A 72,089-nucleotide genomic window follows, 5' to 3' on the forward strand; every position below is an offset into this window, starting at 1 on the left:
CGCGGCCAAACTTAAGTGGATGTGTGGCGCCCTTGCCAGGGGCGCCACACTTTCAACGTGTGGCGCCGGCGGGAGCGACGCCACACATGCTGCCACGTCGGATCGGGATCACCAGCTCAGCGTCGACGGACCACGTCGGACGGGTCTGTGGCGCCAGCGACAGGGGCGCCACACTGGCATATGTGGCGCCGGTGTGAGGGACGCCACACAAAAAGATTAGATTGGTGAAATAGTTTCGCCGGAGGATCAGTCTGTGCTTTTCTTTCAGTTTTGGGTTATTTTTGTGCAAATCGCCGCTAGCACCTAGTTTTCCTCTGCGTGGACGGGGACATCGTCGATAGGAACCTCTATGTTTTTTCAGAGATCGGGACCCATGTTGTCGTCTTCGTCTTTGTCGCGTCCGAGCCGAGTGAGTGCCTGGGCCGCGGCGGCCCTCGAGCCAACCACCGCACTCCACCGTGGCCCATGCCTGAATAAACAAGTATAATCACTCCAGCAAGGCAGCAAGCGCCCTTCGCCGTGTTCGTCCATATATACCCAGCCTTCCGCTTCCTTGACCTCAGCTCAGCTCGGTAACTCGCACCCATTTTCTTCAGTTCTTCCTCACACCGAAAGCAGCTCCGCACGGCGAAGCTACAGCCTACAGCTAAGCTCCGTCCCGGCCTTGCCAAATACACCATGGCGGCGACCGTGGCCTGCGCCTTCTTCTTCGACGCTGAGCCGGTCGGCGAGTCCGGTATGCCAGCGCAGGACGCGTGCGCGCTCTGCGCCAAGTCGCTGGCCCGGAACAGCGACATCTTCATGTACAGAGGGGACACCCCCTTCTGCAGCGAGGAGTGCCGCCACCAGCAGATGCGGCTCGACGCCGTCAGCGAGAGGCACGCGGCGCGGAGGCTGCAGCGCTACTCGTCGGCAACAGAGTCCCATCGCGACCAGCGAGAGTCCAGGAATGTGTCAATCGCGAGCTAGTATTGTTAGAAGCAAAGCAACAAGATCGTGTATTTTGAAGAACCGCCAATTTGCGGAGGCTTCTGATGTCTCTGCTGCTCTTGCGTGAGCGTAAGCCGGCGTTGCGCCTCGGCGTCGCCTACGGCTGTAGGGGCAAGGCACGAAGCGTAGTTCCCCGTGTAGCTTTCCCGAGATTTGTCCATGGCGAGCTAATTAAGCTGCGCCGATGGGTACTCTGGGCGTGTTGTGCCCATGGATTGTTTTGTTTTGGTTGGAAACGAAATCTATACCTAATAATAAAGAAAATAAGGCTTCTTGTTGGTCCGTCTATTATTGCCCCTATTTCTCGTCAAAATTACAGAAGTTGCCACCGGTTATGTAAAAAACGTTTCGCTCCTTTCGCCCGAGACTGTTGGTACGTCGTATTGTTTTCTCGATGCCAGACCGGGTCAAGTACGCATTGGGCCTCAGCACATGCTCTAGCTGCTTGGCCTGCTCCACCAGCAGGCATCATCAACGATAGGCCTACTTCTAAAAAAAAAAAAAAAATCAACGATAGGCCTATCCTCAAGATACTTTCAGGAACTCGATTTCCTCCGGATTCGAATCTCTACCGTAGAGATCGCCCTGTGCGCACGAAAATCCACCCATATATACTCCCTCTCCACCACGTGTGATTCCAACAAAATCGACCACACGAACTCGCCGGAATTTGCTCGACGCGAAGTTCGAAACAGAGTTTTCCGCCAGCAACGGAAATCTTCGATCGACGGATAGCCTCAACGGAGTGGCCACCCTGTCGAAGTGTCGATAACGTCCGATTCGCTGCATCGGCGCCGCTCGTGGCTCATCTGCATGGGCTACGCTGCCTTGGTTGTGCCTTGCTCAGCTCCCTGGCGGGGACAGTCGCCAGCGTCGTCGGAGGCCATTCAGATCGAGTTGGAAGTGGTAGGCTGGTGCTCCACGTATCACCAGCTGAACGGAAACCCGAAGGAACGACCTGCACGGCCGCGCTCTCCTTGGCAAGTTAGAGGATTCATGGATCGATTGGGATGCTTTTTTTGCAAGAGAATTGATGGATTGGTTCTGTCTGGTCGTTGCGCGCGTGTGTTGGATTAAAGGTCTAGGAAGAAGCTGTGCTAGCCTGGGCTGCAGTTAAGCACTCCACAATGCATACACGCGTGTGCTTGCTTGACTTGCTTTTTGCTCGAATGTGACTGAAAAAGATAAGTGACGCGGCGAGTGGTAGGTATTTGTACAAATATCTGTGGCCTGTTAAGAATGCTTCGGTTTTTATGCAGAGACGAGAACCAATTGAAGAAGGAACCCTGCTTTCCTCTTTCTGTTGGATCATATCATCAAAACTGATGAGCTCCAACTCCAAAAGATGACACGCAAGAATGCAAGATTAAATACCTTCAGTCTTCTTCGGTCTTTGTGCCGGTTACCCGATTTATTGAAATACTGTCAGCAAAATGATGTACTGCTGTCCTTGTAAACTAGAGATCACGGTTGTTCTTTCAGAGAGCGTGTGGCATGGAAGGCATTACATCTCCCCCGAGACAGAACGAGGACAAGGACATCCTAATGGGGAAAGGGAAAACCGTGTCCATGAAAGCTTATCGAGTTAAATGTCGTATGTTTGTGGACTATTTCTTACTAACCCATTGGCATTTTAATTCAAGACAAATAAGAGCTGACATAAATAAGGGTTTATTAGAAAATTAAAAAAGCTTGAGTTGTGGCTTATCCTTAAAGTGTATTGTGCACATGAATGTTTCATGCCTGTATAATTAAACAGGCTTAACGTGCATCTATATAACTTTTCTAGCAATATATTGGCCAATTGATTCTAGAAATATGCTGAAAGGTTTTATTTGCTGATGTAGGCTCTGCATAAAACGTACAAGGTGAATTCATTCAAAACAGGAAATGAATCACGGTGAAGATACTTTAAATGTGAAAATATAGAAGCGCACGTTATTGAAAGGTGTGGACACATGTTATATGAGGAAGAAATGTCGGTTAATCTTATGGTGTATTCTTCATTGTTGTTAGAAAATGCCAAGCTAATATGATCATAAAATACTTTGCTATTGTCGTAGCGGGCCATGTCAAGTTGGAAAATCATTGTGATCTAATAAAATTCAACCCGTAGCAACGCACGGGCAGATTTACTAGTCTATACCTAATAATAAAGGAGCTAAGGTTTCTGCCAAAATTTTCGTCCAACTTTTCGTTGGACCATTTTGCCCTCCCACCAAACTACATATAACGCACCATGCCACGCTGACCGTTTTCTACGCCGTTACTCTGTGGATTGGCTTTCGTCCCATCTGTGGTAAGGCTCCAAAGCTAGGCCTTCTCTTATGGGCCTCGAGCGACAAATCAACGGGGCTCTAAAATCAACAGAAAACATACACAGTTTGTGTAGAATAATCCCACATCGCCCCCTTACACCGAATCTGACCAATTTATATACGTTGCATATGGCCTGAGAGCACAACCGTGGCAGAGAGAATTGGAAGGAACTGGCACGGAAGAGAGAGCGAGCTGCAGAGAGTTGGAAGGAACAGGAACGGAAAGAGAATTGGAAGGAACTGGCACGGAAGAGAGAGCGAGCTTTGCATATGGCCTGAGAGCACAACCGTGGCAGAGAGAATTGGAAGGAACTGGCACGGAAGAGAGAGCGAGCTGCAGAGAGTTGGAAGGAACAGGAACGAAAAGAGAATTGGAAGGAACTGACACGGAAGAGAGAGCGAGCTTTGCATATGGCCTGAGAGCACAACCGTGGCAGAGAGAATTGGAAGGAACTGGCACGGAAGAGAGAGCGAGCTGCAGAGAGAGTTGGAAGGAACAGGAACGGAAGCAAATCACGCACGAGCTATGGTGGTGAGCGCGTGGGTGCGGAGACGACGGAGACTTGGTTGGCGTGCGGTGGCGGCGCATCGCGGGCCTGTGTCTGCGGGTGAGGAGAGCTAAAAGGGGCGGCGCGACCTGCGGGCGAGGAATTTGAGCAAGGATGAGAGGAGACAGCGACCGGCAGAACTCGAAGGCGCCGCGCTACACTGAGAGGAGGCGGCGACGCTGACCCTGGACTTGGTCGACGGGGTCGTCCGCGAGGCTGGCATGCGGCGCGGGACGAGCGCGGAGGCAGGAGACGCTCGGGGCTCTGCGCTTGGTGCGCGGGGGCAGCCCTGGGGCGAGGTCGGCGGCCTTGAGGACAGAACGGAGGTCGTCGACGGCGGAGCTGAGCGACGTCCGCGAGGAGGTCGGGGTGGCGCGCATGGGGTTGACGACGTCGGCGCGGGGAGGCAGCGGCGGTGAGTAGGCGGGGAACGAGGCGGAGCCAACTGCCGGTTGCTGTGGAGGCGGGGGCGCAGGTGGTCTCCGTGCGGGGAGCGACGCAGAGAGGATGGGGACGAGCGGGCGGGGGTGTGGGTGCAAAACAGCCAGGAGGCTGTCGGTGGGGGCTAGGGTTTGGCCCGGGGTGGGCTGTGTTGGGTTGTTGGGCCGCCGGCTGGGCTGGGTCTAGCCTGGCCGGGTTGAAGAGCTCCTCTCCCCTGTTTGTTTTTTAATAAAACATTTTTCCTGTTTTTATTTTCTGCTTTGTTTTAAAGCCATTTAAAATAGTTTTAATATAGGAAATAACTAGAGAAAAATAGGTTTTTATTGGGCTGTGGATGGGGCCAAAAAAAATAACAAACACACCTACCTGATGCGTGCAAGAGGAATAAATTGGCATCAACTATCCTTGAATCGGCTATAAGCTGCAGGTTAACTTGCAAAATCCGTACCTGCCCAGTTTTAGCATTGCTGACATTTGGACACAATGTCTATTGGTTGAGATTGGATTTTTTCCCCACTAATTTAAGAAGCTTAGCCTAGGTGAATATAATTAGGTCTTTTTCTGTTATTTCTTGAAACAAGTTGAAGTTTTTTTTTCACCGTTAAGATTAGATGCAATTTAATAGGAGAACGTGCAAACAAATAGGAAAAACTTTATTATCTTACAAAATAAAAATAAGATTGAATAAAAAATACTAATTTTATTTAATCAAAATTGTGTTCGAACCTGGTCGCTAAACCTTAAAACAAAAATCTATTCAATATATAAAATTCACTTGAGTATTTATCACATCCACAACACAGATACTATTTATCCCGGTGCAACGCACGGGCATTTGTGCTAGTACTAGAACAATGCCGTAAATCTGAAGAGATCAATCAAACCTGATTATGTTCATGCGCCATCTCTTATTTTGTTTCCCTGGTGATAGCATTTTTATTTAGTTTTGTGGTACAAGAGGTTAAATCCACAAACTGGACAAGACCATTGTCATTGTCAAAGAAAATCCCGTCTCTCACGATTAACTGTTGTTGCACTAAATTCGCTAATGGTTTCCAACGGTTCCTTACAAAACTGATCATACAACTCTAAATTCTTCACTATAAAATTCTTCTAAGAGTTCAACTTAAATGTTAAATCTGGCTCAGGGTTAGATCAGCGGGTTTTACCATCCCTGGTTTCCAATGTATTTGGATATGGTTGCAAAGCGGAGACACTCGTTAAGTTTATATTATAACATGGTTCTTTTAATATTGGCAATTGTGAAAGCGCTAAGTTTTGGGAGGACACGTCGTTAGGTCACACTCCTTTGGCCTATCAATACCCTTCCCTCTATCACATAGTTCAACGGAAGGACGTTTCGGTGTTCGGTGTCATGACTCAACTGCCGCTGAACATAGGTTTCAAACGTGCATTATCTGGGAATAGAGCTGATCCATGGGTCCATTTAGTTTATCGTTTAATGAATGTGCACCTATCCATGCAGCCAGATGAGTTTTTTTTTTGTAAGCTAACAACATCTGGCTCTTTTCACGATGAAGTCGTTGTACTTAGCGTATATGAATGACCATACAAAGTTCTTTTGAAAGTATATTTAGAAAATAAAGATTTTTATGAGGCTCTTACATCGTAGAGTGCTTCTCACAAAAGATAATTTGGCCAAGCAAAATTGGCAAGGTATTAAAAAATATTGTTATTGTAATCAAGATGAAATAATTCAACATTTATGCATTGATTGCCCGATGGCAAAAGTAGTATGACGCATTGTATATCTGGCTTTTAATATCATTTCACCAAAGAATATCACTAACTTATTTGAGAACAAGATAGCGGGGGTTATTAAAAAAAGAAAGAACACATTCGAGTTAGCTTCTCTGCTTTACTCTGGGCCCTCTAGAATGTGACAAATGATTATATTTTTAACATGTCAAAATCTAATGCATCAATTGATGCAGAGCCTTGGGTGTTGTCTCTGTTTCAAAAAAAATATGATTCCATAATTATACTTATATAATACTACATTAGGACTAACGCTATGATATTTATTGAGCATGTCTCTATGATGGTATTTAATGATATTAAATATATATACATGAATACTCATACTCCAGAATACATATGTATCATCATATAATTGATTTTGATAGTAATAGCAACCCTCATTTCTCAATAGTCTAGCACATCATCAAACCGCTATATAATTTATGTAATGTATGCAGCTACGGAAAAAAAAATTCATGGGAAACATTTAATAAGATATAGAATGTAAATTTGCATATGAAATATTTTGAGTAATGTAGGTTACAACTAGATAACAAGCATTCTAATTAATTTTTAGAATGATTGTTGTGTGGTTGACTACGCATATTACATAATAGAAAATTGTGCTAACAAAGATTTTTGGTATGAATAAAAAACAAAAATAAAAATAAAAGTATAAAAATTTAGTTCAAAATCCATGTTTGTGATGGGGTAGCTTTTTCCATAGTACGGCAATGTAATGGATCCTTCGTTGGCTCCTACTCTACCACTGTTAATGTTATCATCGCCATGGTCGTAGTACGTCGTAGATGCCCTAATGGTTGTAGGACGAGATCGACTACGCCCTGACGAAGCCTGCCTGGCTACGTGACCTGCAACGCAAGATGAAGTTCTCCCCATGTATATAATTGAGCACACAGACGTCACCCAAAAACAACATGAGTGGAATCTTGAGGCCCCGTTTTGCACATGAGTTTTTGCTGGGTTTGTAGTGTATTTCCCCAGCCAACTCAACACTCCAAAAATCTATCCACATATCGTTTTGCAGACCGGCTTCGATGGGATGAGCCCTAGCAATACCCTGGAAGCTCGTCGAATTGAAGTGGACAAGAACTGCGAGTATCCCCTCGTATTTGTTGTTGTTTCTAAACATGTCCTAGTCTCGGTGGCGAAAGTTCGGCTATACCAATCCCTCCATCTCCTCCAGGCACCCGCCACCTTCTCCGACCGACAACAGTTGATGTTTCGATGGTAAGGTGGTGTTGCCACATACCCTCTCCTCTCATAGTGAGCACGCCTCAGCTCCGCTCCCATCTCCTGGACAAGGATGATGCAATAGCCGTATTATTGCCAATCAACATTTTTTTTAGATAAAGGAATATTATTAATATCAAAATATATCAATTACACTCAGCCTCTGCAACAACGCCCCACCCTAATGGTAGTACGGATGCACACAACCAAAAAAGAATAAAGAAAACTAAGAAATAAAAATCTCGCTACAACATTCCCTAATACTCAGCGCAACACAACCGAAACCTCTCATGCAAAACAAGGAGAGGAGAGGGTTGCTGCCTTGCTGGTGCATGACCACAACTCGTGCGTCTGATTCGACTGCCCTAAAGAATTGCTGGGATGGAAACAGGTAGAAATAAATCAATAATCAAACTCCAAATGATAGACGATTTGAGTATTTCATGTTACGTACCGTTTGTGTGCAGGACGTGTCACTCGTCATCACCAAGTTACTGATGGAAAATTTTGGCAGCCAGCAGACGTACGATGGCTTGGCTGGAAGATGTGGACGTAAAACAGAGGATGTGCCCGATCATCATCAGGCAGGTGGCGACTCACTGCGTACGCAACACGTCGTGTCGTCGCCGTCCACGACAAACAAAACCCAGCGTTTCATTAGTACTCCCTCCCCCACTGCGCAATTAACACTAATCAAGACTCGAGTCATTGCAACGATAGCTTGCAATAATTTTCCGCCGTACAGTACGTGTCACCATTTGTCACTGTGTGTCAAACAAGTGTTAGTAGGTTAGTGATGTAGGCACTAGTCCCGCCGGTAGAATTTGGATCTTACAGTAGGAGTATCTTTCTCATGAGATTAGTTGCAGGCTCCCATGATTACGAGCAATGCTTCAGTGTTAAGCCACATATCACAAACTTGAGACAGAACTCGAGAAATGTTGCCCCCTAGAACGAAACGTTCATGGCTGTCATTCGTGCCACTCGATAGAAGATGCCATTTTCCCGTAGTATATTCCGACAAGCACGTCACCTCCCAACAAACCCTCCGTCGGATCTTGAAGCGTGTAGGTGTACGAGATTGCATCTTGCGAGATGCATCCACCCTTGCTCCGAAACGTGCACGGAAACCCAGGTGAAACCTGGCGGCCTCTCGGTAAAACAACACACAAGCTGCAGCTTCTCCATAAAGTTTGCATCAGCATGCCAACATCTCCAGACCCCAGTGGCTCGGATGCACGGGTTGCTTGTGTTTGCAGGTGAATGGGTAGACAAGATCTGCATTCCTGCCGGATGCCGACCTTCTGTTGTCAAGTATCGTGGCGCCCATGCACAACACTATTCCAAGATACACCCCATGGAGCACCGACCGGTAAAAGCACCGTTTCGTCATTTTCTTCTTACTAGATGACCTGTTGCGCTATCGCGCAAGTGCAAATAAAAGCGTATTAATATGCCAATGAATGCTGACATATAGAACGGTAATTTAATAAATAATTTATTTTGGTGCTTAAATATATATTTTTGGTGATGGTTCATGTCTTGAGTTGCTATATACGCATCAAATATGACGTTTATTTCTTGTTCCTCTAAATTTTACAGAATTATACGAGGATGTTTCATACCAAAATAGTTGTAAGACGATCTTTCATGTATTGGTCATTCAAAGTTAATGCGGAGAGTACCCACGGTTCTATTAGATTCGCCTTCCATTTTTGCCATGAGATTTTGTTTTCCCATTTTTTGCTACTGTCCATTGATATTAAATATTTCACAATTTCTACAACTTGTCAGGCTTTACCGGAACCACATTGGTAAGCACCATATGGTATAAAACTAAATCATCAATATATCGCGTGGATGTCTAAACACAATAAGTAAGTTCATATCATTATATTTTAGCAAAGTAGCAGCACATATCAACATTTATTTCTTCTCAAAACTAAAGCAATATTAGAGCAGTTTTCCAGATTCTAAATGATTTTTCAAATTTGGGTTTAAGCGAGTGCCCAAAATTCTCATTAAATTTGCTTTATTTAGCAAAGTCCGCAAATCGTTCTGCTCTAATGCATTATTGCTACACATGGAAAGAGAAACAACATCCTCATCAATCTGTTTTTTTCTGTCAAGAGCCAAGCTGGATCTGAATAATGAACAAGCATTACTGGGTTACCTGAAGAAGCATATCCTCCAACTCTCAAATAATCTTAACAACCAGCAGTGCTCACCAATTGTTTGTAAACTGTCACATCGTTTAACTTAAACCATATAAAAAACCATACAGCAGCAAATGCTTCGAGCAAGACTCGTCAAATTTCAGTCTACTACTTGTATGGAAAAAGTAAAGAAATTGTATTTGACATGTGAGGATCGATCATGTGATGAGAAATTCAGCTAGTAAATATCACTTGTACATATAAATTCAAGATCCCGATGACCCCGTCCCGCGCCGGAGCTCCGTCCCCGTCCCGCTCCGGAGCTGGGCTCGCACCCTCGACGTCGACGGTGAGCCCGCATCCCCGCCAGCCGTCCGAAACATAGGAGCATAGGAGTCGGGGCCTCCAGGAACAGGGGATGCGGGGAAGAGGCGGAGCCTCCAGGAGCAGAGAAGGCGAGTTCCCCATGGGGCAGAGGCGGAGCCTCCAGTTACAAATGTTGGAGAGTTGCATGGGGTGCGAGGTCCGGTGAAGCCTTCAATAATCCAAGTATACACTCCATGGTCATCAAAGGTGTTGCTCTGCTGAACATACAGGTTTTCTGAAGTAGTATCTGTTGTTTTCACAGTGATAACCTTGATAAATTCTACACCAAAAATACAACTGTCATCAAAGTAAATCCAGAAGGCAAACTCTTCAGCTTCTTAGGAGGAATCATGCAGATATCTTCTGAGAGTGGGTTCAAAGTCTCGAATGGTCGATAACTGCACATCAAATGGATAGCTTCAGTGTGTTAAAGAAACTTGTTGTTGAGCATGCTTTCTGTATACCTGGTCATATACAGAAATATTTTTGTAGAGATATTTGCAGCTGTACCTTCTTCGTAAGGACATAATTATTCTTTGAAGAGATATTTGCAGCTCTACCTTGTTGTTGAGCATGCTTTCTGTATATCTGGTCATATACAAAGAACTTGAAAACTGACTAAAATATTTGATGGAATGGAACCCCAGCACCAGTATCAACTGTCAGCGTATCAGGCTTAGCTTCTATTTGTCGATCGCCAACTGCAGATTTCCCATTACTTGCATCTTCCCCTCCAGCTCCAACTCTGAAGCTGAAAATATGCATTGTTCCTTTGTCAGTAGAGAAACCAAGGAACACACACTTGCACATTCATATGAAGCATTAAGAGAAACCAATGAAATAAATAAGGGATCATCTATGATGCATTACTGATAATTTTTGTACCATTTGATGCATTACTGTTTTTTTTTGTTTCTTTTAGTGCAGGTACGACAAGAGGAGATGGACCTCGATCTCAACTTGCCTCCACAAATGGTGATTTATTTGGATCTTAACTTTAGTCCACACGAGGAAGAGGAAGAAGATGTACAAGTACCCGAAGCCGAAGATGTAGAAATACCCGAAGCCATCCTAGCATGAGATCCAAGAGTGGAGTCAACCTATGTAATTGTGTCAAGCATGGTTTAAAAAGCGTCGCTTAGTCGTCGCCGAGGCGACGCCTAGGCGTCAAGGCGCTCCCCCTCCGCTTTGTAAAAACGGCCGCTTTAGGCGCCTAGGCGTCCAAAGCGCCCGCCTAGGTGCCAAAGCGCCCTCCCTTCTTAAGGCGCCAAGGCGTCGCCTTGAAAACCATGGTGTCAAGTGTATATATGACATTAAGCAATTGTATATATGTGGTATGAATTGGTGTCCTAACATTGTCCTATGTGTTCATTATATTCTGTACAAAGAAAGCAGGGACTTCTACTTACACCATGCCCAAGGAATGGTGGCCATTATATTCTGAATCGGTCTCCTAATATCTTACCATTATGTTCTGAATTGGTGTCCTATCATTAGTCTGAATTGGTGGCTCTCTACTTATACCATGCCCAAGGAAGCCCAAGTCAAGATGGAGTAGGAGGATCTTGGTGTTTATAGAGCACCTGTGCTTATCTATCTACTCGGTCATCCGGAATTTCACTCTTTGCAATTCATGACATCTTTGCTAGCAAGCTATTATTAGCATCGGTGCAAAACTACAAGAGAAAAACAAATTGATGTATCCATTGGTAGTCGAAGCACTTGCTTATGAAGGAAATACTTGTCTCAAACCTTACTTAGGGAAGGTTTCTTGCATTCAACAACTATATAGATGGTTGGTTAATCTGGAACCACATCTTTATCCAAAAATAAACTCAACTTGTGATCGTATAGGTATCCGGTAGCACAGATACCTGGATGAGGGATAGCATACTGGAGCAGGAACTATCAAAACCCGGATGAGTAAAAAAATTGAGTACAGAAATCATTGTTGTTACTGCTTGGCCACTAAAATAATTCTCCTGAATGAATCTAACAACTGTTCTAAAAATGGAAGAGAACAAATAGAATGCTCAACATGTTGTTTGATGAAACTAAATCACGGTAAATACAACTTCGGCACCATTCACACACGAATTACTACGTACGCCAATAATTACGAGGAAAAGGAGGAACGAGAGGGCTGCGACTGAAACAAAGACAGTTAGCTGAGTAGAGGCGTACCGCGACCGTGGCTGCGGCGGCCGGCTGCTTGCTTCGTCGTCGGCGCCTCCACCGTCGATTAGGAGGCGTCAAAAGGAATTGGTGACCGAGGCGGAGCAGGGCGTGCGCCATGGCCTTACCGCAGGAGCCGCAGATGGTGGTGTGGCGGCAGCCCGTGCCGTAGAGATAGGACGCCATGGACTTTCTGCAGGATCTGCAGACGGTGGCGTGGCAGCAGGCCGTAGAGGTCGGAGGGAGTAACTTTTTTTAGTTCAAAAGAGTGTAACGAATAGAATGTCAGGTAATGCTTGACCTTGATTTCCATATTATGCAGCAATGCATGCATAGTTCATAAATAAAATAATACACAACTAAATCTGAAATTAATGAGCGCGCTACCATGGTGAAGGAAAAAAAAGGTAATTGATTGCTTCATATTCAAGACTGGTATTGATTTGAGCTGCATTTTTATTATTACGGTTTGAATGTATATCACATCTACTAATTAGGCCTTGTTTTGGTGCTCTGCAAATAAAGAATGATGGAAATTAAATGGAATTTTGGCAACTTCCGTTGCGAGCAGAAAATGGAACATACTAAATTTAACGGATGTCATAACTACAACAGTACGTATACAAATGGTTCTATTGTGTGAATATAACATTATGATAGAAATCTTAAGCAGAAGAAGCACAGTCAGCTACTCTGAAAGCAGTTGTTGACACCACGAGAAAAAGAGATGTTGGCAGCACATGATGTTAGTTCAGGACAATATAACGTCCCCAAGAGAAAATACAGAAATGGTGACTGACCAGCTCAATGCTCACGAGTCAATAAAATAGAAACATTAATAGAAACCATTCAGATCCATGAAGTGGTTTAAACAGACTCATAGCAAGCTACTACGTACATGGTTGGTGCAAACTGATTTCTAAAGGCCAATTAAATATGGCAACGATGCATGGAAGTATTGCCCCACCAAGAAAGGTCAGTTTTGATGCCATTCATAAACTTCAAGAGAATGGAGTGATAACAATAGAATACCTTGGTTTGCTTGAAATACTTCTTTGTTTCTCACTATTTTCATTGTTTCTGAAGTTTGACATCACAACCAATTAAGAGAGGTGCCTGAAACATGAACAGGAAGGGCACTTGCTAGTCAGCACAACATGATAATATCAGATAATGCGCCTCACCCAATCAGTTTGTGTATTACCTGATATAGTATGTAATGTGTGCATGTATGAAAAATATGAAAATAACACAACATAACATTGGAATCAAGGGAGCGACCATCCCTTATTCATTCTCCCGGCTCATTATGTCAACAAAGGCCATAGCCAGCTAAAATTAGGATTTGAGCTGTCAATTACCTTTTTTATTATTAAAATCCTGTTGTTCAAATTCTAGGCTCACCACTGGCTTTCTTGACTCAGTTGCTAATTCTACAAGGGAATCGGAATCCTTATGAAGAAGCACAAAACTTGTTCGTTTATGCACGGACTACTTTCTGGTACTAAAAAGTATTGTCAAGCATAGATGTCTCAAGTCAAGTAATTGGTCTTTGATCAAATGTCCGATGTGTAAAATTATGCTGAAGATCTCACAACATATTGGTTCCTCTCTTTATTTCATACTGTAAAAGAAAGCAAAATAAACAGAAAAAGGGCGCTTGATATACCTATTGGATGCATTTTCGATGCTATATTTAGGTAATAAACAAAAGAGGCAACCAGCAGATCAATTATATGTGCAATCTAGGTACAGAATAGGAAGTATATAACTAATTAGCTCAAATGCCAAGGAATAAAATACATATGTCCACTAAAACCTTTGCAGCATAAACAATTTTTTATCTTCATCTATTACTGTACATTGGTGGCTACATGTTGGCTATAATCCTAGAGGAGCTGAAATGTAACATGAATTAGAAACAGGAAGGGCTAGAGAATGACCCCAACCACACCCGAGAGATAGGAACAAAAGCGAGGTTCTGTGAAAGAAATATCATAGGTAAAGAAGAAAAAAATCAAGGAAGGGAGATACAATAAATCATATTCTTGCTGGCTTGCAGCTTATTTTGAGTCACAGGGTTCCGGAGATAGATAAATGTATGCTCTTAAATCATGTTTACACAAAAGTAAGCTGAGAAGACCAAAATATGAAGCTGGGAGAAGCCAAACTGCAGGAACAAATGCAAAGTACCAACTCCAGCAGAGCTACATGGTGGAACGGGAAGGGGTTGAAGGAAACTCAACTCGGCTCCATGCTCGCCCTCTAGGAAGCGGGATGAAATGCATGTGCGAAATACATGTTATACTCTGGATTCAATGCAACCATCAAGACTATACCTTTCATAAAATGCATGTAGTTCCTAGGTAAAATATGAGGAACTCTCATTTATATGCAATCTCTTAATTTTGTTAAAAAACAAAATAATAACAAAACATATGAGAGAACATGATTAACTACATGTTGCCAGAGTTGGAAAAATCACTGCTCCAATAGAATATATGCCTCGGACTTGAAAATATATGCCAGAGTTGGAAAAATCACTGCACCAATATTCTAAACGAAATCTTGCAAACAATAAAAGTTATAACATCAACAAAACATCCTCCAGAGTTTTCATGTTTAGCTCATAATTTAATTAAAATGTCAAAAATGACTAAAGTTGCACAAAAGATCACTCCATGCAATAAACAATCTGTTCTGGACATTACACTGAACTGACCGCTGCAAGCAAACCGTCCAGCCAAACTGCACAATAGATACTCTATGGAAAGCCTGAAACATATTCTACAACTTATGTTTAAAGAATAATTTGAAATTATGGATAGAATTCAAGTAAAAGATTAGTGTCTTGAGGCATCAGCAAGAGTACCTCCTCTAGCTGAACCTAGGTAGAGAGGGAGCTAGCGAGCTGCGGATTAGTTACGTGCTAGAAGTCATAAAACTGATTCTTGAAAACTAAGCTGCTGCCCTAGCTTTCGAATCGAGTACATGAACGGAACAAGCAAACCATATCGAACCAACCATGCCACCATGATAAAAAAACATTAAATGAAGTGGCGGCATACTTGAGAAAATATACTATATGCAAATATAAAATAAGAATTGCAAAACACAAACAACTGCAAGTAGCACTCCACCTGTAATTGACATGAATAGAAAGATATGGAGTACTAACTTCTTAGAACTGCCTAATTGGATGACGACATACATAATTTGGCAACACGTGGATTTGACCCGATAAAGTTTATGGTGTTTAAGAGTATGCCATGCTAAGAAAATGTACCTGGTGTGAGGCAACTCAAAGAACAACATACTCCAGGTAATATTGATCTTTAGAGGATTTCATAAATCGCCAATCAGAGAGCTCACAAGTCCTAAGCATACAACAATGGCGAGCAAAACAGAATAGGAAAGTAAGTTGCAATTAATATGGAGAAACACTGTAGTGTAAAATAATGGCGACTTCTCTGATCTTACATAAGAAAACATTCAGTTATAGGAATCAGACAATCACCTTGTTACTGCAGGGGAGGGTATTTCCTCAACGTCTCCGTGTCTTCCACGTGGCTTGTCACTCCTATGCTTCGCCACTGTCTGTTCCACTCATGCAGACAATCCACCATGGAAATATTCTTTGATGAAAGACATATTATTGATTTCTGCGGGATAGCAAACAACTTGATTCAACCAAAGGAAAAAAAATTCTTCATACATCAAGTAGCACTAAAAGGAAAATCTGGAAATCTAAAAATCCATGACAATAATTGGGTTTTGTTGTTATTTATTTACTAATTTGGTGAGAAACCAAATCACTAAAATCATAGGTCTTGATGTACATAAAAGCACAACATGAATTGAGGCTGTGAGGGCGGATGTCTTCTTGCTATCGGGTGTCTCCCACGTACACCCCTCAACTCCTCTTCAAGAAAATTGGAATCACCACTTGTACTCGTCCTTGTCCATGAACAGGCTTGGGACCGCAAAAAGTGCCCGCCCTGGTTGATAGAAGCATGAGCTCTGGAGAGGTTCAATCTGCCTAGCATCCAGCAAAACAAATATTGTGAGGAATAATACATCCCACACAAGTATGTTACAGAAACAAATTTACTGATATCACACAACAACCCTATTCATTGTGCCCCCAAAATCAAAGCTTTACCATAATTTTCTTGGAAGGTCCAAATATGGTTAAGAAATGGTGATTATCCATCAAACCTTCCCATCCCCATTGCCTCCCTTATGATTCCCTTGCTCTGCTTCATTTTTACTACAAAGAGGCTACATAAAAGCAACCACTAAAATTCAGTTTGGCATCCATTTCTGCGTTGGATCTCATAATATGTTCCTGGACATTCTAAAAGCATTGCACATGGAGAGACAAAAGGGAATGGTGCATAGTTACATAGAAAATAATTTATCTGCAACAATAAGCATAATTTCTACCAGAGATCTAAAGGAGTAGATCTAGGGATTAAAATTATCCAGAAAAATAGAGAGAGAGAGAGAGAGAGAGAGAGAGAGAGATGAACCTGTCAGTGGAGCAGACGCCCTTGAGGTCCAGCACCGACCTATCCAGCCCGGAATCAGCACAACCAGCACGTGGGGAAGGATGGAGCGGCCGCCGCCTTGCCCCTTCGCCTCTGGTATTGGCCGGAGCGGATCCGCCCCGCGCCGGCCCGTCTTCGGCCGCGCCCGGCGCCTCCAGTCGCCACCGCTGCGGATCTGCCCCGCGCGATCCCGTCGCCTCCAGTCGTCGACGGAGCAGATCCACGTCATGTCCCGGATTCGCGATTTGTTGGAGATGCGCTCCATGGCGCTGTCCAACGACCATGGCGTGGAGGAGCCGTGACGACGGCAGCGACCCAAGGCGATGGCTGATGCGGCCCCACCTGCTCTTCGCACCGCGACGCCCGCGACCGGCGGTGACCATCGCCTCCCGGTGCTCCACGCAGCAGCCCCGCGGATGCTCTCCCGATGCGGTTGCATCCTGCTTGGGAGGAGGAAAGGCGGCGATGCGGGTTGGGGGAGGAGGAGAGGCGGCGGCTCGGCGGCGCCATTGGGGAGGAGGAGAAGAGACGAGGATTGGGGGAGGAAATGAGGGCCGGGGATTGGGTAGCGTGGTGGAGGCGATCTAGGGTTTCACCATGGAGAGGAGAACGAAGGCGACCGAATGAGCGGGCGTGCGTCCCTCTCACCGTCGGGCCCTGCCATAGCCGGTCCCACGCGTCATGGACTCTTTCGGAAGCTGAACGAGTGAGAAAAGTTTCACTAAATCGGACGGCTGAGGTAGAAAGTGGGATCTGAAATTTACTGTACAGAGCAAAACGTGCGGTGCAGATCGATTTGCCCCTTTCAGACCCCCTGGTTGGGAGGGTAGTCTTTGAACATTTATAGGAGAAATGTAAAGGACGCCACGTACTGTATGATGTTATCAAGTGCCCACAGGGGCGGACCTAGAGCATAAATCACCCGGTGTCATCCAAGTGATCATTCATAAATTTTCATTTCACTTTGGGGTGTCACACACTCTAAATACACGTACTGTGTTATAAAAGCGACAAGCAAATAACGAAGAACGAAACAAGAACACACGCAGGGAACACAAGATTTAACGTGGAAAACCCCTTCCAACACAGAAGGGGAAAAAACCACGGGCGCCGGCCCGGCAAAACTTCACTATATCGGGAGGTGTTTACAAACGCCGTGGGTAATCTTATAATCCGATAAACCCTAGCCGGCGGCTTACAAGATGTATATAGGCGGTGCCAGCGATCCGTACCGTACCGCGGGGCTGCCGCCCCCGCACCCCCTCGCGAGCGTCCTGCAGGGCACGACGTATGGGGCCTCGCTCCACTCGTCAGAAGTTAGCCTCCCTTTAGTATATGAATTTGGATCACAATACAACAAACTCCACCTTGAGACAAATTCCATCTTGTAGCATGAACTTCAACAATCTCACGAACAGAGACAAAAGGAAAAAAACACTTGCTTTGGCGCCAACGACCACTTGGGCTAAACGGTTATACCAACCAAGCTCGAGCAAAGCTCAAACTTGGAAACGAGAGCTGGCTTTGTCATCATATCGGCAGGATTATCATGAGTACTTATCTTGCATACCTTCGAGTTTACCTTTAGCAACAATGTCGCGAATATAATGGTACTTGATATCAATGTGCTTTGTCATCTCATGGAACATTTGATCTTTAGTAAGGTATATTGCACTTTGGTTATCGAGAAAACAAGTTAATGCAAGAATCATCTCCACAAAGCTCGGCATACAAACCTTTCAACCAAACGAGACTCTTTGCCGGCTTCATTAATTGCTATATATTACGCTTCGGTCGTAGATTGGGCAACAACGATTGTAACGTTGCCTTCCAACTCACGGCACATCCACCAACGGTGAACACATAACTTCGTGAGGGATCTTCTCTTATCCAAATCGGCGGCAAAATCTGAATCCACATAGCCAACGAGTCCCTCACCGGTCTTGCCAAACTTCAAACAAGCTTTCGATGTGCCACGAAGGTACTGAAAATCCATGAACAGCTCTCCAATGTTCTTTTCCGGGATCGGCAAGATATCGGCTGACCAAACTCATAGCATAGGATAAATCGGGACGAGAACAAACCATGGCATACATCAAGGAACCAACGGCACTAGAATATGGAACTCGAGACATGTACTCAATATCTTCATCGAGTACTAGGACATTGCAATGCTGACAATTTGAAGTGAGAAGCAATTGGTGTACTAACGAGACTTTGCATCATGCATATTAAAACGATGAAGAACTTTACTGAATGTAATTTTCTTGATTAAGAAATAACACACTAGATTTTACTGTCTCTTGTAATTTCCATACCTAGTATTTTCTTAGCGGCACCAAGATCCTTCATCTCAAACTCACTACTTAATTGTGCATTCAAAATAGTGATCTCTTTCTTGCTCTTGGCGAGCAATCAACATATCATCAACATATAGCGGCAAGTATATTGGTGATCCATTAACAAACTTGATATAAACACAACTATCATACTTAGATCTCTTAAACTCATGTGCAAGCATAAATGAATCAAACCTTTTGTACCACTTGTCTTGGAGGCTGATTTCGAGACCATAAAGGGACCTCTTCAACTTGCAAACAAGATCCTCCTTACCAGGCACAACAAAACCTTCAGGTTGGTCCATGTATATCTCCTCCTCAAGCTCACCATGCAGAAAAGCAGTCTTTACATCTAGCTGCTCAAGCTCAAGATCACATATAGCCACAATACTAAAGAATGCACGAATGGAACTATGCTTCACAACCGGAGAGAATACATCATTATAATCAATACCTGGAATTTGGCTGAAACCTTTTGCTACTAACCTTGCCTTAAACCTCGGAGGCTCACTAGGAGACAAACCTTCCTTTCTTTTAAATATCCACTTACGGCGGACAGCCTTCTTTTGTTTAGGCAAGGGCACAACATCCCATGTGCCATTCTTGTCAAGCGATTGCATCTCCTCTTGCATAGCGGAAATCCACTTCACGTGGTCAACGGATGCAACGGCCTCGGTATATGTAGCGAGGTTCGGTACCATGCTCCACACATTCGAGCACAACTCAAAGCATGAGCAACAAGATTACATTCTTCAATTAAACGAGGACGTGGACCTTTGTTACGCCTCGGTCTATCGGCGACAATGGAACTATTTGTTTCTTTGCAAAACATGTGGTGAGTGTTGAACAACATTGTTATCATTTTCAGCAACATCATTTTCTTTCTCCTCCACGTGCTCCACCTGCACGCTAATCCTCTATTGTTCATCATCAGAATTATCAGAAAAATCAACAGCATCAGTAACATCTATAGATGAACTCTTATAAAACATGACAGCCTCATTAAAGACAACATTCCTGCTATGCAAAACTTTCTTAGTTTCGGGATTCCATAACTTGTATGCCTTAACTCCTGAACCATAACCAAGAAACACACACTTAACAGCACTGGGCTCTAGCTTTCCATTATCAACATGAGCATAAGCGAGTGCAACCGAAAACTCTCAAGCTGTGAATAATCGGCGGGTGAACCGGACCATACCTCAATAGGAGTTTTCTTATCAAGCGGGATACAAGGTGACTCTGTTTATCAAGTAACGGGCGGTGGAGGCTGCTTCGACCCGAAACGTCTATGCATACCGGCATTAGACAACATGCGGCGAGCCTTGGAGATGATGGTTACTGTTCATCCTCTCCGCCACACCATTCTGCTGAGGAGTATATGGGATGGTGTGGTGCACGACAATGCCTTCATCGCTGCAATAATCATTGAAAACGAGTAGAACAAAACTCCATGCCATTGTCGATACGAAGCAATTTAACTTTCTTTTACGTTTGCTTCTCTACCATAACTTTCCACTTTCTAAAAGCATCAAACACATCAGATTTATGTTTCGAAAAGAAAGGCCACACTTTTACGGAGTAATCATCTATGATAGTAAGCATGTAGTTTGCACCACCAAGAGAAGTCTTGCGGGAAGGTCCCCACACATCAGCATGCACATAATCTAAAATCCCTTTGGTGGTATGAACGGAAGCATTGAATTTAACTCTTTTATGCTTACCAAAAATGCAGTGCTCACAGAACTCAAATTTACTCAAATTGCAGCCACCTAGCAGGTCTCTCCTGTGCAATTCTACCATGCCATGTTCACTCATATGTCCAAGACGCATATGCCACAGATTAGTTTTACCAGGTTCATTAAGAATAACAGCAGCAGCAATACCAGATAAAGTGCTACCTCTAAGAACATATAACTTTGCAGAATTCATATCACCAATCATGTGAACGAGAGAACCTTTTGTTACCTTCAGAACTCCGCGAGAACCGGAGTGTTTGTACCCGTCAACATCAAGAGTGCTGAGAGAGATCAGATTTACGGCCATGCCGACTATGTGTCTAACATGCATCGAGTGCGTGTCATGCCATCATGCATCTTGATGCGAGACAGAGCCAATGCCAACGATCTCACGTGGGTTGTTATCTCCCATACGCACAACATCTCCACTCTGCACAAACTCATAAGAGCTCGAACCGAGTCTTTGTTACGACAAATATGAAACGAACATGCGGAATCAAGGATCCACTCATCATTACCGAAACACAACCAGCAAACACAACTAGGCAATCGCCATCCGAATTATCACTTGGAAACAACGGCAGCCTTACCATCACCCTCGGATTTGTTTTTCGGTTGGTAGGTACCGTTTCTTTTCTCTTTGTTACGCAACTTCCAGCAATCATCAATATTATGGCTAGTTTTCTTACAATACTTGCAGAACTTACCATCTCGTCCCTTGGACTTTGAGCGACCTCTGTCGGTCTTGCTCTTATCTCTGTTGTAGTTGTTGTTTCGTTCTCGGTCCTGCCTTGGACTGCGGTGCCTCTGCCTTAGATGACGAACCCTCTTGCCTGCACCATAGATTTCATCTTTTCCCTCTGCTGGAGGGCCTCATAAACTTCGGCAAGGGTTAGTTCATCACGATCTGTATAACAAGGTGTCTCGAAAATTCGCAAAAGAATTAGGCAACGAGACTAACGAGTATAAGAGCTAGATCCTCATCATCATATTTTACCTCCATGGATAGCAAATCGAAACGATCTCTTTAAAAATCGATAGGTGATTCATCATTGGCGCACCTTCTTGCGGCTTGTGCGAGAACAACTTCATCTTCACGTGCATCTTACTTGGTTGGATCTTTGGACATGCGGATCGATTCCAGTTTCAACCACTGGCGCCCATTGCGATTTCTCGACCGACACTTCTGCAAGATATTGTTGGATAGATGAAGCTGAATTAATGAAAAAGCCTTACGGTCTTTCCTCTTTTCATCGTCGGTCCGAGTCTTGGCATCTTTCTTGCCAAAACCATCAAGAGCTTCATCCGGATCGGAAGATTGGGTAAGTATCGCCCTCATCTTCACTTGCCACGAGAGAAAATCTCGTGGTGTAATCCAAGCTACGGTAGATCGAACTTCAAGGAAGACATGTCGCAAAACCCTAGATTGAAACACGGGCTCGATACCACTTGTTATAAAAGCGACAAGCAAATAACGAAGAACGAAACAAGAACACACGCAGGGAACACAAGATTTAACGTGGAAAACCCCTTCCAACACAGAAGGGGAAAAAACCACGGGCGCCAGCCAGCAAAACTTCACTATATCGGGAGGTGTTTACAAACGCCGTGGGTAATCTTATAATCTAATAAACCCTAGCCGGCGGCTTACAAGATGTATATATAGGCGGTGCCAACGATTCGGTCCAAGCCTCCGGCGACGGGCCTCGCTCCGCTCGTCAGAAGTTAGCCTCCCTTTAGTATATGAATTTGGATCACAATACAACATACTGTATAGAAGAAAATGAGTTCAGACCCGGTGTCATGTGACCCCTGCTAGATGAATGTAGGTCCGCCCCTGAGTGCCCATGCATTTGCTCTCTCTCCCTCTCTCTATTATTTGTCTGCCTAACCATGTTCGCTAATGGCTTTGTAGCCCCAATTATCGTCCTCTAATACGTTCTCACTAGGAGGCGGTGGCGCGGCGCACGCCGCGCCCGTAGCCTTTTGTGTGTAAATGCTAAACTTGAATTTATGCTAATCTTCGTGTAAGCGCTGTTAGGGGAATTATTTTTATTAAAATGTGAGCAGTGGTGTTTGGAGAAAGTAGTCTGTCAATACGTTACTAGGGGCGCCACCTGGGCGATGCCATGAACACGTGGTTCTGCATGTTGTTCGGCAGAAAGCAGCGACAACCAACCATAAGATCTGTAGATAACATGCCCTCAGTCAGGGTAGACGCCTTGTTGAGGCTCACATCTTCAACGCCGGCCGCGCTGCTGGCCCGTTCTCCACTTTACAGGTGCTGAGGCTGGCCTCTGCCAGAGTAGGCGCTTTGCTGCAAGTGCTGAGGCTGGCCTCCCCTATAGTGGCTTGCTGCAAGGGCTGAGACTGCTGCTGTACAAAGAGATGCGGGGGATTTCAAGTCGATGAGAAAACGCTTGAGCAAGAATGGATTCAGTCGTCCATTGCTGGTATGCTGTCTTTTCCGATCGCATCCCAATAGTCTTGTTTCTGTTCAGATAGCACCCAAATTCGAACCGAAATTGTGGTGCTGAAAAAAGCATAGGCGATTAGAATGCCTTGAAATACATCATCATTGTGTTCATCCGGTGAAATTCCCTGTTAGTACCGTGAGAACTGAAAACTGAAAGCAGAACAAAAAGCACCGATGGCTGACCTGCTCCCGCGTCGGCCGCCGATGGCTGCGAGCAAGCCGGCCGCGCCGCCGCCCCGCGTCCCACGTGCCTGGCCGCACCCGCGAAAACTTCTCTTCCTGCGCCGGCCGCCACCCCACGTCCCTTACTGCGACCTCCTCAACCTCTGTTGCGTCCTAGTCCTACTGCCGCTCGTCGCCCTGGCCAGCGCTTCCCCTGGCCGCCTGTGCTCCGCCCCTGCATGAATCCTGCGCGACGCGCCTCCCTTCTGCGACGCGTCGCTCCGCTGCCATGTCCTCTCCAGCGCGCCCGCAGCAGCTTCCTTTGCCCGCTCATCTCCTGCGCATGGTGTCGCGACCCACGCGCTCGCGTCCCAGGTCCAGCACGCCTGGCCTCCTCGTCCTCGCACTGTTGCCTCCAGTGCGAGCCCGCGCACCCGCCCGTCCTCGTCAGGCGCCCGTGCGGCCTCGGGGCTACGTCCTCTGGTCCCGCGCGAGGCCGCTGCCCGCCAGCGGCTCCCGCGTGCACCCCTGCAGCTCTCTCCTCTGGCTCCGGCGAGCCGCTACCTCGAGCGAGCCTCGCCCTGTAGCTTTCCTCGACCTGAGTTGCCCCGCGCCCGCGCGTCCTTTGTCCGTCGGGACGCCACCCCCTCTGGACCCGCGATGACCTTCGCACCTGCAGCGTGCCGCCGTGGACGGCACCGCGCCCATGCTCCTCCCCTGTGCGCCAAGGCCGCGCCACGCTGCCGGCGCCCCGCTCGTCGTGTCCGGCTGCGCACCGCACCTCTGCCACTCCGGCCACACACGCGCCCAAGTCTGCTGCTTCGCCCGCTCCGCGCCCGGCGCCGGCTCGCGTTCCATCGCCCTTCCGCCGTCCTGCTCCCGCGCCCTCCGGCTGCTCCATATGCTCCAGCCAAGCTCCGGCTCCGACACACCCCGCCGCTCTGCTCGCGCCTCCAACTCCCACGCTGCTCCGCGGACTCGACCCGCGCGCCGTCGTCGAAGCAGTCGTCTGCTCCGCCTTGATGCACCATCAGCTCCTCCGCTCGGCGGTTCTGCCCCTTCAACGCGCCCGCCCGGCTCCGGCACCCTGCTCCGGATCATGGCCCGGCCACTCCTCTCGCGCCATGGTCAGCCGCTCGCCGTCGACCTATAGAGATTGGCAGAGAGAAGGATCCCTCCACCGCTTCAAGTTGCAGCCAAGCCTCGGCAGGGCCATGGTTCTGCTCACCACCGTTGTGCCACGGCAACATTTTTGCGAGGGAGAAACATGAGAACGGCGACTGCGATGGGAGGAAGAGAGGAAAAAAAAGAGTTGGTCGGTTTGGGTTACCGATTTCTCTGATTTGCAATGCATCAGGAAGGTTCGGATTCTCTATTTGTCATACCAAGCGGTGGAGGTGGGTCCAGCAGCACCGCTTTGACCCAAACCACCGGGAGCAACCACATCAATATAGGGAAACCGGTAACCGGTTACCCACCAGATCAAAAAAAAAAAGGAAAAGAGAAAATAACCATGCCTAGATCAGGTAAGAAAGAGAAGAAAAGAATACGTGTCTGTACCTAATTGGAGATAAATATCCCGTGAATAGTAGCCAAGCAAAGAGGAGCCCTCTAAATCAGCTAGCTTTTATATAGGTTATTATTAGTTTAAGGTAGAGCTAGCGTAGATTTGATGCCCTCGTTTCCGACAAGCTACACAGTGGATGCTCATGCTTGTGCATTAATTATTGACGCGAATCTTACAGCTTTCTTTTGCTCACTCCCAAAGAGGAGGATCATCACGGTATTTCCGGTTCCCGTATACCAGAGCTAGCGCGCGGTAGCTGCCTAGCTAGCACCCGGTTTTACTCTAGGCTTTGACGTCCCCGGCCATATATACCCAGCCTTCCGATTCCTTGAGAACTCAGTAAGAGCATCTCCACTCGTCCCCCGACGAGGCCCTGCAGCCGTTTTTCCATCTGACGGCGTAATTCGACCGCGTCCGCGCCCTCGGTTTCTCGTTTTCGTCCGGATTTGGGCCTAAATCCATCCGGCGATCCCACGCCATCCCCGGCCCACCGGGAGCGCTCGGGACTCCGGACGAGTGAAAAGCGGGGAAGGGCCCGATCGCGTCGGTGACTCGACGCACGAACCCCACCGCCACGTCGCTCAAAATCTCCCCCACCCCTCGTATCTCTCTCGCCGCCGGCACCACCCCGCCGGCTTGTTGCCCAGATTGCGCCGCCACTCCTTCCCCACCTGCCTATATTCCGCCGTGTTTGGACGACGGTCTATCCGGCTGCTCTTCCGCCGGCCTGTTTTCCGGCCTGCTTGCTCGTCGTCGCTCGCGGCTCGGGTTGCCTCGACCACGCCCGTCGGTGTTCGTCCATTTGCCTCGCCGGCCATGGACTCGAACGAAGAGGAGGAGCAGATGTTCGTCGAGCTTATGCAAGAAGAGATGGCAGCAGCCGCCCAAGACGAGGAGCACATGATGATCCTTGGTTGCTTGGCAAGCATGTACGGCGGACCGGCAACTCGTCGGCGTGGTGGGTCGGCACGAGGTCGCCGGAAGTGCAAGCCGAGACAGCGAATGGAGGGCTACTGCATGTTGTACGCCGACTACTTCGCCGACAATCCATTGCACGGTGAGAGTGTTTTCCGGCGTCGTTTCGGGATGAGCGAAGCTATTTCGGAAATTGTGTATGCCATCCGCCACTTTGATCCCTACTTCGGATGCAAGGCGGATTGCACCTGGTTTGGTTGGATTTTCGTCCTTCGCGAAGTGCACGGTGGCTATGAGGATGCTGGCGTATGGAGCTCCCGGTGATACCTGCAGATGACTATCTTCGCATGGCGGAGTCCACCGCCCTTGATTGTTTCTACCGGTTCTGCGGGGACGTCATAGCGGTGTTCGGGGACTATTACTTGAGATCACCCATCGTCGAAGACACTCGGAGGATCCTTGCAACAAATGAAGCTAGAGGTTTTCCGGGGATGCTTGGAAGCATTGACTGCATGCATTGGCAATGGAAGAACCGTCCGTTTGCGTGGCAGGGAATGTACAAGGGTCACAAAAAAGGCTGCACTGTGATACTTGAAGCAGTGGCTACCCATGATCTTTGGATTTGGCACTCTTTCTTTGGTATGCCTGGATTCAACAATGACATCAACGTCCTAAACTGCTCCCCGGTCTTTTCCAAGCTTGTTGAGGGTCATGCTCCCCGGTGGACTATGTGATCAATGGTCGGCACTACAACAAAGGATACTACCTTGCGGACGGTATCTATCCAAAGTGGGCAACATTTGTGAAGACGATCTCCAATCCTAGCACCCCCAAACTTTGCGAGTTTGTCAAGAAACAAGAAGCTTGCCGAAAAGACGTCGAGCGAGCATTTGGTGTCCTACGACGAGAGATTTGCTCTGTCGTCCGGTTCCCGCTATGACTTGGTCCAAAGATCGGATGTGGGAGGTGATGAACTGTCGTGTGTGCCTACACAACATGATTATTGAAGATGAGCGAAAGCATCCGGTTCCTCCGACCGAGCAAGAAGCACCATATGAAGAGAGGGTCCTTTGCACGGCCTAATCACCAGGTGCCTCCATCATGGGCCGCCTTCATTGCTATGCGCCGAGAGATTCGAGACTCTACAATGCACCGACTCGTCGCAAGATGATCCGGTGGAGCACATATGGAGGCTCCGAGGCAACGCCAACGCCGACGCCAACTAGTCTGTCTTAATTTGTTTGAAAAATTGTGAAATTGTGTGCTTCATTTGTTTCAGCACTTGTTAAACATTGTACTGTTATCGCCGAATTTGTTTCAGCAATTCTCGTCCTCTAATTTACCGAACTTGTTAAATTTTATGTTGAATTTGTTTGAAATATGTCAAATGGTCGAGGTTGGGGGTTTCCTGCCGGGGGGACGGCTGGAACTTCGGCGCTCCCCACGCCAAATCTTCATCCAATCCGGACGAAAATTTCGCCGGATTTGGGCGTGGGGAGCGCCAACGAGTGGGGATGCTCTAACCAAACTCACCTCTTCATCCATCCCCACGCCGAAAGGCAGCAGCGCCCGGCGGAGCTACTGCTCGCTCAAGCTGAAGCGCGACCACTCCTCCCAGGAAGAAGCCATATACCATGGCCTGCTCCTTCTTCTTCGACGCCGAGCCGGTCGGCGAGCACGGCATGCCCGCACTGGACGCGTGCGCGCTGTGCGCCAAGCCGCTCGCGCGCGACCGTGACGTCTTCATGTACAGAGGGGACACCCCTTTCTGCAGCGAGGACTGCCGCCACGAGCAGATGCGGCTCGACGCCGTCTGCGAGAGGCATTCTCCCCGGAGGCTTCAGCTGTACTCGTCCGGGACGACGGAGTCCCATCGCGGCCAGCGAGCGCCCAGGAAGGTGTCGATCGCGAGCTAGCCGGCTGGCCGGCCGGAGCACGTGGTCGAACCGACGAGATCTGTATTCTGAAGAACCCACGATTTGGTGAGGCATCTGATGCCTCTGGCGCTCTTGCGTCAGCGTAAGCCGGCGATGCAACTCGGCGCTTCCTGCCTAGGGGCGGCAAGGCCGGAGGCACGAGGCATAGTTGCCCGTAGGAGATTTGTTCATGGCGAGCTATTTAAGCTGCCCACCAATTGTTTTGAGTGGAAACGAAATAGAAGAGGGCCGTAGGTCTGAAGAAATCTATCCAACATGATTCAGTGTTATTTAACTTCAGTTTGGCCAGTCTCCACTCGTGTGCGCCCTTTCTTATTTCTGTTTTAGTTAGTCGCCCTCTCTTATTTTGTTTCCCTTGTAAGTTATTGATGTTGGTTAACAGAGAAAAGTCAAAACTTTACGTTAAAGGGATGGGCCCACTGGACCAACGTCCAGGACTTGATCTGTACGTGACTTGTTCTCGTATGTAACAAACGCACCCTGATCGGGGGTGCCAAAACCAACTCGATGGTTTTGGTCCCCTGTTGCGTTGTGCCATATAAAGGGGGGCAGTCTGGCAGAGATCGATATCCAGTTAACGATCTAAACATCTGCTTCCCCCACATCCCAAAACTCTACCGATCTAGAGTGGCCAGAAGCAACGGGAAGGCTGGAACCTCGCCGTGTTGTGCCAGGGCAGTGCAGGTGGCGCCCGGAGGGGATCAGGAGGATCTCCAGATCGTCTGCGACCACCGGATCGTCGTCAACACCGCTGCATCAAGCCTGCCTCACGCAGGCATCGATGGCAACTGCAATGCCCCGTAATGCATCCCTAAACCTCTCTATTCATGTTCACTAGGTGTTCTAGATGGCTGCCTTTTACGATCTTGTGCTGCTGCAGTCGATTTAGATATAACAATTGAGAGACTAAATCCACACACTGCCAATGACCACTCTTTGTCAAAGAGAATATCATCTCTCACGATTAATTGTTGTTGGACTAAATTTTCTCAAGGTTTTCGATTCGGTAAAAAAATAACCAGGACAAATAGTGCAGGTTACAACTTAGAACGTGCACAACAATGGATAAGATCTTTTTTCTTTGAGCGGACAATGGATAAGATCTTTTTTCTTGAGCGGACAATGGATAATATCTTTGTTATGTGTTTGTTCTTGTTGAGTAGATTAACAAAAATATTTCCGGTGTTGTATCAACTTGTAAATCAATGCACATCAAATTGGTTTTGTCCCGGTCAATTAGTTAACCTTACAAAACCCATCATACAATACTTGAATTTCTTCACTATAAAATTCTTTTATGAGTTCAAGTAAGTGTTAAATCTAGCTCAATGTTCGATCGGCGGTTCTTTGACGTCCTTGGTTTCCAATGGGCTTGGGTCGTAGCTATAGGGTTGCAAAGCCGACATTTGCTCTAGAAACTTACATAATTATACTCGTACAATATTATAGTGGGGCTAACACTAAGATATTTATTCAGGCAGGTCCTATCATGATATTTAATGATATTAAACATATATAGATGAATACTCTCATACTCAAAAATACATATGCATCACCATATAATTTATTTTCACAGTAATAGCAACCTTTGTTACTCAAGAATCACACATCATCTAACCAGGAATTCAAGAACCCTACATGCCATTATATAATTTATGCAACTACGAAAAGTAATTCCTGAGGATTTTTATTAAGATATAGAATTTAAATTTGCGTAAGAAATATTTGACTTATGTACGTTATACATAGATGAAAAACACTCTAACTAATATTTAGAACGATTTTTTTGTGGTTGACTATCCAATATTCTACGTAATATGGAATTGTATTTACAAATACTACAATGGGAATAAAATTAAATTCAAAGAGGTATAAAAATTTAGTTCAAAATGTGTGTGCGGAAAACAGCGGCGAGGTGAAAAATGGCACGCACGGGCACGAGGGTTCGGCAGGAAACGGCGGCGAGGTTGGAAATTGCACGTGCGGGCAAGAGGGTTCGGGAGGAAACAGCGGGTGCGGACGGAAAACGGTGGCACCGCTATTAAGCTCACGTTAGCGACGTGGCCTGCCATTAGGCCAGTGTTAGGCTGCAGCGCAAACAGCTGTCCCCATAAAATGCAGGACACCGTTGAGGCTACTGCCACACGTAAATGGACATGGGAAGCTGACCCATTCGGCGGTCAGCGCAAACGAACCATTTCACACACTTTTGATGGCTAAAATTATCTTTAAAAGAAAACTATATGCCCCGACACCGCCAAGTAGACATTGACTCAGTGAATACGCACGAGGCCAACTAACATCATATCATCCTTTTATTTCATTTTTTGGAAGTTGTCCTACAAGAATTAGCAATCCTAATAATTTACACTCGGACTTGGTACTCATCAAGTCAGCAGTCGACAGCGAACCCTTCCAACTCCAAATAACTCTCCGCCCATGTTAGTATTTTCCATCGGAGAAAATGCTAATCTTCTCCCAAGATTGAGATTTGCCTACTCCGATGATTACGTCCAATGCTTCACTGCCAAGGCACGAAAACAAATTACGCGCAGATCTCGATCAAGCTGCTCCCCAGGATGAAGCCTGCCTGCCTAACGGTGTGCTGCTGCCAAGTGCAAATGGAATCTCGAGCACGGTCTTTCCCCCGTGATACCAAACGTGCACGGTCCCCTAGATTAAGAAACCAGGCCACCACTCACTTAATTAAACAACTCATTTCTCCAGCAGCATTCTTCTCCCCAAAGTATCAATTTCGCGTTCAGCAGAGCAGGTGTCCTGCGTTTGAGTGCGGAGCGTCGACAAAAAACTGCGTGTGTGCCAGCTTACTGTTCACAAGGTGCTGTCTGGCGCGCATGCACCACAGCTCCTAAGATTCCCTCACCACAGTAACAAAAAGGAGGGAACCTAGAATTATTTTCTGTCGTCTTTCCCTTTTTTTCTCTTTAATAATAAATGATCACGATAGGCATTGGCATTGCTAATTTCCTGTCTATTATTAGCATGGCTAACCATGTGGGGCACCTCCCATATGTTGGCAAAAAGGCTGGCTCCCCAATTATCAGCACTAAGCGTTAACAATAGTTTAAGCAAAGCTGCCAAACCTATGTACTCTATACTTTTCTTTTGAGATGTGCCTAATCTTGTACCGATACAATATGTTGATGCCCCAAGTTTTTTCCGACTTTTAGAGGCACATTGGATTCTTCAGCAAGTTTTTCCGACTTTTAGAGCCACATCGGATTCTTCAGCAATTATCATTGATGAAGACAACACTGAGTCCACTGTACATGTGTATTCGTGTTTCCTATCAGTTTATACTCCGTATATGGTAGCTGATGGCTTATATACTGCATGTGGAATTGTAAGTTGTATAAGTATAAGATTAGACACTACATCAATAAAATCGCCTTGTACTTAACTAATTCTTCGGGGACTAAGAATTAGGCGCTCCCATCAATAAGACAATGAGGACATTCAACAGCACCGTGTCTTTTCATTCGAGAATTTCCACTGGCTTGACCCAAACGAACTGTGGCTGTATGTTTTGGAATGGACGAATAGGAGGACAAGAAAACCTAGCTCATCAATCCGATGTAAAAGGACCTAGGCATAGTGACACAATCCATTCCAAGCCCATATTTGGGTTGAAATCCATCGGCGCGAACAGCAGTCACGTCTGCGTGCGTCCCCCTCTTCTACTCCTAGGGCTCGTTCGTCAGTGGCACACAAACAACTTCCTCTCCCTCCACGCACACTTTAATTTCGCTGGCGCCAAGCCCTAGCCTACAATGGAGGATGCCACCGCCATAGACCTCCCCTACTGTCCCCACCACCATCGTCCCTGCCGTCTACAAGACCTAGCCCAATGCCCCGAAGAAAGAGGGGACACCAGCGGAGTGGGCGCTAGAGACAAAGAAGCGTGGTACCTGGCACAACGTCATGAAGGCAAAGAAGGCCCACACAGAAACCGTCGCCGCAGCAGCCAAGGCCAACACTGAGCTCGTCATGGCCATTCATGCCAAGGTCAACACCCAACTCTTTACCTCCAAAGCCGCCACACAGGCTGTTCTCATGATCAAGGGAGAGGCACTCACGAACGTCATGGTCAAGGCCTGCGCCGGCGCATCTTCAATGATCTCGGTTTCGTCTGCGGCTGCAAGGCCGCTTCTGCTACCACGCTTGCCTACTTTACAATGGGCACACCTTACCTCGTCCAGCAAGTCCAGGAGCCGCCCTCTGGCTCAGCAGGTTGCGATCGTAGTCGCTAGAGGTCTCGTTCTTCCAGGGCGGCCTCGTGGTGCCTAGACTTGACCTCAAACACACTCTTGTGCCTGGTCATTCGGATTTGGCGACTAGCAAGAGGCCATGGGCGATGCCACCGGCAAACATGCCCGTGCCCCGCAAGTTGTTGGAGTGAGCGCCCCTCTAGACGTCAGTGAACCAGGTATGGCCGCAATCATCTATTTACTTGTCCACGTGCATTTGAGAATGGATTGGGATGTCCAGTTATCCATAGGCCTACTATTAAGATGACGACATGGCCTACATGTACAAAATGAACAATGGTGGCAGATTTTGGGACGATGGCCTCAGAATTGAGCAAGAGCAACATCATCAAGGGTTTGAATTTCAAGAGGACCCATTGTTTCGGCAACATGATCACACAATGGATGAGTATACCATCGTGGATGATGATGCCGGCAATGAGGGATATGCGTCCATGGATGAGGCTGACACGGACGCCGGCGACAAAAAGAAGAAAATGCAAAATACCGGAGGATATACAGGCAAGGATGAATGGTTCCTTTGTTAGAATTTGAAAGCAATTATCCAAGATCCATTTTGCGCTGCCGAGTAAAATAGTAAAATCATATTTAAGAAAGGTTACCAAAATTTTCATGAGCGAAGGCAACTAGCTCCTTTAAAAATCCATAGCGACCGTGGTCAAGTGACAACTCAAAAGAGATGGGGCTTCATATAACTTGAGACCAAAAAATTTGCGGAATCTAACGATTTTATGTCTAGATGCCACTTGCTTGAGAGTACTTCAAGACCGTCATAAGCAGTGGCAGAGGTTGTTGAAGCAAAACCGTGCCATGACTCGCCCTGTCTAACTACATTTTCCCTTGTACCAGCGATTATTTAGTACTAAAACATGATCAATTCTGTCTAATTCTACTGCTCTCGTATTGTTTTTATCCCAATAAATTTCTTGGTCCGTCCTAAGTTTTTTTTGTCAAACTCCGCCACTGGTCATAAGTAGAGGCTAGACTTTGTGGCATACCGAAAGAGTCTCAAGAATGACGATCAACATAACGTTGGTCCTTGATTTCGAAGAGGATACCCTTCCATCTCGGCTAAGAGGCCAGAAAGCCACCAAAACCAGTCTCAAGTGTGATGCTTTTGTTCTTGCATTGAGCAAGGCATTGAAGACGTTGAAGGCAAAAAAAATAATACATGCACCAGGCAAGAGACTATGCTGGTAAAATACATGCACCACATTGTTATATTGTGATCCAAATTCATATACTAAAGGGAGGTTAACTTCTGACGAGCGGAGCGAGGCCCGTTGCCAATAGGTTTGGGCCCTGCAAGGATGCATGTGAAGGGGGGTGCGGGGGGCGGCAGCCCCCGCTGTACGGTACGGATCGTTGGCACCGTCTATATATACATCTTGTAAGCCGCCGGCTAGGGTTGATCAGATTATAAGATAACCCACGGCGTTTGTAAACACTCCCCGATATAGTGAAGTTTTGCTGGCTGGCGCCCGTGGTTTTTTTCCCTTCTGTGTTGGAAGGGGTTTTCCACGTTAAATCTTGTGTCTCCGCTGTGTTTACCTTCATCGTTCTTCGTTATTGGCTTGTCGCTTTTATAACAAGTGGTATCAGAGCCCGTGTTTCAATCTAGGGTTTTGCGACATGTAGTTCGATCTACGGTAGTTGGATTACACCACGAGATTTTCTCTGTGGCAAGTGAAGATGAGGGTGATCCTTGCTCAATCTTCTGATCTAGATGAAGCTCTCGATGGATTTGGCAAGAAATATGCCAAGACCTGGACCGGCGATGAAAAGAGGAAAGACCGTAAGGCGTTTTCTTTAATTCAGCTTCATCTATCCAACAATATCTTGCAGCAAGTGTTGTCTGAGAAATCCGCAATGGCACTGTGGTTGAAACTGGAATCGACCTGCATGTCTAAAGATCTAACCAGTAAGATGCACGTGAAGATGAAGTTGTTCTCGCACAAGCTGCAAGAAGGTGCGTCAATGATGAATCACCTATCGATCTTTAGAGAGATCGTTTCTGATTTGTTGTCCATGGAGGTAAAATATGATGATGTGGATCTCGCTCTTATATTGTTAGTCTCGTTGCCTAATTCTTTTGCGAATTTTCGAGACACCTTGTTATACAGTCGTGATGAACTAACCCTTGCCGAAGTTTATGAGGCCCTCCAGCAGAGGGAAAATAAGAAATCTGTGGTGCAAGCAGAGGGTTCGTCATCTAAGGCGGAAGCACTGCAGGTCTGAAGCAGGACCGAGAATAGAAACAACAACTATAACAACTACAACAGAGATAAGAGCAAGACCGACAGAGGTCGCTCAAAGTCCAAGGGACGAGATGGTAAGTCTTGCAAGTATTATAAGAAAACTAGCCACAATATTGATGATTGCTGGAAGTTGCAGAACAAAGAGAAAAGAAACGGTACTTACCAACCGAAAAACAAATCTGAGGGTGTGGTAAGGCTGCTGTTGTTTCCAGTGATAATTCTGATGGCGATTGCCTAGTTGTGTTTGCTTGGTTGTGTTTCTGGTAATGATGAGTGGATCCTTGATTCTGCATGTTCGTTTCATATTTGCTTTGTAACAAAGACTCGGTTCAGTTCTTATGACTTTGTGCGGAGTGGAGATGTTGTGCGTATGGGAGATAACAACCCACGTGAGATCGTGGGCATCGGCTCCGTTCGGATCAAGATGCATGATGGCATGACACACACTCCGACGGATGTGAGACACATACCGGCATGGCCGTAAATCTGATCTCTCTCAGTACCCTTGATGTTGATGGGTACAAACACTCCGGTTCTCGCGGAGTTCTGAAGCTATCAAAAGGTTCTCTCGTTCACATGATTGCTGATATGAATTCTGCAAAATTATATGTTCTTAGAGGTAGCACTTTGTCTGGTATTGTTGCTGCTGTTATTCCTGATGAACCTGGTAAAACTAATATGTGGCATATACGTCTTGGACATATGAGTGAACATGACATGGCAGAATTTCACAGGAAAGACCTTCTAGATGGTTGCAATTTGAGTAAGTTTGAGTTCTGTGAGCACTGCATTTTTGGTAAGCATAAAAGAGTTAAATTCAATGCTTCAGTTCATACCACTAAAGGGATTCTAGATTATGTGCATGCTGATGTGTGGGGACCTTCCGCAAGACTTCTCTTGGTGGTGCAAATTACATGCTTACTATCATATATGATTACTCCAGAAAAGTGTGGCCTTTCTTTCTAAAACATAAATCTGATGTGTTTGATGCTTTTAGAAAGTGGAAAGTTATGGTAGAGAAGCAAACAGAAAAGAAAGTTAAATTGCTTCGTACTGACAATGTCATGGAGTTTTGTTCTACCGTTTCAATGATTATTGCAGCGACGAAGGTATTGTCAGGCACCACACCATCTCATATACTCCCCAGCAGAATGGTGTGGCGGAGAGGATGAACAGAACCATCATCTCCAAGGCTCGCTGCATGTTGTCCAATGCTGGTATGCATAGACGTTTTTGGGCTGAAGTAGCCTCCACCACTTGTTACTTGATAAACAAGTCACCTTGCATTCCGCCTGATAAGAAAACTCCTATTGAGGTATGGTCTGGTTCATCTTCTGATTATTCACAGTTGAGAGTTTTCGGTTGCACTGCTTATGCTCATGTTGATAATGGAAAGCTAGAGCCTAGGGCTGTTAAGTGTGTGTTTCTTGGTTATGGTTCAGGAGTTAAGGCATACAAGTTATGGAATCCTGAAATTAAGAAAGTTTTGCATAGCAGGAATGTAGACTTTAATGAGGCTGTCATGTTTTATAAGAGTTCATCTACAGATGTTACTGATGTTGTTGATTTTTCTGATAATTCTGATGATGAACAACAGAGGATTAGCATGCAGGTGGAGCACGTGGAGGAGAAAGAAAATGATGTTGCTGAAAATGATAGCACTGTTGTTCAGCACTCACCACCCGTTTTGCAGCAAACAAATAGTTCCATTGCTGCTGATAGATTGAGGCATAACAAAGGTCCACGTCCTCGTTTAATTGAAGAATGTAATCTTGTTCATCATGCTTTGAGTTGTGTTGAACAGGTGGAGCATGATACTGAACCTGCTACATATACTGAGGCTGTTGCATCCGTTGATCGTGTGAACTGGATTTCTGCTATGTAAGAGGAGATGCAATCGCTTAACAAGAATGGCACATGGGATGTTGTGCCCTTGGCTAAACAAAATAAGGCTGTCCACTGTAAGTGGATATTTAAAAGAAATCAAGGTTTGTCTCCTAATGAGCCTCCGAGGTTTAAGGCAAGGTTAGGAGCAAAAGGTTTCAGCCAAATTCCAGGTATTCATTATAATAATATATTCTCTTCGGTTGTGAAGCATAGCTCCATTCGTGCATTCTTTGGTATTGTGGCTATGCATGATCTTGAGCTTGAGCAGCTAGATGTAAAGACTGCTTTTCTCCATGGTGAGCTTGAGGAGGAGATATACATGGACCAACCTGAAGGTTTTGTTGTGCCTGGTAAGGAGAATCTTGTTTGCAAGCTAAAGAGGTTCCTTTATGGTTTGAAACAGTCTCCAAGACAGTGGTATAAAAGGTTTGATTCGTTTATGATTGCACATAAGTTTAAGAGATCTCAGTATGATAGTTGTGTTTATATCAAGTTTGTTAATGGATCACCAATATACTTGTTGTTATATGTTGATTGGTGCCAAGAGCAAGAAAGAGATCACTACTTTAAAGTCACAATTAAGTAGTGAGTTTGAGATGAAGGATCTTGGTGCTGCTAAGAAAATACTAGGTATGGAAATTACAAGACACAGAAAATCTAGTGTGTTATTTCTTAGTCAGCAAATTTACATTCGGAAAGTTCTTCATCGTTTTAATATGCATGATGCAAAGTCTATTAGTACACCTATTGCTTATCACTTTAAATTGTCAGCATTGCAATGTCCTAGTACTGATGGAGATATTGAGTACATGTCACGAGTTCCATATTCTAGTGCTGTTGGTTCCTTGATGAATGCCATGGTCTGTTCTCGCCCTGATTTGTCATATGCTATGAGTTTGGTCAGTCGATACATGGATAATCCTGGTAAAGAACATTGGAAAGCTGTTCAGTGAATTTTCAGGTACCTTTGTGGCACATCTAAAGCTTGCTTGAAGTTTGGCAAGACCGGTGAGGGACTCGTAGGCTATGTGGATTCAGATTTTGCTGCCGATTTTGATAAGAGAAGATTCCTCACAGGTTATGTGTTCACTGTTGGTGGATGTGCTGTGAGTTGGAAGGCAACGTTATAACCTGTTGTTGCCCAATCTACGATCGAAGCAGAATATATAGCAATTAATGAAGCTTGCAAAAAGTCTGTTTGGTTGAAAGGTTTGTATGCTGAGCTTTGTGGAGATGATTCATGCATTAACTTATTTTCTGACAGTTAAAGTGCAATATACCTTACTAAACATCAAATGTTCCATGAGAGGATAAAGCACATTGATATCAAGTACCATTATGTGCGAGACATTGTTTCTCAAGGTAAACTGAAGGTATGCAAGATAAGTACTCATGATAATCCTGCTGATATGATGATAAAGCCAGTTCATGTTTCCAAGTTTGAGCTTTGCTCGAGCTTGGTTGGTATAACTATTTAGCCCAAGTGGTTGTTGGCGCCAGCAAGTGTATTTCTTTCTTGTTCAGGAGATTGTTGAAGTTCATACTACAAGATGGAATTTATCTCAAGGTGGAGTTTGTTATATTGTGATCCAAATTCATATACTAAAGAGAGGCTAACTTCTGACGAGCGGAGCCAGACCCGTCGCCGGTAGGCTTGGGCTGAAGCGTAGCGGAGTCTGAACAATAGTGGGCTACTTTGTTGAAAATACCCCTCAAACACAGAAAATAGTGGGCTACTTTGTCGAAAATACTTAATGTAATCTGCACTGGTGGAAAAAGGCCTTTGGTCGCGGTTCGCAACTGCCATTAGTCGCGGTTGCGCAACCGCGACCAAAGTAGCGCGACTAAAGGCCCCCCCCTTTAGTCGCGTTTCCTTACGAACCGCGACTAAAGGCCCGTCCACGTGGGCGCCGGGCGACCGTCGGGGCGGAGGCCCTTTAGTCGCGGTTCTTCGGCCGACCGCGACTAAAGGCCGCCGCAGGTTTAGGGTTTTAGGCCCCCTAAACCTGCCCCCCCCCTAAACCTGTTTTCTGTTTAATTTGTATTGTTTTATTTCTTTTGTGCTTTATTTGTAATTTTGAAGGAGTTTCACATATTCTACGGTACTACATATATACATGCATGCATATGAATGTACAATTTCAAACAAATTTGAAATTAGAACCAAAAAAGAATTCAAGAGGAATATACAATATATATTCAATATCATCGGATGACCATATACAAGTTTGAACAAGTTTTCATACATAATTTAATGCATGTATAGTTCTACGTCCTCTACGTAGTGTTGTCCTGTAGGATCGATGACTTCCCTCGCGAACCATCCAGCCTAGTTCCTCTCGAAGTGGTCGGAAGCGAGCTTCGGACTAAGCGTCTTCCGGAGGTTATTCCTCTTGATGTTGATCTCATCCGACCGGTCCCGCTCATTGGTGTATCTCCGGATCCTCTCACAAACATAGTATCCACATAGATTGGTCCCCGGTGGCTGAATATCCCCGGTCGTCCGCACCGCCCTTTTAAAATGTAGCTCTTTTTTGAATTCACCGACCTTTTCATCTACGAACCGTCTCCAAACCCTACGAGGCAAAGAAAATTAAATGAACAAGAGAGTTATTAATTAGTTACTTGATATTAGGAAATGATGAACGAAATAGGCCGATCGATATAGAGCGCAAATGAATGAAAACAATTACTTTTGCATCATTTTTCTCATGTCGGCCCAAAGCGCCGCATCCATATTCAGAGAGTCGTGGACGAGAACCGTGGAGGTGTGAAATTGAATTACCATCGAATCCAGTGGAACTCGCGGACACGATACATGCACGATCATGCATATATAACTCATCGATTAGCCACATACCATGCATGGAGTAAACAAAAGAGAATGTGCTCAAGACAGAAACACTCACCCAAAATGGTAAGGAAATAGAATATCACTTTTGAGTTTCTGTTTTCTAAGAAACCGCCACAGGTCTTCCTCCACGTCGGCGGCGTGGTGTTCTAACACATATGAATTAACGATGTGTGGGTCAATGAACCCAACATCATGGATGTTCCTTATTTGCATTTCCCGCTTCTTCATTCTCGCATAATAGCGTACACAACAAGATAGTTAGGACAATATATAGTGCAGGCAATGAACGAGATGGGGTAGAAATTAATAAATCACTTCCAGAACGTAGCAACTGATGATAGATTTGTTGAGGTCGCGCAGATTGAACAGCTGGAACAATTCACACCGATGAATTGTTATATAGTAATGTTTGAAGTGATAGTTGTCCATAATCGGGTCAGCTCTATCGTCCGCCATATGTCAGTCCTGAAAACATGTAGTAAAATAAATTAATTGTGTATATGCCAGCATTATCACATCTCTTCTACATATAAAGAGAGAGGGCGACGAGGGAGGCGAGAGGGGGGACGCGTGTATTAGATGTGTATATGCGGTCGATCGACCTCGCCTCGCAGTGACCGCGTGACCGAGAGACCGGTGGCGGTGGCGGTGGCGGTGCCGGTCCTCTCTCTCGTAAAAATACAAAAAAAAACCCGCGCGTATACGGAGGGGGAGGCGAGGGCCTCGCAGCCCCCTCCGTATACACGCGGGGTCGGTGGTGAAAGGGCGGCGGTGGAGAAAGGGCAGTGGCGGTAAATTCGTTTAAGTCAATTTTTAGTTTTTTAGTCAAATTTTAGTTTTTTAGTCAAATTTTAGTTTTTTAGTCAAATTTTAGTTTACAATTTTAATTAACAACAAGTTAATTCGTTTAAGTCAATTTTTAGTTTTTTTTACAAAATCTTTTTAAGTCAAATTTTAGTTTACAATTTTAATTAGCAAAAACAAAAAAAAAACAAAAAAAATGAGATCGGGGCGCCGTACGTGTGTACTGGCGCGCCCCGCGCGCCCTCTCTCTCCCGCGGCGGTGGGCGGCGGCGGTTCGAGGCGGCCGGCGCACGCGCGCGGTGGCCGTGTACTGCGGCGGCGGCGTGTGTGCAGCGGCGTGTGTGCGGCGGCGCGTGTGCGGTGGCGCGGAGATTGAGGCGGCCGGAGAGAGTTCGCGCGGCGCGGCGAGTCGACGACGTACGGGGGGCGCCGGGGGGCAGCGAGGTCGCTCGAGGGCGGCGGCGGCTGCGGTCGGTGATGGTGGCGGGCGAGGGCGGCGACGTGCGGAGGGCGCGGGGCAGCCCCGACGGCGTCGGCGAGCAGGCGAGCGAGGGCGGCGACGTGCAGAAGCTTCACAGATCGACGGAGAAGACGAAGACTGAACCGCCGTCCGCGGCGCGCGGTAGTTATACCGTCGGGGCTTTAGTCGCGGTTGGGGTCACCAACCGCGACTAGAAGTACCTTTAGTCGCGGTTGGTGACCCCAACCGCGACTAAAGCCTTTTTTCGCCCCTTTTGCGGTTCCCGCGGAAAATGACCTTTAGTCGCGGTTGGCCAGCCAACCGCGACTAAAGGCTTTTTTCGAAATTATTTCGTTTCAAAAATGTTTAGAGTACATATAATATATCAAAAAATTCATAAAAATAAAACTAATTCAATTCAAAATGTTAAAAATACAAATTATATATCAAAAAATTAAGAAAAATAAATCTAATTCATTTCAAAAATGTTTAGAATACATATAATATATCAAAAAATTCATAAAAATAAAACTAATTCAATTCAAAATTTTAAAAATACAAATAATACATCAATAAATTCAGAAAAATAAAACTAATTCAATTCAAAATGTTAAAAATACAAATTATATATCATAAAATTAAGAAAAATAAAACTAATTCATTTCAAAAATGTTTACAATACATATAATATATCAAAAAATTCATAAAAATAAAACTAATTCAATTCAAAAATTTTAAAATACAAATAATACATCAATAAATTCAGAAAAATAAAAATAATTCAATTCAAAATGTTAAAAATACAAATTATATATCAAAAAATCAAAAAATAAAAATAATTCAATTCAAATTCTTAAAAATACAAATAATATATCAAAAAAATCAGAAAAATTCTTCCCGCCACTTTCTTCCCGCCACTTTCTTCCCGCCACTTTCTTCCCGCCACTTTCTTCCCGCCTCTTTCTTCCCGCCTCTTTCTTCCCGCCACTTTCTTTCCGCCTCTTTCTTCCCGCCACTTTCTTCCCGCCTCTTTCTTCCCGCCTCCTGTCTTCCCGCTCCCATTTTTCCCGCCATTTGTCACTACATATAGGTAGCCCGACTTGGCCAGCATTATCACATCTCTACAATCTCTCATCACTCTCTCATGGCTTCCACCGCACCCACTCTAACCTACCAGCAGGTGGAGGAGCTTTGCGCCTCGAACTACCCTTGCCCACCGGGCTACCGCGTCCCCTGCCGGGCCGGAGCCTAGCGCCGGCGGCGTGCCGGTCCCTCCCGTCCCTCGAGGTGCTCGCGCGTCGGGCGGCCATCACGAACCACTACTACCTCGACCTCACGCCGGAGCGAGCGGATGAATCCCCGCGGCATCCCGATAACCAGCATACTTGGGACGCCTTCTTCATCAATCGGCGTGAGAGGGCGCTCGCCGAGTATGAGGAGGACGGTCTCGCCTCCCGGAAACTTCCACGAGGCCGGTCGTCGGCTATGGTGGTACGGCCGGACTGCGCGAGCGTCATGGACTACATCACGGCCGGCGATATCCCCGCCCGCGCTACCCTCGCTTCGAGCCACGAGCGCCGCCCGACGACAGCCGACGACAAGCAGCGACGACGACGTCGGCAACTTAGAAGGCGACGACTACCGGTACAACGGCGGCGGCTATGAAGACTACGAGTATGCATATTATACGCCTAGGCAGGAGTATGACTAAATCACTCCAAATTTCATGTATGCAGGAGTATGACTTAGTCACTCCAAATTTCCTGTATGCAGGAGTATGACTAAATCACTCCAAATTTCATGTATGCAGGAGTATGACTTAGTCACTCCAAATTTCCTGTATGCAGGAGTATGACTTAGTCACTCCAAATTTCATGTATCATCAGTGCTATCTCGAGTCAATTGAATCATTCGAGAATCCAGACGGGACCTTCATACTGCTCAGGCATTCAAAAAAGATGACCTTCTCTTCTTTGGTGAGAGCGTAGCTGGCACGACCTTGAAACCGTTCCGGATGCCGGTCATCAGGGTCTTTCAAAATTTTCTGGTCCTGCCGTGCTTCCTTTGTATCATTTGACTTCCCATACACGCCCAAGAAGTTTAGGAGGTTCACGCAAATATTCTTCGTAACGTGCATCACGTCGATTGCAGAGCGGACTTCTAGGACTTTCCAATATTCTAGCTCCCGCAATATAGATTTCTTCTTCCACATGGCTGCGTGCCCGTCGGCTCCCTTCGGAACCGATTGTCCGCCAGGACCCTTTCCAAAGATGACTTTCAAATCCTTGACCATATCAAATACCTCAGCACCGAGTGTGTTCCGCAGGCTTCGGCCGGTGATCTGCCTTGCCGTTGTAATGCTTGCCTTTCTTTCTTACTCGGATGACCTTTCGGAAGAAATCGACGATGCCCAAGGTACACGTTCTTCTTACAATTTGGCAAATGTACACTTTCAGTCTTATGTAAGCAGTGCGTGCATGCATTGTATCCCTTATTTGACAGTCCCGAAAGGTTACTAAGAGCAGGCCAATCGTTGATGGTTACGAAAAGCAATGCTCGTAGGTTAAATTCCTCTTCTTTGTTCTCATCCCACACACGGACACCAGGTCTGCCCCACAGCTGTAAAAGTTCATCAACTAATGGCCTTAGGTACACATCGATGTCGTTGCCGGGTTGCTTCGGACCTTGGATGAGCACTGGCATCATAATGAACTTCCGCTTCATGCACAACCAAGGAGGAAGGTTGTAGATGCATAGAGTCACGGGCCAGGTGCTATGGCCGGAGCTCTGCTCGCCAAAAGGATTCATGCCATCCGTACTTAGACCAAATCTTATGTTCCTTGCGTCGCCTGCAAAATCTTTGAACTCTCTCGTCGATCTTTCTCCATTGCGTTGCATCTCGCGGGGTGTCTCAACTCCCCGTCCGACTTACGGTCCTCTTTGTGCCATCGCAACAACTTGGCATGCTCTTTGTTCCCGAACGGACGTTTCAACCGTGGTATTATAGGAGCATACCACATCACCTTGGCGGGAACCCTCTTCCCGGGTTTCCGGCCCTCAACATCGTCACCGTGGTCATCGCCTCGATCTTATAACGCAATGCAAGTGCATACCGGGCATTCATTCAAATTCTCGTATTCACCGCGGTAGAGGATGCGGTCGTTGATGCATGCATGTATCTTCGTAACCTCTAAACCTAGAGGGCAGACAACCTTCTTTGCTTCGTACGTACTCGGCGGGCAACTCGTTATTCTTTGGAAACATATTCTTCAACATTTTCAGCAAGTTTTCAAATGCCGAGTCAGCTACACCCGCTCGTGCCTTCCATTTCAAGCAAATTCGGTGTGCAGCCCAGCTTTTTCGGACCATCATCGCATCCGGGTACAGCGTCTTCCCGTGATCCTCTAACATGCGATCCAAATTCTCCCTCTCCTTTTCAGTCTCGCAGCCGTCTCCGTGCATCGAGCAATGGTCCGACCAAGATCATCAACGGGATCATCACGTGCCTCTTCTTCACCTTCCCCTTCACCTTCCCCTTCACCTTCAGCATCTTCCATGAAAGTATCACCGAAATGAGCAAGATAGCTTTCATCGATGAAATCATCCCCTTCTTCATCTTCTTCCATTATAACCCCTCTTTCCCCATGCTTGGTCCAACAATTATAGCTTGGCATGAAACCGTGCCGAAGCAGGTGCATGTGAACATCTCTTGAGGAAGAGTAACCCTTCTGATTCTTACAGTTAACACATGGACAGATAACAAAACCCCCTGCTTGTTCGCATTAGCCACTACGAGGAAATCTTTCAAACCCGTATCGAACTCGCCGGAGAGTCGGTTACCGTACATCCATTGCCGATTCATCTGCATTATTATAATATAAAATATATAATTAACCATCATGCATTTGTTAAACTAACTAGCTACAAACAATATAAATTAAACAATGAACTACACACACATGCATATTGTATCAATGACACATCAAAGGTTCAAGTTGCTAACCGCGATCGAGGAGGAAAAAATAAATGAGAAAGCTCAAGTGTGGCTCCAACACTTCATATCATGTTTGTTTCATGCTCTTGGGGCATTTCATCAAACACCTTATGTGCATAAGAGGAACCAAAAGCAAACCTAACACTCACTTGTGAAGTTTGTGAAGAGAATGGCTCCAAATGGCTAAGTGTTGGCTCCAAATGGCTGGATGGGTATATATAGGGGAGGGGCTTTAGTCCCGGTTGGCCGGGCCAACCGCGACTAAAGGCCTTCGGCACTTTAGTCGCGGTTGGCTCGGCCAACCGCGACTAAAGCCCCTCACGTGCACCAGCCTGGCCACCGTGCGCCCTGGGCCCAGGCCTTTGGTCGCGGTTCGCCACACGAACCGCGACTAAAGACCCCATTAGTCGCGGTTCCTATAGCTTCGCGACTAATGGGGCTTCCCGGAAGCCTGTTTTTCTACCAGTGTTGGGTGCGCGCACCCACTTATGAAAAATTCAAAAAATGCTAGTTAAAAGTTTTAAAAAATTGATCTAAATTTTTGTATGTACATATTATGTTGATACTTACTCGTGTGCGTTTTTACGAAAAAATACTATTGTATGTGACCTACACAAAAGTGATAAAATATAAATTCCTATTCCTGTGAGAATAGTACAAATTCCTATTCACTAGTCTTATTTAGACATTTTGTCATTTTTGTGTAGGCCACATACAATGGTATTTTTTCGTGGAAATGCACACGAGTAAGTATCAACATAATACTAGACCATAAAAGCGCGCGTTGCCGCGCCCGACCATATTGAGGCAAGTAAAATTATAACGGTTGAAACAACTGATTAAGGATTAAGAAACATACATATTAGCACGATCCTTAACAATCTAGGGTAACAACAGTAATTCAAAGTAACAATCAAGCATGTGTTCGAAATATGGCGTTATTATTGTCGAAACATCTGGAAAAAAAATACACAGGTTCATGTTATGTTCCATCTGCTCGTATAAATTTTCCTCAAGTTGGGATTTGTTTTTTTTAGATGATTTTGGGTTTGCTTATTTTGCCTAGAGCACGCCATGTTTTTTTTGATGAAACTTTACATGCATGCAAAATAAAAACATTTATCTTATAAAACTTCATATTCGTTATTGAACTGTTTCCAACATCTTCAGTGTTTTATCATCCGAGAGGCAAATGCATCCTGGAGCCAGAACGTCATCCTTGGATGGCAGTCCCTACTCTCAATTTGGTCAGCATACTATATTAATATTGGAGAAGGTAAGACCTCATATTTGATTGAAAAGCAAGCACTTCGACTGCGTTACCAAAAATTACAGTCATATATCATGCAAAGACAGAAATAGAGACTTCAAACTTCATGTGTACAAAATCTTCACAAAACCAAATGGTTACTCCGTCTAGTATAAAACAGATTTAAGAAATCCACCTAAAGGCATACGTCGCATGTCAATATGATTTTTGACTTCTGCATATGTATTGAGAGTCACATACAGTTGTCCAAAATACAAACCCAAAAAGGTGTACACTTACCTAGATATGGAGTGGCTGTATGTTGCAAAAGAATAGGGTAGAAACAAAGTCAGAACATGAGTAATGTAAAATAATTAGAGAATTTAGAATAGGCAGCTACTTATATGACAAAGATAAATGTTCGAATGCACTAAACATGCATGGTTTATGGTTAGAAGAAATGAATTGAAGAGAACATAAACTTATCAGCATTTTGGTACGCCACTTTATTTCCCGTTCATTGAGAATTAACATAATGCAAATAAATATAAATTCCATATGATGATTCATAGACATAGTCTATCCATTCCTGCCCCACTAATGGAGCCTGCTTTGGTTCCAAGTTCAAAGTATTGATGGTGATAGTAGCACTTCAAAGAACAGACAAGGCTCAAAAGAGCTATGTTGTCTCAAAAAGTACCCATGCCTTAACAAAGAAACCAGTATGCATAAGATCAACATTGAGCTCACACATAGCTACATTTAAGTATTTATTTGCATTGTCACCCTCCTATATGTATTGCATTGTCACCCTCCTATATGTATTGCATTGTCACCCTCCTGAAGCAGTCTAGTTGTCAAGACGATTTTGAGCACTTCAAAAACAAAAATAAGAACAGTTCAAAGGCATGAACATTTAACATCGCGCAAATTACTATCTCTAATAAAGGAACAAAGTAGTGATTTTCCAAATGCATAAAAGAACTAAAGCAATAATTATTTAAAGAATAGGGTTTAGTAGCTTCTCAATTCCACATAGCATATTAATTATCTTGCTATTAGTTTGCCACAAGTTTTTCTTTTGTACAGAAGATATGAGTATATTTAACTTAACTGCTTTACCAAGAGATGAAGGTATAGACAAAGAAAAGAACGCAACAAAGATGTAACTGAATTGTTTTTGTAATGAAGACTTCAAATATAACCAAGGATCAAAGGTTAGCAAAATTGGATTATAAGTGGGTGGTTGCCTCGTTCTCTACATAGGCACACTTTTGAGACCTACACAAAGGACTTCCATTAATCTGGACATGAAAAGATCTTTATGGGCCATGAAACTCTACCCAACTATTCTTCATCTGAAAATAGAGTAATGGTTAATTACTATTAATGGAACTAAATTAAGAAATGGCTAACAACAACAATTTTGCTGGCAGGAGGACACATTCATATATGGGCTATCAATTATGCAACATGCACGTTGTCGCACACATCCATTTTAAGTCATAAACAAAAATATTAACAGCAATACCCTCCAAATGATGGGTTGAAGCAAATACTATGCGTCTTAAAATGGTTGTTCTAACATGAGTCCTGGTGAACTAAGGTAAAAAGGATAAATTAGGTCACCATCAGCATCTTTCTATTCTTAATAGGTGATCCCATTTTCCTGCACATGCAAGGTATCCACCTCATCAAGCATCACTGAGCAATCATAACCTGCCACCTAAGCAATTCTTACACGTCATCATGTACATGACCCATGTAGCCATGTACTACTACCGTCATTTCCCCTTCCAAACCATGCATTGTGTCTTCCATCGTGATTCACCTTCCCATTAGTACAACATTGATTCACCTCCACATTAGAGCAACATTTAAACTCCCGTGTGATTAAGATCCCACTAATTCCTATAACTGAGAAGTTTATCCCGTGTGATTAACATGCAGCTATGCCACATCATCATGTGCCCACTAACTTGCCACCTCATCAACAAAGAAAAACTGATGAGCAACATTCAGAAGTAACCCATTAATCCATTTAGTAGATGAATTCCATTATAGTAGCTTCATTGTGGCCCATTATTGACTTCTCTTCTCTCACGTTTACAGCACACCAGCTGCCACGGACCGTTTGGTGTGGCTTTGTGCGTTTGTGCTTCCTTTCCTTAGTTAATAATCTTTACGACGGTGCACATACTCTGCGAGAAATAATAGCACATGAAACGGATGGAGGCCTACCAGACGTTTTGGGTATTTTCTCCCCATTTACCACTTGAACCCACGCTTGTGGCTGCATATATTCACCATTTCGGCAACCCACTTTCTCACTGCTCGCAACGGAACCAAAATCCACGCTCCTCCCTACTCTGCATCTCGCTCCTCCATGGCCGCAACGTCTGAGCATGATCTCCCATGCTACCTGCTCCTTGCTTCGATCCCTTGGTGAGTCTGAGCTCTACCGCTCATCCTATCACCTCTCTGGAATATACGACATCTTCTCCTTTAAAAACTGGTTTGATGTGTTTCCCTGTTTCTAATTGCAGGATTCATCAATTCTTACTCGACGTCCAACATCAGCGTGCGATGATCTCTACCTTTATGTTTACTGTTTTCTACAAAATATTTAGTTATCTGCACATTTTGATATGAGCTACTATTAGTACTACCATATGGATCAACGTCCTAGCAGATTGCTGACATTAAGGATTGATCTGTTAGATTGTGAATTACAGATTTTTTCATTCAGATTTCCTACATCAACTACAACTTTTGTCTGGAGCTTCACCACAAGCCTTCTGGGCCTAGAAAATCGAAACCCTCACCTAGATTGTCACCATGATTTCTAAGCCGAAGTGCGAAAGATCCTTCTAAGAAATTCATGGATCCAGGAGTTGGCCCAATCCGTATCATGTAGCGCCTTCCCCTCTTTTTTTAAATGCTACAGTTCCTCTTACTTTTCTGAGGCCTGTATTTTTTTCATGGATCTGTTATGAGTATAGTCCTTTAAACCTTTCAATAATCTTTTCTACTCACGCCTTTTCAACTTTTTAGATGACTGAAGATGGGGACTTTGAGAGTGCAAGAAGATATTCATGTAGACTTAAAGTATAACTCTCCCAGGTGTTTAATCGCGCACATTGATTTTAACGTCCTTATTAAGTCCTGGCATTGTTACTATTAGTTTCTTTTGCAACAAAATATTTACTGGATTCAGATTCTAATAGTTTTTGACATTGTTTACTGAATTCAGATTGTAATTATTTATATATGTTTTTCTTTTTCAGTGTGATAAAAATCAAACCTTGGATGGTCAGCTTACACAAGTAAAGGATAATTTCACTTTGCAGAAGTAAAGTATTACTGCCAACAAGAGATTTTATTTGCCAAAAGCACCATGATATATGGAAGTAATGCAATGATTCATTGAAGATGGCTGATAACATGTACACTGCTACGTCTTATTGGCAGTTGGCACAACAATATGTTGAGCTAGAAAATCTCGAGTGTGTTTTGTAGGAATCCATGGTTATTTAAATATTTCTTGCAAAGCTATTAGGCATTAAATATTTCTTGCAAGGAAAATATACCCCAAAATAAACTTTTATAGCGTCATTTATTTGCTATTTTCTCCCAAGTTTGTACATGTCAAAAAACTATACCGCATATTCCGCTGCAAAGCGCGGGGTATCATCTAGTTATAATGAAAGCTAATACCGACCACACAATCTGGTTCAGTACCAAGGATTATTTGTACTGAAATGCATTACAATTATTTTAGTTTAGCTTCTTTGATTTTTTTTCTCAGCCAAATTTAGTAGTTGATGTTCATACAATGAATTGTTACCTCTGAGTGCTCCTCTTTAGTATCTTCTGCACAGTGCAACTGCAAACAGCTATATGGGAAATCTTGGGCACCAAAACCATATCTATGTCACCTGACAAAAAATAAAACAGTAAATAGTTCTTAAATATACCACATTGGGAACCGCAAAATTCTAGTGAAACTGAGAAAAAATAACTAAAGTATTATCGTAAGCTCTTCCAGCTGTTGACACAACAGGAGCACATATTGGAAGAACACAACCTATTCAAAGGAGGTTCATGTGTTACACTGTTTGATTGGATTTGTTGATTATCTCCCGCTGCGAAAACATGTTTCTCTTTCACAAGTTCTAGAACTTCTTCATCAGTTCTACAGCATATCAGAACCTCGCTGCAACTGAATAGTAGTAAATTCATCCCTACCAACTGATATATCGCCAATCATCATTTGGTTTCAATATTGTGTTGTTTTAAAACAAGCAAATACCAAAGAAAAAAAGAACACAAGATTTATCCTTAGATCAATGTACCATTAATTGCAACATATATTAGAGTTGTGATCATTGATTTACCATCTTCTTGGATACAGGTCATATATTCTGAGTTCTTGGAGTGACCACTGACCATAAATATCACAAAAGCCTATCACTGCAAATCTTATGAAATTACGCAGCTTAAATTTCGCCATCCTAAATTAATATACAAAAACACGAATGTCACTACCTTAGTGTCATGTTTTAGCCAGCAGTTATATGATATTACACATGCTTATGCAGCTTCCCAAGCTAAACTGAGCGGCAGTTTGCTATGTACGACAAAAGAAACATACTCCTAGCTATGGCATGCTCGCATGAGTAAGTGTCTCATCTAATGTGTATACATCTGAGTAGCCTCTGCACAGTTCAAAGTAAAACTCTATATATGATGTATGAAGTCAGGTAGAACTGCTGACTGAAGATTTAGACTAATAATAAATCATCAAAATGGTTGAAAAAAAGGTAGGAACAGTGGAACACTACTTTTCCAGGAAGATCGACATGGCCCACTGGGTAATCTTACCAACTGACGGAATTACACATGCTGCACAATGGTCCAGGTCTCTGTTGCATCGTGTCACAGCTAGAACATCCTTCTCCTTTCAAGCCCCAACAGAAACCAATCCACCACCATATTGAGTAAACACAAAAATTCCTAATTCCCAACAAATATTAGAGTTGTGATCATTGATTTTCCTTCATCTTGGAGATAGGGGCGGACTGGATTTGGCGCGTCACCTGCATCAACTTCCAACGGAGGCTGGAGCGCCATAAGGCCGGAGGTGTCCATGCCCAACCGCTGATCCTGCCGCTAGAGCCAACAATACTAAGGGAACAAAGGAGGGGGAAAAAGATAGAAACTGAACGGACCAGGGAGACAGATCGATTTGAGGAGCTGTATAAGGGGAATCAAGAGGCTGCACCACAACACCTTGAAACCCCCGCGCCATATCCAGCCCCAGTGAGCGATTTGCATTTGTTAGACCGACAAGTCCTGAAACAAGAACATCAAATAAGCTGCCTGAGTAAGACAACGGCAATAACAAACAGAATGCCATTCGAGGACACAGGTCAACCACACAACCAAATCTAGGCAAGAGCCATGGCTGTTGAAGGGACGACCCGACAGAGGGCAAGGGTCCTACTGGGATGAAAGGGAGGAAGCCGCAGGCACACACCATATATGGAGGCGGCAGGAAGTAACGTACCTCAACTCTGAGTTATTGCTCCGCCGCTATCGATCTCACGATTTCCCCTTCATTATTACTCCGCTGGACGAACTTCCTCTTCATTATTACTCCGCCGCTATCGATCTCACAATTTGTTGCTTTGCAAGGAAGGAGGAGCTGCAGCCTGCAGGGATCTTACCGTACGAGGAATGATGATTCGGGGCCCGTAACGAGGAAAGAAGGTGCTGAAGAGGCCATGAAAACAACTTTTCAGAGCAAATAGCCCATCAACAAATTAGCAACTTGGCAATCAAATTAGCCCAGTGCACGATAAGGCCTCCTGGTCGATTTCCGGAGCAGCAGCCCAGCAATGGTGACCCGCACGGGACACATGGAACTGGACCGTAAAGTCTCCCATTGACGCTAGCAGGACCAGCGATGCCAAGTGCGGCTAACTAAGGATCCAAAACGTTCAATAGAAGGATCGGACGGCTGACAACTTCAGTTTGCTGTGAGGGCTCCTAACTCGTTCCATTATACTGTTACTCAATGTAAATGCAAAAGTTTACTTCACATTTTTTTGAAACTTTTAAATAACGTTTTTTTTTTTTCATTTTTTGGGAAACTGGATGCACGCACACCCATGTTCCATTCGTGCGCATCGGCTACTTTGTACATTTTACTTCCTTTGTTTCATAGGCGGTGGCATAGAATTACGTAGTGGCACCTAGGTACTCATGAAACTAAACCTTCCCGAAATTTCTGTAACTTCTTGATCAGGCAACTACGTAATTTAGTTCTAGACTAAGTTTAATTGGGTTCCGCAGTACCCAGGTTTTAAAAGTGCGCGTTAGGCGGTGGCATATAAACTTAGAGAGTGAATTTTGTAGTTACACATATGAATTGGGTATGTTCTACTTAGTCAAACAGTTAATGTGTTTGAACTTTGAGCAAACATATTGAAAAAATATCAACAACTATAATATTAAGTAAGTATATTATGAAGATCTATCATATGATAAATTTAATAATATTGATCTGGTATTATAGACCCTCATAATTTAGTGTATATTTTTGGTCATACTTTGAAAAACATTGACTTTTTTTTTATCTAAGCTTATACGCACCTATTTAGAGACAGATGGAGTACCTTACTTTCGTTCTCACTTATTTACCAAGCTTATAAGGTAGTCTAGTTTTCTCACAACTTTTTATGTGAGACTAATTTTTTTGCACTCCCACATCTTGTGAGCTGTTACAACATAGACTCAAACTCGTATGAACTGATACATGTATAAGCTTTAAATTTTAGTCAAAATCTGAAATACTACATGAGCCTATGGAAAAATCCCATTATTGGATCTGAAGAAAGCAATCAAGCATATGATTCAGTGTGTTTTGACTTCAGTTTGGGCCTCTCGTGCACCCTCCTATATTTTTTCCGTGGTGATTGCATTTTATTTAGTTTGGTGCACGAAGAGGCTAAACACCCCACACATTGATCAAGGCCGCCACCGTTGCTAAGAAAAATCACCATAATGAAGAAGAAAATCCTCTCCTCTGAGGAGGCTATCTGTTCAATTGCAACGCGCCGTGCGAAACAACCATCCATATAATCTTTGGTTTCTCTTTTGCCTAGAGCTTTTGGGAAGGCATTAACTGTTCGTTGCCCACTAGCGCCGACGTTTGAGACCTACACTCCTGTACGCTGCCCCCGCTGATTACTGTGGCGACGAGTTCAAATTTCATCCTCATGTGTTGCTAGAACATTTGGAAACATGGAAACACTGTCGTCTTACATGGACAACGACCAAGCCTCAAATATCTCCTCAAGATCTCTAGGGACGACACTCACCTCTGGCGGGTTCGCCTGCCGAGTAAATGAGAGGCAGATCGATTTTGATGCCTGACTTGGCAACATGGTCTTCTTATATAAAATCAAAATCATGTGGGGACTCTCCTCCCCTTGTTGATTCTTAAAAAAAATGTTTTGCAATTGACGGACAACAATAACCATGGCAAATTAGGAGGGTTACCACATACAACATGTAAAGTATAACAAATAAGAAAAGATCTTTTATTATGTTGTCCACATCATTAAAAAGGATAAAGAAGGTATGTTCATGTCTCATTGCACCCAGTGAGAATTCAATAATTCTCATTAGGTTTTACAAATATGTTGATATAGATCTAAAAAATAGTCGACGTGTTGTAGCAATTTGTTCATACATCCTGGCGCTCTTGCGCCAACGACGACGATACCTCGGGTGTCGTGACTCTCTTGAGGGCGTCGTTGTGGCTACCACTTCGGGTGAAAACTCTACACCCCCTGTGGTTTTGGCAATAGTGGTGTCGGCCACGCCGTTATCTCCTTGGGGGTGTTGTCGTGGAGCTCGGGTCTCCTTAGACTCATGGTGTCTTTGGTGGCAAGCTCGGTGCTTCTTAGTTTTTCTTGTTTATCTCTGATATGCTTGTAAGAGAAATTCCTCATCGTTTTGTATCAGTTTGGCCATTTGTCTTTATATATAAAATGGGGCGAAAGCCTCTTTTGAGGAACTAAGAAAACCAGTTAACCTTGCAAATCAGGTCTTGCAAACTGTAAATGCTTCACTATAAAATTATTTTAAGAGCTCAAGTAAATGTTAAATCCAGCTCAATGTTAGATCAGCGGGTTTCGAGTCTACGGTTTCTAGTGGATTTGGATTGTAGCTATGGTTGCAAAGCAAGTATTTGTCTGTTAAGTTTATACTCTAGAAGCTTCCATAATTATACTCGTATAATATTACAATGGGACTAACATTGGACTAACACTAAGATATTTGTTCAACTAGATCCTATCATGGTATTTAATGATATTAAATATGTATACATCAATAGTCATACTCCAAAATACATATGCATCACTATATATTTTATTTTGATAGAATATCAACCGTTATTACTCAATAGTCCCGCACATTATCTAACCATGAAACCTACGTGTCATTGTATAATTTATGCAACTTAAAAAATAATTCATGCGGAAACTTTTAATGAGATGTAGAATTTTAATTTGCATATAATTTTTTTCATTAATGTAATCTACAACTAGATGACAAACAATCTAACTAATATTGAGAATGATTCTTGTGTGGTGTACTATGCATTCTACATAATATAAATTTGTTCTCACAAAGAATATAATATAAATAGAATTAAACTCAAAGGGGTATAAAAATTTAGTTCAAAATCCATGTTCATGAAGTAGATTTTTCCCACAGTAGGACAATGTAATCCTGGATGATGGACACTTCAAAAGCGTTAACAACAAGCTTTTGGTACAAGAATGATCCTTTCATTCTAGCATCACACGCAACCAATGTTTTTTTATATGCCACACGCTCTTGAAAGGAAATTGGCAAGTGATGCGGATATTTCAGCATAGGCATATACGGAGTGTAACTAAAAGTGAATCGGGCCCCGGTGTTGCTGGACTGTTATACCAAGAGGACGATTCCAGGTTGTGCAAGACAAACAAGGTAATGTACGAACTAGGAGGAGACAGGACCAGAAACGTGTGTTAGTTGATGCTATTGTTGTGGAAAAAATGAAGAAAATGAGAAAGGAGGTTGTTGCTGAAGAAATCGAAAACGATGAAGAAAACAAGAATGATCGGACAATGTACCAGTATTGTAGTGATGATGATGAAAATAGAACTAGGAATCATCCAGGTTTCGATGATGATGAATAGTACTAGCTGAAGGTAAATTATAATTTCCTTTATCTTGCTTTGTAGGTTTTGTTTGGCTTCAAAGTTTCCAAGTGATTATCGTTGTTGCTGTTATCTTGCTCCAGTTGTTGCTGCTATCTTGCTTCAGGTCTAGCTCAAGCAGCCAACCAGCTCCAGGACCGTGCAGAAAGCACCCAAGTCCAGAAAAGGTGGACAAGATGGAGATGGAGTTACAATTCTTACAATGTGATTTCTTGTGTTACATCAGTTACAAGCCTATATATATCCTAGTACTGCTATTTGTTGTGTTAGTTTTGTGTTATTTGTACAAGATCATGTCCCAAAATTTGGTTTTATTTGTGTGGAAGACTATGGTAATGTACTGGTACTAATTTTTTTGTGTTACAACAGTTACAATGCCAATATACTGGTACTGCTATTTTGTTTGAAATACAATGTCTATTTGTGTGTCCTGGAGTTTTGTGTTGCCACTACCAAATTGCATTTAAATTGCAGTCAATATATTGAAACAGTTCATCTGAAGTACTGAATATATGCTGCTGAAATTCTATACAAAATTAACACAAGGTGCTGCAATATTGACTACAATTGTCCAGGTAAAATTGACACAAATAAACCACAATTGCATTTGCTACACTTGTCCAAAGTGCACATCACAATTACACTTGCTAGATTGCTACATGTAACACAACAATCTGCTTGCCACGAGCTACACTAAAATCTACACTCATATTTCAGTTGCTACACATCACCTAGGTACAATAGATAGCAAAAGCCACACATAACACGCAAACCATGAAAAGGTTACTGCCTCCATCAGCTTGCATCTTGAAAGCTTGGTTCTTCGGTTCATCGTTGATCTGCTTCCTGCCAGCAAGCAACAAGATTTTTTCGTGGAGCCCCTCAATTTCTTCGTCTCGATCCCAAATTGCATCACATAGATTACATACTAAGTCTTTGAGATACTTATCCATCAGAGCCATGAATGGTGTGGACATCACACATACAAACAAACCATGTGTCCCATCACTCGTCACACCAAGTAGACCGTGACTCAGCAAGCCAACTAACACCATATCATCCACGGCATCATGATCCTTTTATTTTATTTTTGGATGCTGTCCTACAAAAACAAAAACTCGCACTGAGTGCTCATCAAGTCAGCGGTCAACAGCAAACCCCTCAAACTCCAAAAATAAAACCACACGCATGACAATAATTTTCATTATGTACCCCATAGAAAATGTTGATCTTCTCCCGATACTCCTCCCGTCTCAGTTTACTAGTCTTCCCCGTATATCTAGGTAGCTAATTTGACATATATAATTTAAATTATATAATGCGAAAATTATATCATTAGAAAATAGAATATCTAGACTTTCGAATGATATAATTTTTATAATATTTAACTAATGCTAACTTGATTAAACTTGCGACATATGGGTACGCACACGCCTAATAAACTGTGTGAGAGTATAAGATTTGCGTACTTCAATAATTACATCCAATGCTTCAGTGTCAACGCACGAAAATAAATTAGGCGCAGATCCCGAGCAAGCTGCTCCCAAGAATGAAGCTTGCCTGCCTCGTTGGCAAGAACGGTGGGCTACTACCGAGTGTTAATGGGATCTCCAACAAGGTGCTTCCCCCGTGATACGAGTAGACCGACCAGCTCCAGCTTGTGCATCACGCCGCATCACTCATTGTTTGCATACAAGCCTAGATCCTGATGTTGCACAAGAGAGCAGTTAGGCAAGCTGCTTTCCTCGTGTAAGTTACGGTCCTATGTTACAACGAGATCAGGAGATGATTGCCAATCTAAACCACATCTACAACTGCAACAACGTCGAGGCTATCCAGATGCTACCGATGAGAAGAGCCCCTTTCTATGCACTTGTGAAAATGTTCAGGACTAGAGGACTGCTGACTGATAGCATCCACACCTCTGTCGAAGAACAAGTCGCAATATTTCTTCATGTCGTAGGTCACAACCAGAGGTTCAGAGTTATCCATAGCACATTCAGACGATCCACGAAGACTATCTCTCGGTACTTCCAGCAGGTGTTGTACGCAATTGGGAAGTTTAGAGGCGAAATGATCAAGTCAGCATCAACGAACACACCAGCCAAGATCAAGAAAAGCTACAGGTGGTTCCCCTATTTCAGGGTGAGTATAAAATCATGTTCCTTCTACCTATCAGATGTTTGGTACTGTCAGAAACATGAGTGTGTGCTAAATTTTTTACAGGATTTTATTGGGGCTATTGATGGTAGTCATGTCACTGCAAAGGTACCGATATCAATTTCTGCAGCATTCCACGGGAGGAAGCACTACACCAGCCAAAACGTGCTAGCAGCTGTGGATTTCGTTATGAGGTTCACCTACGTGCTTGCTGGGTGGAAGGGTTCAGCTCATGATGCGAGCATCCTGGCCGACAGCTTGTCAAGACTTGATGGGTTGCAAATCCCTGATGGTAAGTTCTACCTTGGAGATGCTGGATATGCTTGCCGACCTGGAATTCTACCTCCCTTCAGGAAAACAAGGTACCACCTTAACGAGTTCTCTGCGAAGCACCGACCTCAGAATGCGAAAGAGTTGTTCAATCTGAGACACTCAAACCTTAGAGTCACCATTGAGAGGGTCTTTGTTGCATTGAAGAACAGGTTCAAGGTCCTTGACCAGAAACCGTTTCACACTTTTGACACTCAAGTAAAGCTGGTCCTTGCTTGCTGCATTCTTCACAACTGGATTCTAGGTTGGGGCGAGGATGAGTTCTTCAAAGAGTTTGTCACTTATGATAAAGTAGAGACCGGCCATGGCGTGGAGGCAGGCGACAATGATGCCTGGAAAGAGATGAGGTAAGAGTGGGCAGACGCAATGTGGGAGGCCAGAGGCAACACCACCATCCGAGAAGAAGAAGTGAAGAAGAAATGAAGAACCCCTTTTGATCCCCTTTTTCTCTAACACCAATTTGATCCACGTATGTTGAAATAACACGTGATGATAAACTGTCATTCGTAGTAGCTAGGGAGCATCGTGTTATGAACTACCATTCGTACTAGCTAGAACTGATTTCGTGAACTACTAGCTTCGTAAGTTTGCAACTATCATGAATTGTGATTTCTATGTGATGGGAGGTGAGAGCATGGTAAGGCTACCCGTTGTACAGAAGAGGTAACCTTAGATATTACTGGATGATACTAAACAGACTTAATCTCATCTCCATCGAGATTTCAAGTTGGCTGCTGGCAAACAAACAGAAAGGCCTTTTTGGCCCAGCCGATGAAGCCCGACCTACCAAACAACAGGTCAATTTCGACCCGTGGCTCATTCTGGACGCGTAAGTGTGCTTGCACCACTACGCCAGTGAGCCACAAATTAGATTGTTGCCGACCGAAAACGCGGGCCCTCGCACGCAGGACGGCAAACTGAGAGCATCTCCAACCATGTCCCCCTGGAAGGCCCTAGGACCTCTTTTTTTCATCCGGATGGACGAAAATAGCCCAGTCACGCCCACATCTTCTCGTTTTCGTCCGAATTTAGGCCTAAATCCGTCCGGACTCCCGAGGCCATCCTCGGTTTCCCGGGGTGCTGCCGGGGACTTTGGATGGAGCAAATTCCGCGCTCTGGCCCGTGTGTCAGTGAAGATTCCGCACTCTGGCCCGCGCAAATTCCGTGGACGGCTGGAAAATTGTTGCTCCCCATGCAAAAAAATAGATCCAATTCGAACCAATTTCCATACTAATTTTGCCCCGGGGAACTCCAACGGCTGGAGATGCTCTGAGGTCGATGTCGCTGGGGTTACTGCCTGCTGGACGGAGCTACCACCAGAGTGACACGGAAGATCCTACGGGAGGTGCCAGCGTTGGTCCTAGATTCGGTGGTGCCACACGTGTCGTCGGCCGTGCCCCGTTCGAGGCAGAGCGCTGCGAACAAGAATATGGGAAGTAAGATGTGGGGCTGACAATTGGGCCCATGTCTATATTGTCTTCTGTTCTACGAACTTAGAGCATCTCCAGCCGCGTCCCCCAAACCGTCCCCCAAAGCGCGCCGGATTGAGCGTTTGGGGGACGTATTTCGTTGGTGCCGCGTTTGGGGGACGTCGCTCCCCAGTCGCGTCCCCCAAACGCCGCCCCCAAACATTAAAAATAATTTAAATAGGTAGAATAAAACTCTTTACTAATATTCAAATCGGTTCAACATAAACAAAATACATATAAAACTTCGAAAAAACATAATTAAATTACATATAAATTATTTTAAACTACTACTTCTTCTTCGATGATGGCCCCGCCTCGTCGTCGTCATCACGGTGGCGCTTCCTGCTCGTCACCTCTTCCGAAGAGGCGGTGTCGGCCGACGCGTCGGAGTCCTCCTCGTTGTCGCCGGTGCTCGCCGGCTGCGCCTTGGCCTTGGCGGTATTGGCCTTCGCGTCCGCCTCCGCCTTCGCACGGACCACCGCCGCCTCCTCTGACCCTTCTTCCTCCGCGTCCTCCTCCACGCCCATCCATTCCTCCGCGCTGTCAAGTGGCGGGAGGGAATCGTCATCGCTGCTGGGTGTCGGAGCTTTCTCCCACCAATGGCGCCATCCAGCAGGCTTTCCCTCGCTGGAGGTGTCGGACGGGAGCTCGGAGATGTAGCTCATCGTCGCTGGAGGTGTCGGATGCGGCCGGTGAAGATCCAAAAGCGCCGACGTGCGGGCCTTATTGAGCCCGGATCAACGACGGCGCAGAAGTCGAAAAGAGCAGCCGTTGCTCTTCCGAGGAGTCCCGAATCCATTCCGGCGGTTGCCGCGTCGTCGACGCGGTTGCCAATGCGATGGTTCCGCTTCCCGGCAACTGCACCGTCGCTACGTAGGCGGCTGCTGATCGTCCCAGCCGCTGACGCGTCGGGCCCGCGTCGGTTGGCCTCGCTTTTCGGTGTGTCCGGCGTCCCCGGAGCGTCCCCTGTGGGACGGGGACGGGCTCGGGGCGGCGGACACCGTATCGGGCCGCGCCGGACAAAAATGGGCTTTGGGGGACGCGGCTGGAACGGTTTTTTTGTCCGGCGCGCCCCAAATTCCTTTGGAGGACGGTTTGGGGGACGCGACTGGAGATGCCCTTAGCATTGATAAAGGACACGCCTAGGCAGCATCCGGATGCTTGTTTGCTCATCCTAGCACTCTTCCATAAAAGGAAAACGTGCAATGTCTAAAACAGGAAAGTTGAGAGCTCACGTGAATCACCCACAATACACCACCACGTGTGCATTTAATTTCACAAGGAGAGAAATAAAAATGTCACAACTCTTAAACTGTGCGTCGGAATTACAATTCGCTTTCACCGTTAGGTCTCCCGCGACGAGATCTTTAAAACTAGATCTCATTTGCACATGTTTTGACAAAAAAAACAAAATCAAAAAGCAACTTAGTTGCCGTGGAAAATCAACTCTAGTGTTGTAGCAATACAACTTCGTACAAAAGTTGCTTACACTAATTTTTTTATATGTTTATAGCCAATTTAGTTTCCGAGATACATACTAGCAACAATAGCAAACAACTTCATAGTAATAAGACTTCCAGTATTGCAATACTAGTTGTCCATCATAGTTTCTAATACTGTGGGTAACCATATAACTCAATAGCAACAAAAATACAACTTCATAATAAATTAGTAGACAACTTAGGTGCAAAGATATGCAACTTAGATGCAACGAGATGTGGACGTGACATCACGCTAGGCAACTCATGCAATTTAGCACTAGCGGTAGACAACTTAGCACGGGAATACTTGTATTTATAGGTAGACCAGTTACTCTCGTGTAGAAGTAGACAACTTCACATATGAGGTACGCAACTTAGCACCAATGGTGTATAACTTAGCAATAATGAATATGCAACTTAGCACTAGTGGTATATGAACTTAGTAATAATGATGATTATGCAACTTACTACATGTGGTGTATAACTTAGGACAATGGAATATAAACTTAGAGATAACGGGTATGCAACTTAGTACTGTGTGAATAACCAATTTACTATCTACAAAACACAACTTAACAAATGTGTGAAAAATAATATTTTGTGTGAAAAATACAACTTAGCTCATCTGTGGAACCAATAAAACCACTGACAAAATTCAATTTACCACATGTGTGAAGCAAACAATTTTACATCTACGAGCACGACGTCGCAAATGTGTGAGTGAACAATTTTTTGTGTGCGAATTACAACTAAGCTCATATGTGGAAACAATAATACCGTCGAAAAAATATAACTTGCCAAATGTGTGAAGAAACAAATTTGTTGTCTCCTGAGAAGCGTGACTTAAAAAATGTGTGAATAAACAAATTAGTGTGTGCAAAACACAACTTAGGTCCTCTTAGAACTAATAATACCAGTGAAAGAATACAACTTAGTACATGTCTACCACTAAAGGCATTAGTTACTGGGCACTGAGCAATTTATCCGCAAATGTAGTTGCAATGTAATTCGACCATGTCTTTAAGTTCTCAATGGCTGGACATGCATGTACTTATTTGTAAATGCAGTAGAGTCAGAGGACTACAACGAAAATAGCCAAAGAGATAAGATTCCCTATCTCTTCTTCCTCACTCCTGATTAGTTCAGGATTTTCACTCCGTCGTGGCCGAGCATTGCTCGCTGCCGGCTCTCCGCCCGCATGCTCATGTCCCTCTCCGCCGAGAAGTTCTCGCCTCCACCAGTCCACCTCCTCACTTCCTCTCCTCTTCCCAATTTCGGCTGCGTGGGGACCTACGACATATGCATCGGAGGTCACGGAGAGCACCAGCGACATCTGCATCGTGCCGCAACATCGAGGTGGACGTGAAGAGCAACATCGGCATAGTGGAGGGTGGCGGCAGGCGGGAGGTGGAGGGAGGCGCGCGGCAGGACGGGCTGGAGGGCGACGCCCGGTGGGAGGTGTAGGACGTCGTGGGGTGGGAGCCTGCAAGGTGAAGGGCGGCGCGCAGAAGGATTTGGGAGGTGTCACAGCGGGAGGATGTGGAAGGCGGCGCACGCCTCAGGGCGGCGACGCACTGATCACAGGGGAGGCCACCACTGTCGATGTTGGAACGATTAACAAGTTGGATAACCGGCCAGCGGCGGGAGATGCGCGATACTAGTGCGGCGGCGGGCGGCGCGCGGGAGAATAGGCCGACGGTGGGCGGCGAGCCAAAAACCAGGCCGGCGACGGACGGGGCTGGAGGTTCGCGATGGGTGGGAGGGTGGGGCGGTGGGACCCTAAGTGAATATCTGTCTGAATGGTAGGGCGACATGTGGTTTAATCATGTGGATCAGACGGTCCATAAACGAGTGCTCCGAGTGTTAACCAGCACCCGAGCACTTTTTAGCAGTTGGGTTGATAAATGGGGCTCACCGGTCTGGGTTACTGCTAATAATGTTGTTAGATAAGAGCTAGCTCGATTTGTAAAGCTCTTTTCTGCAAAAAGTTGTAAAAGAGGTACTAATTTGTTACCTAGCCAAAAATGCAGTAATTGTAAAAGAGGTATAATTTACCCCCGCCCTAACCCAGAACCTGCATGAATCCTGTCGTTTTAGCGTGCGTTTGGTTACTGACTTAAAGAGGGATGGGATGGGATGGTCCCTCAGATTCTCCCAATCAAACAAAATGTGGAATCAGCATAATATGAACCATCCCGTCCACAAAATGTAGACCATCCCATCCCATCCACATTAGTCCATCAACCAAACGCACGCTTATTCCCGGCGAAGCGGAGCGAGTGCGTGTCCTGCGCCATAATCGGGCCAACCACTGCACCCCACCGTGGCACAAGCTCGAGTAAACACGGCGCACCGCTCCAATCATCCAGCATGGGCGCGGTATTGTCCTACCCGTGGGCGTCCCGACCGCGCACCGGACCACAGTTTTCCGACGCCCCTCGCGTTGCCGTCTCCGTCACCACGGCCAACGCATCATATATACCCGAGCCTTCCCCTCCCCTTCACCCACCCGCTGCCCCTTCCTCCCTCCTCCCCTGCACCAAAGGCAGCAAACACCCTGCTCGATCTTACACACGCACCATGGCGGCATCAGTAGCCTGCTCCTTCTTCTTCGACGCCGAACCGGCCGGCGAGCACGGCATGCCCGCGCTGGACGCGTGCGCGCTCTGCGCCAAGCCGCTCGCGCGCGACAGCGACATCTTCATGTACAGAGGGACACCCCTTCGCGGCAAGGACTGCCGCCACGAGCAGATGCAGCTCGACGCCGTCTGCGCCAGGCAGGCCGCCCGGCGGCTGCAGCGGTACTCATCCGGAGCTGCGGCGCGCCGCGGGCACCAGGAGACCAGGAAGGTGTCCGTCGTGAGCTGACCGGCCACAGCGCCAAGCTGCTCGCGCGCGTGGCCGAGAAAAAAAGTTTTGTTTGTAGTACTGGCTGAGATCTGAAGAGCCACCGATTTTGGGATGATTTCGCTCCGGCGCTCTTGCCGGAGCCGGAGAAGAATCCGGTATGCATCACGAGCAGCCTGGCGAGGCACGACGCTGCGGCGCCCGAAGCTTCCTACTTCCAGGATGTATGTAGCCACGGGGAGTTAATTAATCAGCGCTGGCTGAACTAGCAACTTAGAGCAATTTCAATAGTATAGCCAACAGTTGGCTATAACAAGATGTCATATCATTTGTAGTCATCATATAGCTAACATGTACAATAGTTGGCTATAAGAATGTAGTACTTTACTAATATATCGTCCACCTTTCACTCTCACAAGGTGCCTAGGAGCACGTGCAAGAGCTGGCTATTGCATAGTAGCCCACCTCCCTTCTCTCTCCTCTTCTCTCTCCTCCAACTCATCTAAAATATATTATTTAATGTCTTATAGTCAGCTGACTGGACTCTATTGTACTTGCTCTTAGCAAGGAACATCTAGCCTTTGGGCGGCAGAAGCAATCAAGGGCAGAGATCACCATGTGTTTAGCTTCAGTTTGGCCTATCCGACCAATCATACTCCGTGTCATCCTCTGTGCATGTGTGTCCGGAATTTTGATGTGATAATGCTATGAATCAAAAGCACTCGAGTTTTTTCACACCTCGCTCGTTTCTTGTTATGTACCTGGCCCCAACCAAGTTTGCCCAAATTTCAGTTGCATCATGGTCATTGAGATGTAAAATCTAAACGTCTCGTTTTTACTGTCGTACTGACTTCCACGCAAATTTACCAATAAATTAAATATCGTACACCTTCTAACGGTGACACGAGCGAGCAGAATCACACCATTCAAAATGCAGTAAAAGGGAACTTTAGTTTACTAATTTCTTAAAAAGTCACTTAATCTAGATTCCATGCAAATCAACACATGTTACTTTTCTAGGTTACAATTTAGTGGTTAAAACAATGCCAAAATTGATAATTTTTAATGTTTGACTAAAGATACGCCTTAAATTTCACTTGTCAATTGGTTAGATGTTCACTCGATAAAACATGGTACTGGTTGCTATGTATAGGCATAGCTGAACCCGGGTCGCCTCCTCTGGTGACTCGGGGGATAAGGCAAGACCAACACCTCCCCGCAGCCACTGTCGTTGGCCCTTGCCGTAGTGGAGGCCGCTCAGTTTCCTAAAGGGTGCGGGCATCCTCCGGTCTCCAATTTTTCTTGAAAAACTATGTTGTGTGTGGATTTGCTATGTTTGACCGGACATGTTGATTCCGGGCATGTACCTTAATACACCGCTCTTAGGCTCATATTTGGGCCTATTTTTCCATCCTATAGACATAGACAGAGCTTCCGTCGGGTTAACCAAAAAACGATGTTCACCATATGATGAGCCCGATGAGCTGGTGTTGCGAGGTGCGAGGTCGATGTGGGGAGGTGTTGAGAGCTGTGAGGTCGATATGTGGAACATCAACAATTGTGAGAGGAGACCAGTATAGGATTTTCGAAGAAAAAAATTAAATAATTAAATTAAGAAATAAATTTAATTAAATTAAGAAATAAAATATGTAATCAATTGTGTGAGAGGAATGCCTCCCAAAAGGTGGCTTATCATCCTTCTCTTTTATGGTGATGGAACACTCTATTCCATTAATTGACACGCTCAACAAACCTGCTGGCTACTCAGACACTAGATAATACCTGTAGTAATTCAGGCGATAAGCGCCCACTCTCACCTCTACTCACCCTGTCAGCCGCTAGGTGCCTCATCATCCTGCTTATAAGTAGATTTTCTACATTATAATAAAACGAGAGAATCATTTAGTGTGTTCTTAGACCTATTTACGGAGGTCTGTACACGGTTGGAGGCTACGGCGAGGGATACTTTTTCCCTACATGGGTGGCAGCATAGTCTACGGATTGCAGCACCACCCACACCATAGGCGTTTTATGATTCATCGTTCCGATATGTACTTCGCCTAGTTTTTATTTTTTGGTTCCAGACTACTTTGAACGGCTGTGTCCATCCTGGTTATGCAGAGGCTGGATGTAATTGCTTTCCCAAAAGTTGATGTTCAAAAAAAAAAATTAGTGTGTTCTTTTGTCTCCTTTGCTTTCATGTACTACTACCATCAAATTAGATTCTATACAATCAAGAAAGCGAGAAAGTGTACGTCGAGTAAAACAGCCTTACATGGCACTGAAAAACTTAGTTTTCTAGCATACAGCAAGTCGGAAAACTTCAAACGGAGATCGAGCTACACGTAGCCATTTATATTCAATTGCTCAGAATTTGTATTTTGAAGTTTCAAAAAATTCAAAATAAAATTCTGGAGGTAGCCAATGATGAATGATGTATGATACGATGGTGTAAAATCTCAATCCAAGCTACTTCATATTCTAGGCTACATAAAAATAACAAATTTTGACAAATTTTATAGTGAATAGTGCACATTTCAAAACTACACGAAATTGTCAGATTTGTCAATTTCGTGTACCCTAGAATACAAAGTAGTTTGCATTGAGATTTTACACAATTGTAACATGGCTACCTCCAGAATTTTGATTCTGATTTTTCAAATCTTTGAAATACTAATTATAAGCTTTCTAATATAAAAAGCTACGTGTAGCTCGGCCTCCCAAACAGGGACGGATTCAGGGGGGGACGAGCAGGGCTACGCCCCCCCTATGCTCAAGGTTTTCTTGGCAATACTAGCCATGGAAGCTCCTTTATCATGGTAATTTAGCAAGCTCAGCCCCCCTCAATTAAATCACATGCACAGCTTGCCCCCCCTGATGTGAGTTTCTGGATCCGTCCCTGCTCCCAAACTCCACAATCACAATAAATCTCCTCTCTCAACAAAGATGGTGTATGACCAACGCTTTTGCCTCGCAATTCAACCGGAATGGGACAGGTGATCAAGGAACAGCGAAAATCCAGAGGGGACAAAAGCATCACACTTCAAGGTCATATCATATTCATCTAACATTTCCAATGTTTAAGTTTGTTGTACGCCTCACTACTCATCGCCGAGTCAGATCCATCATGAGGGCGCGTCGTGGCCTGGCTGGATTGTGTCGATACCGGAGTAGAACCCAAAACCATGTGCCTCGTCACTAACAACTAGGTCCTGACTCAGCTCACCGTCTGCGCAACCAGAAGCAAAATATCTTGCACGACTCCACGGCCTTTTCCTCAGTGGCCGGGAATCATTGCACGAAAAATTCAGTTTTTTTTTTCTTCTGCCGTGGAATGCTTTCCATTGAGATTTTCTATTGCCGTGCATTGTACTTTAGTCGTACTCCGCAGTCTGCAGCAGCGCTTGCGTGCTCAACGTTGGACAGTAAGAACTTCATGGGAAAAATTCCACCTAGCACGTCAGTACATTTTAGTAAAATTTCACCCTGCACGTCAGTATATTTTAGTGACGCTTTCCGTGAACACTTTGCTGCATCCCCTGGGAACAGCTTGATTGCGATTTGCGAGACCCAGAAAATATCTGCATATGAGCGAGTCGACCACCTGTCTATCTCCAAGCACCAACATTGCTACTGCAGTACTGCTCGTTGCATTCTTTCTCTGTTCTGTCCGTCTTCTACATTCGGACTGCACTGAAAGCCACTAAGGGCATGTACAATGGAGACGCTTGGGGACGAGGGCTAGGATTTTATTCCCGGTAGATCGATAGTTGTATCGCACAATCCCAGCTCTTAGACGCTTAAATATAGGAGCCGACGCATAATATTGCGGCAGGCGCTTCAGGCTTGCGGCAGAAAAAGCGGACAGAAACAACAAGGGAATAAGCGCCTAGGATTAGAGGCTTCCGTTGGTTTTCTCAAAAAAAAAAAGAGGCTTCCGTTGGAGCTCTTCACTAATGCATGGAGCGCCAGGGTTGGTTTCCTTTTTATTCTGCACCTAAGCGTCTGCACAAGCTGTCAGGGTCTCCACGGATGAACAGCTCCAGATAGGTAGGAAACAGTAATACTGGGAGTTGAAAGGAAGATTACAGGCAAAGACTCTGATAACTTGCAAAGGAAAAGAGATAAACTAGATCTTGCAAGAAAAGGAAAAATAGGCAGGACAAGAAATTTAGGGTTTTTGGGTTGCGTGCCGCCCTTCCTCCCTCTCTCCCTGGTTATATCGAGTACCCAGAGGAGCCACGCGTCCCTTAAGTTCTTTACAACGCTATCATTAGCGCTTAAACAAGTTTAGCTAAATTATTACATTGTAGCCGCTTGATTGCCCTAAACAAGTACTGCTTCATCTTGACCGTAGATTAACAGAGCATTGCTCCAGTAGCTGACAAGGAAAGGCATAGGGCCTGACAATACCCCTCGCTGGAAACCATACTTCAAGGATGGAATTCTGGAAACGTTGACCTGATGAAACTTGCGTCCTCCCAGGTAGCTTCCTCCGGTGTTAGGTTTTCCCAGTGTATGAGCCATTGAGGAACTGGAATGTCGTAGTCACCCGCGTTGCGAGGGACCTGACGGTACTGCAGAACGGCAGTTGGTGCCACTTTAATCTTGCCGTCCTCCGTGAGCATGGGTAGTTTGGGGTTGGGAACAGCAGCTGGTCCCAAATGTCGTTTCAGTTGATTGACATGGAAAACGTCATGAAGAAGTGTACCTTCAGGTAGTTGCAGCTTGTAGGAGACTTGGCCAATCTTTTGTAGAATACGAAAAGGGCCATAGTATTTTGATGATAGCTTAAGAGCATTCCTCAATCCCAGTGCCGTTTCCCTGTAAGGTTGCACTTTTAAATAGACCATGTCGCCGATATTGAATTGTCTCTCAGAACGTTTCAAATCTGCATACTTCTTGATTCTGTTTTGAGCCTGTTGCAGGTTGGCCTTCAAGGATTTGAGCATGTTTTCCTGGTCCTCTACCGTCACTTGTACTTCAGGAGCAGCATTGTAAGGCAAGGCCATGTCATGGATTTGTGGAGGTTTGTATCCATATAGTGCTTCGAATGGTGAACATTTCAGAGAAGTGTGATAGGAAGAATTATACCACCATTCAGCAGCTGGAAGCCATTCTGCCCATTTCTTGGGTTCCTTGAACGCCATGCTTCGGAGGTATTGCTCTAAGCATTGGTTAATACGCTCTGTTTGGCCATCTGACTCCGGATGATAAGCTGTGCTGTAGTGTAACTGAACTTGCATTGTCTTGAAGAACTCCTGCCAGAATTTTGATGTGAATATACTATCCCTATCACTCACAATGACTTTCGGGGGGCCATGAAGCTTGAATATGTTGTCTACAAATAGTTTGGCCACTTGTTGTGCTGAGAATGGGTGGGATAGGGTGAGGAAATGTGCATATTTGGTGAGTCTGTCCACTACGACCATGATCACATCTTGTCCCTTTGATTTTGGCAGGCCTGTAATAAAGTCCATGCTCAATTCAGCCCACTTTGTTTCTGGTATATTCAGTGGTTGGAGAAGGCCAGGGTAATGTACCCTTTCAGTTTTGGAGATTTGGCAGATTGGGCAAATTGCCACTTTGTCATTGATGTATTGCTTCATGTGAGGCCAGAAAAATAAGTGCTTGAGTCTGTGATATGTGACTCTGCCCCCAGAATGTCCTCCAAAGATAGATGAGTGGAAGGAGTTGAAGAGCTTGTCTTTGAGGTCAGTAGTGTTTCCGATGACAATTCTGTTTTTGTACCTCAAAATGCCTGATTGCAATGTGTAATTTGCGTGGCTGGCTGGCTGGATTGCTAACTCTTGGAGAAGTTTGGTGCATATATCATCTTGCTTATAAGTAGATTCAATGTCATTCATCCAAGTGGGAACAGCAGCAGTAATGGCATAATTGTGCTCTTCTGATTTACAGTATTTCCTGGAGAGTGCATCTGCGGCTGTATTTTCTTTCCCTTGCTTATATTCAATGGAGAAGTCAAACTCTAGAAGTTTCAACATTAGCTTGTGTTGAATTCCTTCAAGCAACCGTTGACTGGCAAGATACTTTAGACTCCTTTGGTCTGTCCGGATGACTAACTTGTTTCCAAGTAGATAGTGTCTCCATTTTCATAGCGACTCCAGGATTGCTAGGCCTTCTTTTTCATAAATTGATTGCGCCATTGCTTTGGGACCAAGAGCTTTGCTGAAATATGCAATTGGTCTCCCCATTTGCATGAGTACAGCCCCCAGTCCTTTACCGGATGCATCTGTTTCTAGCTGAAAGGGAATATTGAAATCAGGTAAGATTAGGACTGGTGGAGTTGTCATTGCCACTTTAAGTGCGTCAAATGCTTGTTGTTGCTGTTGTGTCCAAGTGAAGGCATTTTTCTTCAGGGCATCATGGAGTGGTCTACAAATGGAAGCATAACCCTGTACAAACCTTCTATAGTAACCTGTCAAGCCAAGAAATCTTCGAAGTTGTTTGACAGTTTTTGGTGCTTCCCAGTTGACAATCTCCTTTATCTTTTCTGGGTCAGTAGCTACCCCTTCTCCAGAGAGGATGTGTCCGAGGTAGTCTACTGTTGGGGTAGCAAACATGCACTTGGATAACTTGGCTTTTAGCTGGTGTAGTCTGAGTAGTTGGAGGACCAAGGTTAGGTGTTTCTTGTGCTGAGAGATGTGTTTGCTGTAAATGAGTATGTCGTCGAAGAATACAAGGACAAACTGCCGCAGGTAAGGTGCAAATATGCTGTTCATCAACTGTTGAAAGGTTGCTGGGGCATTTGACAAGCCAAATGGCATCACAAGGTACTCGTAATGCCCTAGGTGTGTGCTGAAAGCTGTTTTAGGTATGTCAGGAGGATGCATTCGGATTTGATGATATCCAGACCTGAGGTCAATCTTAGAGAACACCGTCGACCCATGTAATTCATCTAGTAAGTCCTCTATAACAGGTATAGGGTACTTATTTTTCACTGTCAGGTTGTTGAGCTGCCTGTAGTCGACACAAAGTCGCCATGTTTTGTCCTTTTTTCTTACCAATATGGCTGGAGAGGAATAAGGGCTGCTGCTTAATCTTATCTCCTTGTTTTTGAGCATCTGTTGCACTAGCTCCTCCACAATATTCTTCTGTTTGTGGGCCATTCTGTAAGGCCTCGCGTTTGGAGGATTACTGCCTTCTTTGATGGGAATTGTGTGGTCACATGTTCTGGAAGGAGGTAGTCCGGTAGGTTCTTCGAAGACATCCGAGAATTCTGTCAATATCCCAGAAATAGGGTTTGCCTTGGCATCAATATTAACACAGTTGCTTTTGTTGGTCTTGGAGTCCTCCGGTGCTATTCTGATAATATAAGCCTGTGCTCCCATCATGAGGAGTTTGGAGCAAGCTTTAGCTGATATCACATTATTTTTGTGATTGGTAGCTCTATCATAGATAGTGAACCATTCTCCTTTGACTGTGATTGAGATGCTTCTGTTGTCCCAATCAGTAAAATTGGGTCCATGGTATTTGAGCCAATTTGCCCCTAAAACCATGTCGTAACCTTTGAGGGGAAGAATCTTACAGTCATAGTGGAACTGTGTGTTTTGAATTTTGAAAGGGCAGTTGGGAATGTGTCCAGATGACTGTAATTCACCTCCACCTGCTACCAGGACTGTATGCGCAGTAGTTTGTGTTACAGGTAACTTGGCCTTCCTGACAAAATCACTGTCCAAAAATATGGTGGTACTGCCGCTGTCTAACAATGCTACTGCTTGGTGACCATTAATTTGCACAACGACAGAAAGTGTTGTCTCTCCCGGAATACCATGTAATGCTTCAGCTGAAATTAGCATTAGATGGTCTTGAAGGGGATTTACTGCTGGTTGCTCATTGTTTGCATTAATAGCTTCAGGAGGGAGGTTTGCTTCAGCATCTTGATAATTATCACCTATTTCTGGTTGTTCCTCCTCATCACTGTGGCCCTGCATTTCCAGTGCATTCAACATGCTCTTCAGGTTTGCACACCTGTGACCATACGCCCAAGGCTCAGGACAATACCAACATTTTCTTCTTTCTTTTGGCTTGTCTTGACCCATTTGCTGTCTGTTTTCTCTAAAGGCATTGTTTGGTCTGGGCACAAAATTGTTGGAGTTCCTTTGTATGCTTGCAGCAGGTGGTTGTCTCTTGTTGTTGGAGAGGAAAGCTTGTTCTTGCTGTCTAGCCTGCCAGTAAGCCGCTCTAAGAGTTGAAGGGTTATGACTCTTAACTGAGTGTTTCACTGTATCTTTCAAACCGGCTATGAATCTTAGCAAAAAGAAGTTATCTGTCAGGTAAGGGTGATCCTTCTTCATGTGCATCATGTAGTCTTCGAACAAGTCAATATAATTGTTGACTGAGGATGTTTGTTTGAGTTGCTGGAACTGCTCCATCGACTCATGCTCTCTGACCGAAGGAAATCTGTCGCATAGAAGTTCACAGAATTGTGCCCAACTAAGCAGATAAATATCAATACTGCTGCTTGTCAGCCATGTCTTTGCTTTACCTCGAATGTGGGCATGTGCCCACTTAACCCTTGTTTCCCTTTGGATTCCAGTCAACTCGAATATACTCTCACATTCATCAATCCAAGCAGCTGCATTTTCTCCATGAAAGAGGGGAAGCTCCATGTGGGGTGTTCTGATATATGGATCGGTCGCAGGAGGTTGGGATGTGACCACTCTTTCAGATGAATTTTGAGAATTGGCTTGTATATGAGGAGGTGGGTATGGCTGTGTATGTGTTATTTGGCTTGTGTGTTGTGGTTGAGTGTGGGAGTATTGTGTTTGATAATGGATGGCTGGAGGGGGTAGAATGGTAGGTTGTGGTGGGGCGTAGGTTGGTTGTGCCATATACGGCGGTTGGTAAGGGTAGTATGGCTGTGGATTTGGGGCAAAACCCGGGTGTGGGTAACTGTATTGTGGGTTGTTTGGTGGATAGGAGTGATATGGCTGGTTATTTGGAGGTGAAGTAGGATTGTAGTAGTACGGCTGGTTTGTGGGATTGGTTTGTTGGTGGTAATGGTGTGT

The 72,089-nt window shown here is 44.9% G+C and overlaps 3 protein-coding genes and 2 long non-coding RNA genes across 6 annotated transcripts in view; 3 read left to right on the plus strand and 2 right to left on the minus strand.

Annotated features, from left to right (window-relative positions):
- The first annotated feature begins 553 nt into the window (after nt 1-553).
- LOC124678859 (FCS-Like Zinc finger 2-like) lies at nt 554-1,192 on the plus strand. Its single transcript, XM_047214714.1, has one exon. It carries the CDS (start codon nt 679-681, stop codon nt 967-969), a length of 291 nt encoding a protein of 96 aa, XP_047070670.1. The 5' UTR covers nt 554-678; the 3' UTR covers nt 970-1,192.
- A 9,005-nt stretch (nt 1,193-10,197) lies between these two features.
- On the minus strand, nt 10,198-15,457 carry LOC124669878. Of its 2 annotated transcripts, none has more exons than XR_006992347.1 (4): nt 15,296-15,457; nt 12,019-12,258; nt 10,345-10,585; nt 10,198-10,232 (listed from the first exon to the last, which is right to left on the minus strand). It is a non-coding gene; the product is annotated as an uncharacterized LOC124669878 (long non-coding RNA). The 2 variants fall into 2 exon arrangements; XR_006992348.1 differs by having other exon boundaries at nt 10,232-10,298; nt 10,395-10,585.
- Nucleotides 15,458-15,978: 521 nt separating this feature from the next.
- On the minus strand, nt 15,979-16,729 carry LOC124673782. The gene is made up of 3 exons (XR_006992817.1): nt 16,542-16,729; nt 16,172-16,290; nt 15,979-16,048 (listed from the first exon to the last, which is right to left on the minus strand). It is a non-coding gene; the product is annotated as an uncharacterized LOC124673782 (long non-coding RNA).
- Nucleotides 16,730-62,731: 46,002 nt separating this feature from the next.
- The window catches only part of LOC124676047 (FCS-Like Zinc finger 2-like), a 15,465-nt gene continuing 6,107 nt past the window's right edge, over nt 62,732-72,089 (plus strand). Inside the window, exon 1 of the mRNA XM_047212129.1 lies at nt 62,732-62,780. The gene's annotated coding sequence lies outside the window, so the exon portion shown is untranslated. The remainder of the gene's footprint in view (nt 62,781-72,089) is intronic.
- LOC124676046 (FCS-Like Zinc finger 1-like) lies at nt 62,760-63,328 on the plus strand. Its single transcript, XM_047212128.1, has one exon. The coding sequence runs from the start codon at nt 62,791-62,793 to the stop codon at nt 63,076-63,078; it is 288 nt and encodes a 95-aa protein (XP_047068084.1). The 5' UTR covers nt 62,760-62,790; the 3' UTR covers nt 63,079-63,328.

The sequence above is a fragment of the Lolium rigidum genome, chromosome 7 (assembly GCF_022539505.1).
Source record: "Lolium rigidum isolate FL_2022 chromosome 7, APGP_CSIRO_Lrig_0.1, whole genome shotgun sequence".
In the NCBI taxonomy this organism is placed as follows: Eukaryota; Viridiplantae; Streptophyta; class Magnoliopsida; order Poales; family Poaceae; genus Lolium; species Lolium rigidum.

What these genes read in the sequence shown, in the direction of transcription:
- LOC124678859 (XM_047214714.1), top strand. Translation starts at nt 679, where the DNA reads ATGGCGGCGACCGTGGCCTGCGCCTTCTTCTTCGACGCTGAGCCGGTC.
- LOC124676046 (XM_047212128.1), top strand. Translation starts at nt 62,791, where the DNA reads ATGGCGGCATCAGTAGCCTGCTCCTTCTTCTTCGACGCCGAACCGGCC.